General features: G+C 58.2%; 1 protein-coding gene and 4 long non-coding RNA genes across 5 annotated transcripts; all 5 read right to left on the reverse strand.

Moving 5' to 3' along the window:
• Window positions 1–5,445: 5,445 nt before the first annotated feature.
• Window positions 5,446–10,233, reverse strand: LOC137448418 (uncharacterized). The gene is made up of 5 exons (XR_010989081.1): window positions 10,155–10,233; window positions 8,645–9,149; window positions 7,927–8,100; window positions 7,523–7,682; window positions 5,446–6,062 (listed from the first exon to the last, which is right to left on the reverse strand). It is a non-coding gene; the product is annotated as an uncharacterized lncRNA (long non-coding RNA).
• A 5,547-nt stretch (window positions 10,234–15,780) lies between these two features.
• LOC137448419 (uncharacterized) lies at window positions 15,781–17,499 on the reverse strand. Its single transcript, XR_010989082.1, has 2 exons — window positions 17,147–17,499; window positions 15,781–16,501 (listed from the first exon to the last, which is right to left on the reverse strand). It is a non-coding gene; the product is annotated as an uncharacterized lncRNA (long non-coding RNA).
• Window positions 17,500–34,490: 16,991 nt separating this feature from the next.
• Window positions 34,491–36,611, reverse strand: LOC137448291 (uncharacterized). Its single transcript, XR_010989042.1, has 3 exons — window positions 36,381–36,611; window positions 35,264–35,372; window positions 34,491–34,634 (listed from the first exon to the last, which is right to left on the reverse strand). It is a non-coding gene; the product is annotated as an uncharacterized lncRNA (long non-coding RNA).
• A 1,286-nt stretch (window positions 36,612–37,897) lies between these two features.
• LOC137448292 (uncharacterized) lies at window positions 37,898–42,631 on the reverse strand. Its single transcript, XR_010989043.1, has 2 exons — window positions 42,436–42,631; window positions 37,898–39,308 (listed from the first exon to the last, which is right to left on the reverse strand). It is a non-coding gene; the product is annotated as an uncharacterized lncRNA (long non-coding RNA).
• Window positions 42,632–43,282: 651 nt separating this feature from the next.
• LOC137448294 (protein phosphatase 1 regulatory subunit 7-like) lies at window positions 43,283–50,268 on the reverse strand. The gene is made up of 6 exons (XM_068152634.1): window positions 50,088–50,268; window positions 49,767–49,879; window positions 48,812–48,974; window positions 46,742–46,846; window positions 44,982–45,068; window positions 43,283–43,657 (listed from the first exon to the last, which is right to left on the reverse strand). Exons 1-6 carry the CDS (start codon window positions 50,172–50,174, stop codon window positions 43,481–43,483), a joined length of 732 nt encoding a protein of 243 aa, XP_068008735.1. The 5' UTR covers window positions 50,175–50,268; the 3' UTR covers window positions 43,283–43,480.
• Window positions 50,269–51,018: the final 750 nt, after the last annotated feature.

Consider the following 51,018-nt stretch of genomic DNA (forward strand, 5'->3'; position numbering starts at 1 on the left):
TCTTTTGAAATGATCCTACCTGTGTCAGGCGCCAGAATAGAAGCACGATACAAGAGACTTACTGAGTCTCTTGTGTGTCTTTCTCTAAGTCATTATCAACGCTGTTTGCAGCACAAACCCAAACCCAAACCCACCCCGAGACACCCCCAGCTCCCACGGCAGCCTGCAGAGACCTCCCAAAGGGTCCGTCGGAGGTGCCCAGCTGCCTCCCCACGACCCTTGACCCTTTCCGATGGCCCCACGAGAACTTTACGTATCCCCAGACCCTTTTAGGTGTCCCCAAGACCTCCTCCGTCACCCCCAAAAGCCCTGCCGATGGCCCCAGACCACCTTCAGACGCCGGAAGGAACACACCTGGGAGTCCCGGGCCGGCAGCGACACCGGGACCGGACCCGCTGCGGCGCAGGCGCCGTGTCCATAGCGACCACCGGGACGCTGCCCCCCTGGCGCGAGCAGAGCCGGGCTAGGGCGCAGGCGCCGGATCCATAGCGACGCTCGAGTCAAGCTCTCCGCCCTCCGCTCTTCCCCTAAGAATTTTCGAGCATTCAGCGCAGTTAGGCTGCAGAAATTAGCTCACCCAGGGCGGCACACGCCGCGGCACGGCTGCACTGCCGGCCATTACACACCGGGTTGAGCACTGACCTCCCACGGGGCGGTATACGCCGCGGCACGGCTGCACTGCCGGCCATTACACACCGGGTGGCAGCATTGAGCTCCCCCGGGGCGGCACACGCCGCGGCACGGCTGCACTGCCGGCCATTACACACCGGGTGGCAGCATTGAGCTCCCCCGGGGCGGCACACGCCGCGGCACGGCTGCACTGCCGGCCATTACACACAGGGTGGCAGCATTGAGCTCCCCCGGGGCGGCACACGCCGCGGCACGGCTGCACTGCCGGCCATTACACACAGGGTGGCAGCATTGAGCTCCCACGGGGCCTCTGGGTACGGTTGAGGCAGCAGCCGCCAACCCCGCAGAGCCCCGCCGGCCAAGCCCGGACACGCCCCCCTCCCCCCCCCCCCCAAAGCCCCGCGCTGCCCCGCCGGTGGCCACCCCCCCAAGCCCCGCGCAGCTCCAGCGGCTGCTATAGAGAAACCCCCCAAAGCAGCAGAGACTGGCACTGACCTGGGACACAGCAGAAGAGCTCCAACCTCTAGCAGCCACAACCCTGCACTGAGCCACTTTAAGCATCGGGCGCCATGTTGTTGAGGGCGGTGCCACGCTGGGGGGGGCGGTGCCACGCTGGGGGGGGCGGTGCCACGCTGGGGGGGGGCGGTGCCACGCTGGGGGGGGCGGTGCCACGCTGGGGGGGGCGGTGCCACGCTGGGGGGGGCGGTGCCACGCTGGGGGGGGCGGTGCCACGCTGGGGGGGGCGGTGCCACGCTGGGGGGGGCGGTGCCACGCTGGGGGGGGGCGGTGCCACGCTGGGGGGGGCGGTGCCACGCTGGGGGGGGCGGTGCCACGCTGGGGGGGGGCGGTGCCACGCTGGGGGGGGCGGTGCCACGCTGGGGGGGGCGGTGCCACGCTGGGGGGGGCGGTGCCACGCTGGGGGGGGGCGGTGCCACGCTGGGGGGGGCGGTGCCACGCTGGGGGGGGCGGTGCCACGCTGGGGGGGGCGGTGCCACGCTGGGGGGGGGCGGTGCCACGCTGGGGGGGGGCGGTGCCACGCTGGGGGGGGGCGGTGCCACGCTGGGGGGGGCGGTGCCACGCTGGGGGGGGCGGTGCCACGCTGGGGGGGGGCGGTGCCACGCTGGGGGGGGGCGGTGCCACGCTGGGGGGGGGCGGTGCCACGCTGGGGGGGGGCGGTGCCACGCTGGGGGGGGGGCGGTGCCACGCTGGGGGGGGGCGGTGCCACGCTGGGGGGGGCGGTGCCACGCTGGGGGGGGCGGTGCCACGCTGGGGGGGGCGGTGCCACGCTGGGGGGGGCGGTGCCACGCTGGGGGGGGCGGTGCCACGCTGGGGGGGGCGGTGCCACGCTGGGGGGGGCGGTGCCACGCTGGGGGGGCGGTGCCACGCTGGGGGGGCGGTGCCACGCTGGGGGGGGCGGTGCCACGCTGGGGGGGGCGGTGCCACGCTGGGGGGGGCGGTGCCACGCTGGGGGGGCGGTGCCACGCTGGGGGGGGCGGTGCCACGCTGGGGGGGGCGGTGCCACGCTGGGGGGGGGCGGTGCCACGCTGGGGGGGGGCGGTGCCACGCTGGGGGGGGCGGTGCCACGCTGGGGGGGGCGGTGCCACGCTGGGGGGGGCGGTGCCACGCTGGGGGGGGCGGTGCCACGCTGGGGGGGGGCGGTGCCTGCGTTGTGACCTCACGCTCAGCGTTCCATGGGTTTTATTCCCCTCCAAGACAACACGTTGAGTTCTGAGCAGCTGAGGAGCCCTGGGGAACACCTGTACAGAAACGTTCCTCCAAGAGCTGTCAGAAAAACGTTCGTTCCGCCAGCACTGCCGGCCGTTACACACCGGATGGCAACATTGAGCTCCCCCGGGGCGGCACACGCCGCGGCACGGCTGCACTGCCGGCCGTTACACACAGGGTGGCAGCATTGAGCTCCCACGGGGCGGCACACGCCGCGGCACGGCTGCACTGCCGGCCGTTACACACCGGGTGGCAGCACTGAGCACCTCCCTGGGCGTGGGCAGCAGCCGGGCCCCCACCTGGCTTTTATTTTCCAATGCTAAAAGCCTTTTAGAAGCAGAGAGGGCAGACAGGGGTCGTTTCCAAAGCTTTCTTACGCACCAGTCACTCCAAGCCCTCCCTCTCCAGCTGCAAACCAGAGGTTTGCCTCCGCCTCGCCTCACCCCAGTACTTACACTTTTAAAGATAGTGTGGTCCCCTCGGAGAATTTTCAGCACTTTAGGGGGGGGCCCCCAGCCCTCGCTCACCTGCTCCTCTGCTGCAGCAGCCCCCTGCCCCACGTGGCAGAACCAGCCCACCCACAATCCCCCCACTCCCTTTGAGTCGCCCCCAAAAAGGCACAAAATAAAGCAAACTGCCCAGCCAGCACCTCCTGCCTTTCACAGCAAGGACTGAACATTGCAGCTTTGGCCAAGACCATCAGCCCAAAGGAAGGCCTGGGCCCTGAGGAACTAAATGCAAGTGAACTATCTGACACCACCACAGTCCTGTGAATGTTGCAAAGCAGTAGTGCATGCGGTATAATAATTCGAAAGTTAAGGGCTGCTCAAGCTTTACACAAAGTATCCTATTCAGTTTTGGGTTCCACTTAACACAAAGTAAAAGTATAAAAGGTCAGAGGGAAAGCCAACTCTACCTCTGAACTACAGCAAGAAATACTGGAATCAAGGGGCCCTTTCTTCTGCTACTAATAGATGAAGAGAACATGAAAACTGATGGGCTAAACCAACAGGGCAAGATTAGAATAACTAGTAGAGAGAACGGAAGATACAAAGCTTCAACTGCATCTGTTTAGCAACGACTCCTACCAGATAACTTCCATGCCATAACTTTGCTGATTTCAAACAAGCCAGCTGGTGAAGCGTCTCGCTCACAGGCGGCCGACGAGGAGACGTGCAGAAGGCAGAGGCGAGGGAACAAGTCCTGAGCTTTGCTGCAGGCTGTCCTGCGGCTTCCCCTACCGACTCTTTCCCGTACACCACCGCAGGAGTTGGGTGAATTTTGTCTCAAACCGGCTCCTAAGACAACCTCCGCTTTTTCCCTGGGTGCCTACGTGGGTGTTGCTTCATCTTTCCCTCACGCTCGGTACGGCATTCGGGTGCAGAGCAAGGCTCTGGACAGCCAAACCGAACTCCTGTGCTGAAGAAAAGGAAGCGGAAGCACAGGCTGAGCCCCTGAGCTCTAAACATTGACTGAGCCCCAGGAAATGCCTGCATGTGCTGGCTGCTGCCACCTCCTCGTTGCCCCGGGCCTGCTCATTGGAGGCTGCCTGGCAAAAGCACCTGCCCCCACTTTCCTCGGCGTTCTTTGAATACCCAGGTTGGAAACCTAAGAGGTAGCGTACTAATTGGAAAGCATGTTCCAGCGGGCGTGGCTGGAGGCTGGGCGCCGCCGCCGCTTTCTCTGCTCCCCGCCCCTCCTTTGCGCGGCCCCTAATCACGTGACGATCGCTGGGCGAGTCTGGGTGCTGCTGGGTTCGCCCTGGGATCGCTGGGCGAGTCTGGGTGCTGCCGGGTTCGCCCTGGGATCGCTGGGCGAGTCTGAGGGCATTGGGGTCAGCCTGCAAGAGCTGGGAGAGACAGGAGAACAGCTCGTGAACTGGGAGTAGACTGCTCCCGACCGCGGCAAATCGACACCCACCCCCCCCCCCCCCGCCGCTGGTGTTTCTCGGCCCCCCCCTCGCTGCCGCCCACCCTCAAACCCATAGCAGAGTCCTGCAGCAGGCACAGAGCAACTCCAGAGAGCAGCAGAGTCCACACTGAGCTCGCTGATGCGGAGCGGAGAAAGCAGAGGGGACGAGGATTACGCTGGCTAGGTCGGAGCCGACGGGGCGAGGGCGGCGCCATCTTGGGAAGGGCAGGCGCTGTCACGGGGAGGGCGACGCCATCTTGGAAAGGGCAGGCGCTGTCACGGGGAGATCGACGCCATCTTGGGAAGGGCAGGCGCTGTCACGGGTAGGGCGGCGCCATCTTGGGAAGGGCAGGCGCTGTCACGGGGAGGACGGTGCCGTCTTGGTGCCCTCACTTCCGTCTACATGCCCCCAGCCCTCCTTTCTCACCCTCTAAGGCCCTTGAGGTGCTCGCAGCTCGCCTTGAGATGCCGGGGGAGATGTGGCTGGGGGACCCTGGGACTGCAGGACACCCAATACCGGGGTGAGACCACCCCAATCCTGCGGGACCCCAAACCCTGGAACCCCCCCCGAGACCTCTAACACAACACCACCACTCCCCGCCCCCTCAGCTGCTTCAGGACCCTCCAGAGACCCCCCCGGAGACCCTCCAGAGGCCGCCAGACACCTCTCGATGCCCACAAAGCCCCTCTAGACGCCCCAGAATACCTCTCTGCGCCTCCCTGCAGAGGCCACTCACACCCTTGGCAGCAGGCGACAGCAAGCAGTACCTGGCCGTGCCCACAAGGTGGGAGCAGTGAGCAGAAGAGCCAGGGGCGCTAGGGACACCGAGACTCCAGCAGTGCCACACAGCAACCCACACGCTGTGGGGACCTGACACAGAGACCCCGAAACCACACTGAGGCACAGACCCCCCCACTCCTCCCTGACCCTCCAGACATGACCCAGGAGCCCCTCCAGAGGTCCCCAGACACCTCTAGATGCTCCCAGAACCCTTCACATGCCCCCAAATTCCCCTTTCATACCCCCAAGCCCACTTCAGATGACAGCAGACCCTCCTTAACAGGCCCCCAGCGCTCAGCAGGTCCGGTGCTGCTGTGCCTCGGGAGCAGATCAGCTGGTCTCCCTGCAGAGCTTTTTCCAGTCAATGAAAAAACAGCACACCACACACACACACACAAGACAATCCACTGTTTTAATTGAGAGACAGTTGCTATTTCTGCTTCAAACCACACCCCACACCCCCCCGTGGCTCTGCTCAGGATGTGCTTTTCTCCTCTAGAAGCCTTTCTACAGAACAGAGGGGGGTCACGTCAAGGCCTTTCTGCACACAAATCACTGCCCTTCTGCAATCTCTCAATAAGCAGCACCGCTGTTCCTCTGCTGGAACACCTCACACTCACTCTTACACTTTCCCAGGGCTTTCCCTCCCCTCCAAGAACGTCCTGGCATTTCAAACATTTGGCATTTCAGGTCTGCAAGCAGCCTTTGTGGGAGGCTGCCCTCACCCCTCCCTCACTGCTCCTCTGCTGTATCCTCGCCCACCCCGCTGTGGCATCACAGAAGGAAAGACAGCCGAGCGGCTACGCTCCTGTTCTTTTTATCACCCCGAGCCGGGGACAGCCTTCTGGGCAAGGTTTGCAGCTTCAGCACACAGCTGAGCTTTGCTCTCACCCATTAAACCCTTTGGTGGTTTCAGCTTCCCGAGGATGTGTCGGCACAAGTCCTTGTCGGGGCACCGCAAACAGGGAGAGACAAAGCTCCGAGATCCAGGAAGAGGACGGCTGAGCAGACACCCCTAAAGAGAGAAACTTCATCAGCTGAACCTCACACTTCTCCCAGCTTTGCAACAGCAAAGAACTTTGTGAACAACACAGTGGTGCTCCTAAGGAGGTCACCAGCTTGCAAGTTACAGGAGAAATAAAAACCTTTTTATTACAGAAGCACTGGCAAAAATTTACGGACAGGAACAGCAGACGAGCAAATTCTGCGATTGAGCTAACGATAGACATCAGGCCTAGGATCTGGCTACCCTGACAAAGGATGCCAACAGGACAGAGTGAGGCCTCAGCAGCACTCCCAAAAAGCCCCACAGAGAGCCACAGGCTCTGGCCCGTGCCCCACCTACGGGCCGGCCCTCCTGGCAGCAGCGCAACACCACCTCTTCAGGAGCCCAGGGACTGACCTCAGCCCCCTAAGGGCCAGGCAAGGTTGGTTCCTGTTAGCTGCCTAAAGCAGCCTCCCCAGCCCTGCTTACAGGGACCTTGGGCTGCTGCTGGGGACAGAAGGGGGATGGAGGGCTCCACAACTCGTCACACAGACCCCGAGCACAGGGCTGTTAAGCTGACAGGGTGCCAAGGGAACAGGCTGCCATGAAGGCACAGACCCAGGCCCTGAACTACAGGGTGGGTCACCTTGCCGCAGCAACACGACCCAGCGGCTTCGCTGCGTCCGACGAATAAAAGGAGGAAGTTCCACAGGAACAGAAGGGAAAACCTTTTCACTGTGTGTGCCAGAGCCCTGGAGCAGGCTGCCCAGAGAGTTAGTGGAGTCTCTGGAGACATTCAAAACCCGCCCCAGGTGATCCTGCACTGGCACAGGGGTTGGACCGGATGCTATTTTGGGGTCCCTTCCAACCCCTAACACTCAGTGATTCTGTGATTAGCTATGCTGGTGACAGAGTCTCACTGAGTGCTCTTTAAAATGTTTTTCTTTTCTTTCAGCCTAGGAGTTTCATATTTAAATAGACCTTCTGCTCTGTCTTCCCCCTTCCTTCTTCCATCTTGCGTCTAAACACTAGGAGAGCTTGATGAGCTGTATCCTGGGCGTCCCAACGTAACACATCTCAACTGCATACATGGATTTTGTAATCTTTTGCCCCATTGCTCGCACAGGGTGGATTAAGTTCATTACTTAGAGCTTGTCAGGACAGCTGTTGAAGTGTCCTGTGCAATGCAGGAGGAGTTGAATCCCATAGGAAACCACATTACTGTGCTTTGTCAGCCTGGTTATGGTCAGAAACCTCCTTCATTTTTTTTTCTCTTGAACAGATATATCACATGAGTCCCCAGAATTAATTTGCCTCTTCTCATAATTATTTCTTTAAAACTGTCTTAGAAGTGTCTCTGTCCTTCCCTCTCTCTAGATACTGGCCTCCTGAGCCCACGGCAGACTTGCACAGAGCTACTGCGAGCACCACTCTGCACGGCCTCTGGGGGGCTTTCAAGCACAGGCACCCCAGGAGAATCCAAACCTAACCTTGCAGCTGGCCTTAGAGCTCCTCTTTGGAAAACTGTCGCTGCCAGGGCCCACAAACCAACGTCCTCTGTCGGCAAACCGGATGTAAGGGCTGAAAAGTGTCAACGGAAACCGTAATCGGATGGCCCAGGAAGATCCTGCCGGTCTGAACACACCGGACCTGGAATGCACAAAGAAACTCTGTTAACAACTGCCTGTGTGTCTGCTCATAGCTTGAGGAGTAACAGAGCAGAACCAATTCCCAAAAGGTTTTCACTGCGTTCCCAGGGCAAGTAGAGGCTTGCTCTGGCTGTAGTTAATACCTAGAAATTCCTATCAAAATCTTTGCAGCACAACAAGAAAAAAACCAAACCAACCAAACCACAAACTGCTTTATATTATTAAGTAGGAACTCGAAAGCTTACAGGAACTGTGGGGATTTTTTTATGACAAATTATTCCTTTTCTTTTTTTCAGTGAGCAATTGGGTTTCCAACAGCTCCACATTCTGACACCAAAGCACCCCGCTCCGTGTCAGGGCTTGTGGCTGAGGCCGAATACAAATCTGCAACTGGTCCTCAGGCAAAGCAGTTAAGCTCCCTGAAAAAAAAGGAAAGAAAGCAAGAGTGAGTCAACCATAAAAACAAGACCTAACCAAACCCCCAAAGCCATTTTGTCAGGAAGTCGCCTCCACTATCACCCGCCACATGCTGAAATTCCCTTCCCCTGGGGCTCCTGCTTGGCCCACAGCTGGGGAACATAAAGCAAGGCACAGCCCTGTGGGTACCTGCTGCCCTGGAGCCACCAAAACCGGAGCACCCAGTCACTACCAATCCCACAGCAGACCCAAGATACAACAGGGACTCCATAGAGACTCCAAAACCTCACTGAGAACCCCCCAACTCCTTCAGGACCCCCACAGATTCTCCAACTTAGATGCCCACAAAACCCCTTTGGTTGCACCCAAACCCCCCATCTGAAACACCCAGCTCCACTTTAGGTACCCCCAGATGCTTCCAATGTCCCCAGACCCGCTGGTGGACCAGCCCAGAACCCCCTGACACTATCCCAGACCCTTTCAGGGGGCTCCACACCCCTTCTAGATGCCCACAAAACCCCTTCACACGCCAAAAGAAACCTTTACCTGCCTCCAAACCCCACGTGGGGGCCACTTAGCAGCGGGTGGCAGCAACCAAGTCTGTTGCTCTCACCAATTAAACCCTTTGGTGCTCTCAGCTCTCTGACCCTGTATCAGTGCAAGTCCTTGTCGGCCGGCACCTTCGTCCTGATCCAGGCGGAGAGAGAACTGCCAGGAACACAGCTTCGCCGCTCCGCTTGCGGCACGCCTGCTGCCGAGGGCAGCCTCGTCCGCAGCCTGCCCGAGAGGAACACGGCCCCCGGGGCCGGGGGACACACAAAAGCCTTCCACAAAGGAAACAAGGGAAGTCTCTTGGCCACTCTTCACGTGCCGAGTGCGATTGTCATGTGGAACACACCGCGGCATCTGGAACGAGTTTAAGTCCAGGTCTGTGGCAGCACAGAGGTTCCTGGAATATCCCGGTACATCGATCCACAGGAGGTTGTCTTTCGGTCCCCAGTCTGATGCTTGGCAGCACAGCCATCACACCATTTCTCTCGAGTGCTTTGAACTGACAATTCATACAGGAGAATAAAACCAAACAGGAGTAAGCAGCTTGGAAAAGAACTTTGATCATCACCGGGCCCAGCAAGAGGACACAGTCTCAGGCTGCACCAGGGGAGGTTTAGGCTAGAGGTTAGGAAGAGGTTCTGCACGGAGAGAGTGATGGCCCATTGGAATGGGCTGCCCAGGGTGGTGGTGGAGTCACCATCTTTGGAGGTGTTCAGGAGGAGACTGGATAGGGTGCCTGGTTGCTTGGTTTAGTTGATTAGGTGGTGTTGGATGATAGGTTGGACACGATGATCTTGAAGGTCTCTTCCAACTCGGTCTGGTCTATTCTATTCTATTCCGTTCCATTCCATTCCAACACCATCTAATCAACTAAACCACGGCACTGAGTGCCTCATCCAGTCTCTTTCTAAACACTTCCAGTGATGGTGACTCCCTGGGCACCACCTCCCTGAGCAGCACATTCCAAAGGCCAATCTCTCTTTCAACCTGCTCTATTCTATTCTATGAAGACCTTCTTCCTAACATCCAGCCTAAACCTCCCCTGGCACAGCTTGAGACTGTGTCCTCTTGTTCTGGTGCTGCTTGCCTGGGAGAAGAGACCAACCCCCACCCGGCTACAACCAGAACCGAGGGGACTGCAATCCTTGCAGCTTCAGCTTTCCTTCTCTGCTACTTCTTTTTTCAGATGGATTGTTTTTCAAAGGGACTGCTGGACAGCAGAACAGGATGGATGGCTGGGCCCCAAGAGCGGTGGGGAACAGAGTTAAACCCAGCCGGTGGCCGGCCGGGCACAAGTGGTGTTCCCCAGGACACCCCTTGTGAGAGAGTGAGTCCAGAGAAGGGCCACAAAGCTGGTGAGGGGTCTGGATAACAAGCCTTATGAGGAGTGGCTGAAGGAACTGGGACTGTTTAATCTGCAGAAGAGGAAGCTGAGGGAATTAAGGCATGGTCTGGCTTCAGCTCTCAACTAGTTCCACGTTGAGCAAGGACAGCTTGTACTCACAGAAGGCACTGGCTGCTTGGGTTCAAGGTTCCTGCAGAGCTCAGGCTATCTCTCTTCATTAGTGAGGTCGTCCTGTCACCTAGGCAGAGAGAAGAAAATGCAGCTATGAAATGAGACCACTGGAATCGTGAGACTCGTTCTGTGTGCGACTCCAGGAGAATCCAAACCTAACCTTGGAGCTGCCCTGAAGAGCTCCTCATAGCTTGAGGAGTACCAGAGCAGGAACAATTCCCAAAAGGTTTTCACTGCATTCCTAGGGCACTTGAAGGATTGCCCTGGCTGTAGTTAATACCTAGAAATTCCTCTCAAAATCTTTGCAGCACAGCAAGGAAATTGATGGATGGGAAGGCAATATGTACTTACACGTTAGGCAAGAATTGGCTTTGCAAACTAACCTCTCTAACTGTTGGATATGCACTGAACTTCCTCGAGGCCAAATGAGGACCCCTTTATTTGGGGAAGCCTCAATGAATTGGACTTGGGGGGCATCAGACTGGGTGACTACATCCGAGAGTAACTTCCACAAGTGTCAGCATGGGAAAGATAGCTCAGAAAGCCTGGGTCCAAAGTTTGCCTTAAGAAAATATAGTACAGGAATATACTGTTGGCTGTGAGAAAGGGGGGAACTGATGAACAGAAAAGTCTCATTAACAGAACCACAGAGTTGATAAGAATTTTCCGCTTGTTAGCTGAAATGCTGGGACGCAGGGAGGGGGAGAGGGGCTGGCAGACAGCCTTTGGATAGAGAAGGAATAACAGGATTTGTCAGTGATTCACTTCTGTTAGTCTTGGACAAGATGCTCTTTTGGATAAGACAAAGGACACCTGCATGATATGTGTACTTCTGCTCTTTTAGATAGATAAGCTTTGTATAGATAGGCAGCATCTGGACCTCTGTCATTATAGACAGATAACTTTTTGTATAAAAGTTTGCCCAAACCTCTCTGAAGACACACAGCTCTTTTGAAATGATCCTACCTGTGTCAGGCGCCAGAATAGAAGCACGATACAAGAGACTTACTGAGTCTCTTGTGTGTCTTTCTCTAAGTCATTATCAACGCTGTTTGCAGCACAAACCCAAACCCAAACCCACCCCGAGACACCCCCAGCTCCCACGGCAGCCTGCAGAGACCTCCCAAAGGGTCCGTCGGAGGTGCCCAGCTGCCTCTCCACGACCCTTGACCCTTTCAGATGGCCCCACGAGAACTTTACGTATCCCCAGACCCTTTTAGGTGTCCCCAAGACCTCCTCCGTCACCCCCAAAAGCCCTGCCGATGGCCCCAGACCACCTTCAGACGCCGGAAGGAACACACCTGGGAGTCCCGGGCCGGCAGCGACACCGGGACGGGACCCGCTGCGGCGCAGGCGCCGTGTCCATAGCGACCACCGGGACGCTGCCCCCCTGGCGCGAGCAGAGCCGGGCTAGGGCGCAGGCGCTGGATCCATAGCGACGGTCGAGTCAAGCTCTCCGCCCTCCGCTCTTCCCCTAAGAATTTTCGAGCATTCAGCGCAGTTAGGCTGCAGAAATTAGATCCCCCGGGGCGGCAGACGCCGCGGCACGGCTGCACTGCCGGCCATTACACACAGGGTGGCAGCATTGAGCTCCCACGGGGCCTCTGGGTACGGTTGAGGCAGCAGCCGCCACCCCCGCAGAGCCCCACCGGCCAAGCCCGGACACGCCCCCCCGCCCCCCCCCCCCCGAAAAGCCCCGCGCTGCCCCGCCGGTGGCCACCCCCCCCAAGCCCCGCGCAGCTCCAGCGGCTGCTGTAGAGAAACCCCACAAAGCAGCAGAGACTGGCACTGACCTGGGACACAGCAGAAGAGCTCCAACCTCTACCAGCCACAACCCTGCACTGAGCCATTTTAAAGCATCTGGCGCCATGTTGTTGAGGGCGGTGCCATGCTGGGGGGTGGGGTTCAGGCTGGGGGGCGGTGCCACGCTGGAGGGGGGCGGTGCCACGCTGGGGGAGGCGGTGACACGCTTGGGGGGCGGTGCCACGCTGGGGGGGCGGTGCCACGCTGGAGGAGGGCGGTGCCACGCTGCGGGGGCGGTGCCACGCTGGGGGGGCGGTGCCACGCTGGAGGGGCGCGGTGCCACGCTGCGGGGGCGGTGCCTGCGTTGTCACCTCACTCTCAGCTTTCCATGGGTTTTATTCCCCTCCAAGACAACACGTTGAGTTCTGAGCAGATGAGGAGCCCTGGGGAACACCTGTACAGAAATGTTCCTCCAACAGCTGTCAGAAAAACGTTCGTTCCGCCAGCAGGCAGCTCTGGCTTCAGAGCAAAAGCCTTCTGTGATCATTCTGTTTAGCTCAGCACCAGCTGCAGCCGTCAGTATTACCAAACTACACAGTAATGGCCTCCTCCCAGTGCCCTCCCGGTCCCAACAGTTTCCTCCCACCAAAGGACTGGCAGAGAACTGGAAGTGACTGGAAAGAAACTGGGAGTGACTGGGAGGGCACGAGGTGGAATCTGGGAGGGAAGGAGGAGGAAACTGTCAGAGACTGAAAGAAAACTGGGAGGAAACTGGTAGAGACTAAGAGGTAGTGGAGGCTCAAGTGGGAGGCACTGGGGAGAACTGTGAGAGAGCTCCGAAGGAACTGGAAGGGACTGGGAACAACTGGGAAAAAAGTCCCACAGAGGATCCTAAATGGGCCCAAACGGCCCCAAAGTAAACAGAGCCCAAACTGGGGTGATCTGGACCAATGGAGCCAGTGGAAGCACTTCCCACCTAAACTGCACTGACCAAAGAGAGCGCGGCTCTGCTTTCCCACTCCGGGAAATCTGCCACGCTGCAAGATGAGAAGGAGACTGGGAGGGATTGAGCTTCTCCAGCACGGAGGCGAGCGTCCTTCTGTCTCGCGCTTCAGGCTGTTTACTGCAGTCAGCTCTTCTTTATCATCAGACCGTTCTTCCGTCGTCAGCAGCCTGTTGTTCTTTCCTGTCCTGAAACCTTCCATAGATACTTTCTGCTTTCCTCCAGGCAGAGTCCAAGGGCATGATATTGAACACATCCAAGTGCCAGGTTCTACACATTACCACAACAACCCCAGGCATTGCTACAGGCTGGGGTCAGACTAGCTGGAGAGGAACCAGGCAGAAAGGGACCTGAGGGTGCTGGTTGACACCAGCTGAACATGAGCCAGCAGTGTGCCCAGGTGGCCAAGAAGGCTAAATACATCCTGGCCTGCATCAGGAACAGTGTGGCCAGCAGGAGCAGGGAGGTCATTCTGCCCTGTGCTCAGCACTGGTCAGGCCACACCTTGAGTTCTGTGTCCAGTTCCTGGGCCCCTCAGTTTAGGAAAGATGTTGAGATGCTGGAAGGTGTCCAGAGAAGGGCAACAAAGCTGGGGAGGGGTCTGGAGCACAGCCCTGTGAGGCAAGGCTGAGGGAGTTGGGGTTGCTTAGCCTGGAGAAGAGGAGGCTCAGGGGAGACCTTCTTGCTCTCTACAACTACCTGAGGGCAGGTTGTAGCCAGGTGGGGGTTGGTCTGTTCACCCAGGCACCCAGTACCAGAACAAGAGGACACAGTCTCAAGCTGTGCCAGGGGAGGTTTAGGCTGGAGGTGAGGACAAAGTTCATCCCAGAAAGAGGAATTGGCCATTGGAATGTGCTGCCCAGGGAGGTGGTGGAGTCCCCATCCCTGGAGGTGTTCCAAAAAAGAACTGGATGTGGCACCTGGAGCCATGGTTTAATTGTGAGGAGGGGATAGGGATGCAGACATAGGAGGGAACTGATGAGATCTGAGGTCTCTTCAAACCTGGTTGATTATGTGAGACTGGGAGGTACTAGGAGGAACTGGGGGTTACTGGGAAGTACTAGAAGGTACTGGGAGGCTGTGGAAGGACTCTGGGGGGGGAGGGTTACTGGGGGGGAGTGAGGGGCACTGGAGAACTATAAGGGTTAACTGGGAGGTACTGGGAAGGGCTCTACATGGCACTGGGAAGAACTCAGAGACTGTGGAAAGACTTTGGGGCGGCCTGGAGGGGCTCAGGGGGGCACTGGGGGTCATGGGGAGATACTCCCAGTGCTCCCCCAGTTCCTCCCAGGGACCCCTAGTGCTCCCAGTTGGGTTCCCACTGCTTCCACTTGTGTCCCAGGGCTCCAGCAATGCCTCCACCTGGCCCAGGTATGTCTCCCAGTGCCTCCTGGTCCCTACTGGTCTCCTCTACTGGGACAGGAGTAGAAGGGATTGGGAGGTACTGGGAGGGACAGGAATAAACAGGGAGGGACTGGGAGGGGACTGGGGAGGGAGTGGGACAGTGTCGGAGGGGACATGGAGGGACAGGGAGGGGACATAGTGGGAATGGACTGGGAGGGCACTTTCACAGCTGGCTCCCAGTTTTGTCCCAGTTGGGTTCCTGCTGCTTCCAGTTGTCTCCCAGGGCTCCAGGTCTGACTCCAGGTGCTGCAGGTATGGCTCCCAGACTCTCCCAGAAACTTCCAGCCCCTACCAGTCTCCTCCCAGACTGGGAAAGGTGTAGGAGAAAATGGGATGGACTGGGAGGCTGTAAAGGGCTGTGGCGAGGAGGGCGCGTGCGCGGAACCGGACCCGCTGCGGCGCAGGCGCCGTATCCATAGCGACCACCGGGACGCTGCCCCTCTGGCGCCAGCAGAGCCGGGCTAGGGCGCAGGCGCTGTGCCCATTGCAGCAGTGTCATTACACAGGCGGGGCGGGATTGAGCACTTCCCTGGGCGTGGGCAGCAGCTCGGCTCGGCCCTGCTCAGAATCTTTTCTATTTACATTACAAACCACAACGCGCACACCCCACTGTTTTGAATTTGCATGACACAGGCTCTGCTTATAGCTCAAGCCCCTCTGTGGCTTCTGTTTTTCAATTCTCTAAGCCTTTAAAAAGGGCAGACAGGGGTCGTTTCCAAAGCTTTCTTACGCACCATCACTCCAACCCCTGCCTCTCCAGCTGCAAACCAGAGGTTTGGCTCCGCCTCGCCTCACCCCAGTGCTTACAGTTTTGAAGATTTCGTGGTCCTCTCTGAGAGTTTTCAGCACTTTAGTGGGGGGCCCCCAGCCCTCGCTCACCTGCTCCTCTGCTGCAGCAGCCCCCTGCCCCACGTGGCAAAACCAGCCCACCCACAATCCCCCCACTCCCTTTGATTCACCCCCAAAAATGTCACAAAATAAAGCAAACTGCCCAGCCAGCACCTTGGTGAGGTCAGAACCGCCTTGGTACCCCCAGTCCCGTTCACATGTCCCCAGACCCCTTTTGTCACAATCTGAAGCCCTGGAGGTGCACCCAGCTTACCTTTAGAGGCAGGGGGAGCCGAAGCTGGGGCCTCCCAGGGCTGCAGGTACACTAAAACCCAGAGTGAGACCTCCCCAGCTCCTGCAAGACCCCAAAACCTGGAACCCCACAGAGATGCCTGACCCTAAACCCCACCACCTCCCCCCAGTCTCCATCAGGACCCTGCAGAGGCCCTCAGAACCATTCAGATACCCCCAAATTCCCTTTTCATACCCCCCAGGCCCACTTTAGATAACAGCAGACCCCTGTAACAGACTCCCAACACAGCAGGTCTGGGGAGGTCCTCCACCTCTGCCTGGGGAGCAGCTTTGCTGAGCTCCCTTCCAGGCTTTTTCCATTCCAAGAAAAAACAACACACCACAAGCACACACAAAGTTTTAATTGAGAGAGACACAGTTGATATTTCTATTTCCAGTTCAAACCCTCTGTGGCCTGCTCAGGCTGTGCTTTTCTATTCTGGAAGCATTTCAAGATAACAGAGATCCAGGGGGAGTCAGATCAAAGCCTTGCTGCATACAAATCACTGTCCTGCAATCTCCTGCTAAACAGCACCGCTTTTCCTCTGCTGGAACATCTCACACTCACACTTTCCCAGGGCTTTCCCTCCCCTCCAAGAACGTTCTGGCATTTCAAACATTCAGGTCTGCAAGCAGCCTTTGTGGGAGACTGCCCCCACCCCTCCCTCACTGCTCCTCTGCTGCACCCTTACCACCCCCACGTGGCATCACAGAAGGAAAGACAGCTGAGCGGCTACGCTCCTGTTCTTTTTATCACCCCGAGCTGGGGACAGCCTTCTGGGCAAGGTTTGCAGCTTCAGCCATTGGCTGAGCTTTGCTCTCATCCACTAAACCCTTCGGTGGTTTCAGCTTTCTGAGCCTGTGTTGGCACAAGTCCTCATCAGGGCACTGCAAACAGAGAGAGACAAACCTTTCTTCTGTCCAAGAGATCCAGGAAGAGGATGGCTGAGCAGACACTTCTAAAGAAAGTAACTCACCTAAATCTCACATTTGTCCCAAGTTTGCAACAACAAAACACTCTGTGAACAACAGAGCGGTGCTCCCACGGTGGTCACCAGCTTGCAAGCTACAGCAGAAATAAAAACCTTTTTATTACAGAAGCACTGGCAAAATTTTACAGACAAATAAGTGCTGTGATTGAGCTAAACTGTTCCCTGAAGAATCCCCCCGGTGTTTAGGAGGGTTAAAAAGTGCAAAGAACGTCCACAACAGATGCTTAAGCCTAGAAACAAGCCAGGATGCCTGCAAGGGAAGGAGCAGTTGCTCCATGTGAAGACATGATGAGAAGCTTTGGAGAGTTTGATTTGAGTCTGCCCTCTCACCTGATTGCCTGGCACGTGGACTAACTGAAAACTGGTCCTTAGTGTCCCTGCTGAATACTGCTTCCATACCACTTAAAATTTCCTTCCAACTCATTAAAAGCACGGAGGCATCACATAAGAGCAACAGAACAAAAATTATTCTCTCCCAAAGAAGAGGATCACTGGGAACACAAATTCACCCTTACACCTGTGGCATGTTCACCCTGAGCACAGAAAAGCTGTCCAGAATCGAAGCAAAATGGACTTCAAACGGACACAGTAAGAGCTGCGTGGTACCTCAACCATTTTGCACTAGTGCAAGTGACAATCCACATGGAAGAAGGACGGGATTCTTGCACAACAGGACTGCAGCTCATTATGCCAGGAGACATAAACAGGCAAAAAATCACCTGAGGCAGGCCTTTGATACAGCTTGTGGCAGCTGAAGGCTAGTCTGAGTGTGCTTTCCACATGAAGAATATCTGAAGGAGCAGGACAAGAAGTGATGATACACAGCAGTGCTACGTTCTGTCTGCCTTGACAAAGATTGCCAAAAGGACAAAAGAAGGCCTTGGTAGTGCCAATTCCTCCCTGCCCGAGGGAAAGAGGGATGCCCCCAGCCGGCCCTCCTGGCTGCAGCACAACACCACCTCTTCAGGAGCCCAGGGACTGACCTCAACCCTCTAAAGGTTTGTTCCTGTTAGCTGCCAAAAGCAGCCTCCCTAGCCCTGCTTACAGGGACCTGGGGCTGCTGCTGGGGACAGAAGGGGACAGAACGGCACAGAAGGCTCCATAACTCGTCACACAGGCCCCGAGTGCGGGGCTGTTAATCTGACAGGGTGCCAAGGGAACAGGCTGCCATGAAGGCAGAGACCCAGGCCCTGAACTACAGGGGGGTCACCTTGCCGCAAGACGACTAAGCGGCTTCCCTGTGTCCGTCCAATCAAAGGAGGGGCAAGCCGAGCTCCCACCCCACTCGAGGCCTCCAAGGAGACTGCCGTGGAACCGCCCAGAGCCCCTCGTTCCCTCCTGGGAAGCCTAAGCTAAGCTACAGCCTTTTCTAAGGGACCTAAAGGACAAGCAGACTCAGGCACACAGAGGCAAGAGGGGCCACACACACAGCCCTTCCCAAGAGAGGGAGCAAGCTCTGGGCAGCCACTGGTGGGGCAGGCATCCTTAACCCCGAGCAGGAGAGCAGAGGGTCAGACCTGGCCCCCCCGGGGATACATGCAGGTAGAGGGGCCTCAGGATGCCAATCGTTGTGACATGCCCCAAGTACAGGGCGTCACGCTGGCCAGGCCGCCAGCAGCCGAGAAACTGTTTAAAGGGCCCTCCCCTGCTTACAGGGGGGGCTGGGGTCCAGGCAGCTACACTTCCCCCCATACGGGCCGAGACGCCGGCTCGGACCCTCCTTACAGGGTTGCCAGTCTCCGTGCAGCCAAGGAGCTAGGTGGCAAAACGCCTACAACAGCAAAAGCAAAGACCGAGCCCTGCTTACAGGGAGGTCGCCCAGCACAAAGCCAACCAGGGCACCCTAACGGTGCTGGCAAAGATCTTGTGTTACCACAGCCAAATTGAGAGGGAGGTCTCATTGCCCAGGGCGCCTTGCCCATGTCCTGCTCTTCAGCCGGACGCCGCTCCTCTTGCCTCGCCGCCTCTTGATCCGCCGTATGTTGCCTCGCCGCCTCTTGCCTCCGCCGTATGTTGCCTCGCCGCCTCTTGCCTCCGCCGTATGTTGCCTCGCCACTCCGCAGCGGGCCTCTTCTTCCTTCTGTGCCAGCCACTGCCAAGGAATGAGGATAGAGTTAGGCCTCAGTAGTGCCAGTTGCTCCCCGCCCGAGGGAAAGAGGGAAGCCTCCAGCCCCGCAGGCAGCTCCCCATGGGCACCCCCCGGCCAGCTACCCGCCCGCAGACACCCCCAGCTCTGCAAAGTCTTCCCGCTTTCGCTCGACTCACCCAAGCGGCGCACGGCACACTTCCGGTCGGGACCGCAGACGGGCGCCGCAGCAGACGCCCTGGGCAATGGAGCTGGGCATGCAACGCAGCGGCCAGAGCGGCTGCACGACCCTGCTTACAGGGGGCTGGAGCCGCCGCTGGCATTTCAAAGCGCCCGGGATGCCAGGGCACTGACCGGGCCCTGACTTACAGGGCGGCCCTGGTCCCAAAAGGCCCACGGAGGCTCCTTCTCTCCGCTTCAGGGGCATCTTGACCCACACCCCGCTAGCCGGGGGGGGGTGCCCCACACAGGCTGCCAGCTGAGCGCAAAGGCACTCGGACCCCGACCCCTCTTACGGGCGGGTCGAAACCCAGGGAGCTGAGAGCTTGGCCTGGCCCCGCAGCTACAGGAAGACAGCAGCCAGGCAGTGGGGCATCAAGGCCAAAGGCCGGGGGGCTGTGGCCCCAGCCCCGAAGACGGGGTGGGGCGGGGGGGAACAACACGCTAAGATAAGCCCCACACACTCCCTGGCCCCATGCCTCTGAAAGGCCGGGACCAGATCTACCCGCCCAGATTACAGGGGGGGTCCCTCCTTGAACCTCCCGCCGGACACCGGCAACACACTTCCCTGCCTACAGGGCGGTCGCTCTCGGCCCGGCACTCCCAAAAAGCCCCACGGAGAGCCACGGGCTCTGGCCTGCGCCCACTTACGGGCCGGCCCTCCTGGCTGCAGCACAACACCACCTCTTCAGGAGCCCAGGGACTGACCTCAACCCTCTAAGGGTTTGTTCCTGTTAGCTGCCAAAAGCAGCCTCCCCAGCCCTGCTTACAGGGACCTTGGGCTGCTGCTGGGGACAGAAGGGGACAGAACGGCACAGAAGGCTCCATAACTCGTCACACAGGCCCCGAGTGCGGGGCTGTTAATCTGACAGGGTGCCAAGGGAACAGGCTGCCATGAAGGCAGAGACCCAGGCCCTGAACTACAGGGGGGTCACCTTGCCGCAAGACGACTTAAGCGGCTTCGCTGTGTCCATCCAATCAAAGGAGGGGCAAGCCGAGCTCCCACCCCACTCGAGGCCTCCAAGGAGACTGCCGTGGAACCGCCCAGAGCCCCTCTTTCCCTCCTGGGAAGCCTAAGCTAAGCTACAGCCTTTTCTAAGGGACCTAAAGGACAAGCAGACTCAGGCACACAGAGGCAAGAGGGGCCACACACACAGCCCTTCCCAAGAGAGGGAGCAAGCTCTGGGCAGCCACTGGTGGGGCAGGCATCCTTAACCCCGAGCAGGAGAGCAGAGGGTCAGACCTGGCCCCCCCGGGGATGCATGCAGGTAGAGGGGCCTCAGGATGCCAATCGTTGTGACATGCTCCAAGTACAGGGCGTCACGCTGGCCAGGCCGCCAGCAGCCGAGAAACTGTTTAAAGGGCCCTCCCCTGCTTACAGGGGGGGCTGGGGTCCAGGCAGCTACACTTCCCCCCATACGGGCCGAGACACCGGCTCGGACCCTCCTTACAGGGTTGCCAGTCTCCGTGCAGCCAAGGAGCTAGGTGGCAAAACGCCTACAACAGCAAAAGCAAAGACCGAGCCCTGCTTACAGGGAGGTCGCCCAGCACAAAGCCAACCAGGGCACCCTAACGGTGCTGGCAAAGATCTTGTGTTACCACAGCCAAATTGAGAGGGAGGTCTCATTGCCCAGGGCGCCTTTCTCCTGTCCTGCTCTTCAGCCGGACGCCACTCCTCTTGCCTCGCCGCCTCTTGCCTCCGCCGTATGTTGCCTCGCCGCCTCTTGCCTCCGCCGTATGTTGCCTCGCCGCCTCTTGCCTCCGCCGTATGTTGCCTCGCCGCTCCGCAGCGGGCCTCTTCTTCCTTCTGTGCCAGCCACTGCCAAGGAAGGAGGACAGAGTTAGGCCTCAGTAGTGCCAGTTGCTCCCCGCCTGAGGGAAAGAGGGAAGCCTCCAGCCCCGCAGGCAGCTCCCCATGGGCACCCCCCGGCCAGCTACCCGCCCGCAGACACCCCCAGCTCTGCAAAGTCTTCCCGCTTTCGCTCGACTCACCCAAGCGGCGCACGGCACACTTCCGGTCGGGACCGCAGACGGGCGCCGCAGCAGACGCCCTGGGCAATGGAGCTGGGCATGCAACGCAGCGGCCAGAGCGGCTGCACGACCCTGCTTACAGGGGGCTGGAGCCGCCGCTGGCATTTCAAAGCGCCCGGGATGCCAGGGCACTGACCGGGCCCTGACTTACAGGGCGGCCCTGGTCCCAAAAGGCCCACGGAGGCTCCTTCTCTCCGCTTCAGGGGCATCTTGACCCACACCCCGCTAGCCGGGGGGGGTGCCCCACACAGGCTGCCAGCTGAGCGCAAAGGCACTCGGACCCCGACCCCTCTTACGGGCGGGTCGAAACCCAGGGAGCTGAGAGCTTGGCCTGGCCCCGCAGCTACAGGAAGACAGCAGCCAGGCAGTGGGGCATCACGGCCAAAGGCCGGGGGGCTGTGGCCCCAGCCCCGAAGACGGGGTGGGGTGGGGGGGAACAACACGCTAAGATAAGCCCCACACACTCCCTGGCCCCATGCCTCTGAAAGGCCGGGACCAGATCTACCCGCCCTGATTACAGGGGGGGTCCCTCCTTGAACCTCCCGCCGGACACCGGCAACACACTTCCCTGCCTACAGGGCGGTCGCTCTCGGCCCGGCACTCCCAAAAAGCCCCACGGAGAGCCACGGGCTCTGGCCTGCGCCCACTTACGGGCCGGCCCTCCTGGCTGCAGCACAACACCACCTCTTCAGGAGCCCAGGGACTGACCTCAACCCTCTAAGGGTTTGTTCCTGTTAGCTGCCAAAAGCAGCCTCCCCAGCCCTGCTTACAGGGACCTGGGGCTGCTGCTGGGGACAGAAGGGGACAGAACGGCACAGAAGGCTCCACAACTCGTCACACAGGCCCCGAGTGCGGGGCTGTTAAGCTGACAGGGTGCCAAGGGAACAGGCTGCCATGAAGGCAGAGACCCAGGCCCTGAACTACAGGGGGGTCACCTTGCCGCAAGACGACTAAGCGGCTTCCCTGTGTCCGTCCAATCAAAGGAGGGGCAAGCCGAGCTCCCACCCCACTCGAGGCCTCCAAGGAGACTGCCGTGGAACCGCCCAGAGCCCCTCGTTCCCTCCTGGGAAGCCTAAGCTAAGCTACAGCCTTTTCTAAGGGACCTAAAGGACAAGCAGACTCAGGCACACAGAGGCAAGAGGGGCCACACACACAGCCCTTCCCAAGAGAGGGAGCAAGCTCTGGGCAGCCACTGGTGGGGCAGGCATCCTTAACCCCGAGCAGGAGAGCAGAGGGTCAGACCTGGCCCCCCCGGGGATGCATGCAGGTAGAGGGGCCTCAGGATGCCAATCGTTGTGACATGCCCCAAGTACAGGGCGTCACGCTGGCCAGGCCGCCAGCAGCCGAGAAACTGTTTAAAGGGCCCTCCCCTGCTTACAGGGGGGGCTGGGGTCCAGGCAGCTACACTTCCCCCCATACGGGCCGAGACGCCGGCTCGGACCCTCCTTACAGGGTTGCCAGTCTCCGTGCAGCCAAGGAGCTAGGTGGCAAAAGGCCTACAACAGCAAAAGCAAAGACCGAGCCCTGCTTACAGGGAGGTCGCCCAGCACAAAGCCAACCAGGGCACCCTAACGGTGCTGGCAAAGATCTTGTGTTACCACAGCCAAATTGAGAGGGAGGTCTCATTGCCCAGGGCGCCTTTCTCCTGTCCTGCTCTTCAGCCGGATGCCACTCCTCTTGCCTCGCCGCCTCTTGCCTCCGCCGTATGTTGCCTCGCCGCCTCTTGCCTCCGCCGTATGTTGCCTTGCCGCCTCTTGCCTCCGCCGTATGTTGCCTCGCCGCTCCGCAGCGGGCCTCTTCTTCCTTCTGTGCCAGCCACTGCCAAGGAAGGAGGACAGAGTTAGGCCTCAGTAGTGCCAGTTGCTCCCCGCCCGAGGGAAAGAGGGAAGCCTCCAGCCCCGCAGGCAGCTCCCCATGGGCACCCTCCGGCCAGCTACCCGCCCGCAGACACCCCCAGCTCTGCAAAGTCTTCCCGCTTTCGCTCGACTCACCCAAGCGGCGCACGGCACACTTCCGGTCGGGACCGCAGACGGGCGCCGCAGCAGACGCCCTGGGCAATGGAGCTGGGCATGCAACGCAGCGGCCAGAGCGGCTGCACGACCCTGCTTACAGGGGGCTGGAGCCGCCGCTGGCATTTCAAAGCGCCCGGGATGCCAGGGCACTGACCGGGCCCTGACTTACAGGGCGGCCCTGGTCCCAAAAGGCCCACGGAGGCTCCTTCTCTCCGCTTCAGGGGCATCTTGACCCACACCCCGCTAGCCGGGGGGGGTGCCCCACACAGGCTGCCAGCTGAGCGCAAAGGCACTCGGACCCCGACCCCTCTTACGGGCGGGTCGAAACCCAGGGAGCTGAGAGCTTGGCCTGGCCCCGCAGCTACAGGAAGACAGCAGCCAGGCAGTGGGGCATCACGGCCAAAGGCCGGGGGGCTGTGGCCCCAGCCCCGAAGACGGGGTGGGGTGGGGGGGGAACAACACGCTAAGATAAGCCCCACACACTCCCTGGCCCCATGCCTCTGAAAGGCCGGGACCAGATCTACCCGCCCTGATTACAGGGGGGGTCCCTCCTTGAACCTCCCGCCGGACACCGGCAACACACTTCCCTGCCTACAGGGCGGTCGCTCTCGGCCCGGCACTCCCAAAAAGCCCCACGGAGAGCCACGGGCTGTGGCCTGCGCCCACTTACGGGCCGGCCCTCCTGGCTGCAGCACAACACCACCTCTTCAGGAGCCCAGGGAATGACCTCAACCCTCTAAGGGTTTGTTCCTGTTAGCTGCCAAAAGCAGCCTCCCCAGCCCTGCTTACAGGGACCTTGGGCTGCTGCTGGGGACAGAAGGGGACAGAACGGCACAGAAGGCTCCATAACTCGTCACACAGGCCCCGAGTGCGGGGCTGTTAAGCTGACAGGGTGCCAAGGGAACAGGCTGCCATGAAGGCAGAGACCCAGGCCCTGAACTACAGGGGGGTCACCTTGCCGCAAGACGACTTAAGCGGCTTCGCTGCGTCCATCCAATCAAAAGAGGGGCAAGCCGAGCTCCCACCCCACTCGAGGCCTCCAAGGAGACTGCCGTGGAACCGCCCAGAGCCCCTCTTTCCCTCCTGGGAAGCCTAAGCTAAGCTACAGCCTTTTCTAAGGGACCTAAAGGACAAGCAGACTCAGGCACACAGAGGCAAGAGGGGCCACACACACAGCCCTTCCCAAGAGAGGGAGCAAGCTCTGGGCAGCCACTGGTGGGGCAGGCATCCTTAACCCTGAGCAGGAGAGCAGAGGGTCAGACCTGGCCCCCCCGGGGATGCATGCAGGTAGAGGGGCCTCAGGATGCCAATCGTTGTGACATGCCCCAAGTACAGGGCGTCACGCTGGCCAGGCCGCCAGCAGCCGAGAAACTGTTTAAAGGGCCCTCCCCTGCTTACAGGGGGGGCTGGGGTCCAGGCAGCTACACTTCCCCCCATACGGGCCGAGACGCCGGCTCGGACCCTCCTTACAGGGTTGCCAGTCTCCGTGCAGCCAAGGAGCTAGGTGGCAAAACGCCTACAACAGCAAAAGCAAAGACCGAGCCCTGCTTACAGGGAGGTCGCCCAGCACAAAGCCAACCAGGGCACCCTAACGGTGCTGGCAAATATCTTGTGTTACCACAGCCAAATTGAGAGGGAGGTCTCATTGCCCAGGGCGCCTTTCTCCTGTCCTGCTCTTCAGCCGGACGCCACTCCTCTTGCCTCGCCGCCTCTTGCCTCCGCCGTATGTTGCCTCGCCGCCTCTTGCCTCCGCCGTATGTTGCCTCGCCGCCTCTTGCCTCCGCCGTATGTTGCCTCGCCGCTCCGCAGCGGGCCTCTTCTTCCTTCTGTGCCAGCCACTGCCAAGGAAGGAGGACAGAGTTAGGCCTCAGTAGTGCCAGTTGCTCCCCGCCTGAGGGAAAGAGGGAAGCCTCCAGCCCCGCAGGCAGCTCCCCATGGGCACCCCCCGGCCAGCTACCCGCCCGCAGACACCCCCAGCTCTGCAAAGTCTTCCCGCTTTCGCTCGACTCACCCAAGCGGCGCACGGCACACTTCCGGTCGGGATCGCAGACGGGCGCCGCAGCAGACGCCCTGGGCAATGGAGCTGGGCATGCAACGCAGCGGCCAGAGCGGCTGCACGACCCTGCTTACAGGGGGCTGGAGCCGCCGCTGGCATTTCAAAGCGCCCGGGATGCCAGGGCACTGACCGGGCCCTGACTTACAGGGCGGCCCTGGTCCCAAAAGGCCCACGGAGGCTCCTTCTCTCCGCTTCAGGGGCATCTTGACCCACACCCCGCTAGCCGGGGGGGGTGCCCCACACAGGCTGCCAGCTGAGCGCAAAGGCACTCGGACCCCGACCCCTCTTACGGGCGGGTCGAAACCCAGGGAGCTGAGAGCTTGGCCTGGCCCCGCAGCTACAGGAAGACAGCAGCCAGGCAGTGGGGCATCACGGCCAAAGGCCGGGGGGCTGTGGCCCCAGCCCCGAAGACAGGGTGGGGTGGGGGGGAACAACACGCTAAGATAAGCCCCACACACTCCCTGGCCCCATGCCTCTGAAAGGCCGGGACCAGATCTACCCGCCCTGATTACAGGGGGGGTCCCTCCTTGAACCTCCCGCCGGACACCGGCAACACACTTCCCTGCCTACAGGGCGGTCGCTCTCGGCCCGGCACTCCCAAAAAGCCCCACGGAGAGCCACGGGCTGTGGCCTGCGCCCACTTACGGGCCGGCCCTCCTGGCTGCAGCACAACACCACCTCTTCAGGAGCCCAGGGACTGACCTCAACCCTCTAAGGGTTTGTTCCTGTTAGCTGCCAAAAGCAGCCTCCCCAGCCCTGCTTACAGGGACCTTGGGCTGCTGCTGGGGACAGAAGGGGACAGAACGGTACAGAAGGCTCCATAACTCGTCACACAGGCCCCGAGTGCGGGGCTGTTAATCTGACAGGGTGCCAAGGGAACAGGCTGCCATGAAGGCAGAGACCCAGGCCCTGAACTACAGGGGGGTCACCTTGCCGCAAGACGACTTAAGCGGCTTCGCTGCGTCCATCCAATCAAAGGAGGGGCAAGCCGAGCTCCCACCCCACTCAAGGCCTCCAAGGAGACTGCCGTGGAACCGCCCAGAGCCCCTCTTTCCCTCCTGGGAAGCCTAAGCTAAGCTACAGCCTTTTCTACGGGACCTAAAGGACAAGCAGACTCAGGCACACAGAGGCAAGAGGGGCCACACACACAGCCCTTCCCAAGAGAGGGAGCAAGCTCTGGGCAGCCACTGGTGGGGCAGGCATCCTTAACCCCGAGCAGGAGAGCAGAGGGTCAGACCTGGCCCCCCCGGGGATGCATGCAGGTAGAGGGGCCTCAGGATGCCAATCGTTGTGACATGCCCCAAGTACAGGGCGTCACGCTGGCCAGGCCGCCAGCAGCCGAGAAACTGTTTAAAGGGCCCTCCCCTGCTTACAGGGGGGGCTGGGGTCCAGGCAGCTACACTTCCCCCCATACGGGCCGAGACGCCGGCTCGGACCCTCCTTACAGGGTTGCCAGTCTCCGTGCAGCCAAGGAGCTAGGTGGCAAAACGCCTACAACAGCAAAAGCAAAGACCGAGCCCTGCTTACAGGGAGGTCGCCCAGCACAAAGCCAACCAGGGCACCCTAACGGTGCTGGCAAATATCTTGTGTTACCACAGCCAAATTGAGAGGGAGGTCTCATTGCCCAGGGCGCCTTTCTCCTGTCCTGCTCTTCAGCCGGACGCCACTCCTCTTGCCTCGCCGCCTCTTGCCTCCGCCGTATGTTGCCTCGCCGCCTCTTGCCTCCGCCGTATGTTGCCTCGCCGCCTCTTGCCTCCGCCGTATGTTGCCTCGCCGCTCCGCAGCGGGCCTCTTCTTCCTTCTGTGCCAGCCACTGCCAAGGAAGGAGGACAGAGTTAGGCCTCAGTAGTGCCAGTTGCTCCCCGCCTGAGGGAAAGAGGGAAGCCTCCAGCCCCGCAGGCAGCTCCCCATGGGCACCGCCCGGCCAGCTACCCGCCCGCAGACACCCCCAGCTCTGCAAAGTCTTCCCACTTTCGCTCGACTCACCCAAGCGGCGCACGGCACAATTCCGGTCGGGACCGCAGACGGGCGCCGCAGCAGACGCCCTGGGCAATGGAGCTGGGCATGCAACGCAGCGGCCAGAGCGGCTGCACGACCCTGCTTACAGGGGGCTGGAGCCGCCGCTGGCATTTCAAAGCGCCCGGGATGCCAGGGCACTGACCGGGCCCTGACTTACAGGGCGGCCCTGGTCCCAAAAGGCCCACGGAGGCTCCTTCTCTCCGCTTCAGGGGCATCTTGACCCACACCCCGCTAGCCGGGGGGGGTGCCCCACACAGGCTGCCAGCTGAGCGCAAAGGCACTCGGACCCCGACCCCTCTTACGGGCGGGTCGAAACCCAGGGAGCTGAGAGCTTGGCCTGGCCCCGCAGCTACAGGAAGACAGCAGCCAGGCAGTGGGGCATCACGGCCAAAGGCCGGGGGGCTGTGGCCCCAGCCCCGAAGACGGGGTGGGGTGGGGGGGAACAACACGCTAAGATAAGCCCCACACACTCCCTGGCCCCATGCCTCTGAAAGGCCGGGACCAGATCTACCCGCCCTGATTACAGGGGGGGTCCCTCCTTGAACCTCCCGCCGGACACCGGCAACACACTTCCCTGCCTACAGGGCGGTCGCTCTCGGCCCGGCACTCCCAAAAAGCCCCACGGAGAGCCACGGGCTCTGGCCTGCGCCCACTTACGGGCCGGCCCTCCTGGCTGCAGCACAACACCACCTCTTCAGGAGCCCAGGGACTGACCTCAACCCTCTAAGGGTTTGTTCCTGTTAGCTGCCAAAAGCAGCCTCCCCAGCCCTGCTTACAGGGACCTTGGGCTGCTGCTGGGGACAGAAGGGGACAGAACGGCACAGAAGGCTCCATAACTCGTCACACAGGCCCCGAGTGCGGGGCTGTTAATCTGACAGGGTGCCAAGGAAACAGGCTGCCATGAAGGCAGAGACCCAGGCCCTGAACTACAGGGGGGTCACCTTGCCGCAAGACGACTTAAGCGGCTTCGCTGCGTCCATCCAATCAAAGGAGGGGCAAGCCGAGCTCCCACCCCACTCGAGGCCTCCAAGGAGACTGCCGTGGAACCGCCCAGAGCCCCTCTTTCCCTCCTGGGAAGCCTAAGCTAAGCTACAGCCTTTTCTAAGGGACCTAAAGGACAAGCAGACTCAGGCACACAGAGGCAAGAGGGGCCACACACACAGCCCTTCCCAAGAGAGGGAGCAAGCTCTGGGCAGCCACTGGTGGGGCAGGCATCCTTAACCCCGAGCAGGAGAGCAGAGGGTCAGACCTGGCCCCCCCGGGGATGCATGCAGGTAGAGGGGCCTCAGGATGCCAATCGTTGTGACATGCCCCAAGTACAGGGCGTCACGCTGGCCAGGCCGCCAGCAGCCGAGAAACTGTTTAAAGGGCCCTCCCCTGCTTACAGGGGGGGCTGGGGTCCAGGCAGCTACACTTCCCCCCATACGGGCCGAGACGCCGGCTCGGACCCTCCTTACAGGGTTGCCAGTCTCCGTGCAGCCAAGGAGCTAGGTGGCAAAAGGCCTACAACAGCAAAAGCAAAGACCGAGCCCTGCTTACAGGGAGGTCGCCCAGCACAAAGCCAACCAGGGCACCCTAACGGTGCTGGCAAAGATCTTGTGTTACCACAGCCAAATTGAGAGGGAGGTCTCATTGCCCAGGGCGCCTTTCTCCTGTCCTGCTCTTCAGCCGGACGCCGCTCCTCTTGCCTCGCTGCCTCTTGCCTCCGCCGTATGTTGCCTCGCCGCCTCTTGCCTCCGCCGTATGTTGCCTCGCCGCCTCTTGCCTCCGCCGTATGTTGCCTCGCCACTCCGCAGCGGGCCTCTTCTTCCTTCTGTGCCAGCCACTGCCAAGGAAGGAGGACAGAGTTAGGCCTCAGTAGTGCCAGTTGCTCCCCGCCCGAGGGAAAGAGGGAAGCCTCCAGCCCCGCAGGCAGCTCCCCATGGGCACCCCCCGGCCAGCTACCCGCCCGCAGACACCCCCAGCTCTGCAAAGTCTTCCCGCTTTCGCTCGACTCACCCAAGCGGCGCACGGCACACTTCCGGTCGGGACCGCAGACGGGCGCCGCAGCAGACGCCCTGGGCAATGGAGCTGGGCATGCAACGCAGCGGCCAGAGCGGCTGCACGACCCTGCTTACAGGGGGCTGGAGCCGCCGCTGGCATTTCAAAGCGCCCGGGATGCCAGGGCACTGACCGGGCCCTGACTTACAGGGCGGCCCTGGTCCCAAAAGGCCCACGGAGGCTCCTTCTCTCCGCTTCAGGGGCATCTTGACCCACACCCCGCTAGCCGGGGGGGGTGCCCCACACAGGCTGCCAGCTGAGCGCAAAGGCACTCGGACCCCGACCCCTCTTACGGGCGGGTCGAAACCCAGGGAGCTGAGAGCTTGGCCTGGCCCCGCAGCTACAGGAAGACAGCAGCCAGGCAGTGGGGCATCACGGCCAAAGGCCGGGGGGCTGTGGCCCCAGCCCCGAAGACGGGGTGGGGCGGGGGGGAACAACACGCTAAGATAAGCCCCACACACTCCCTGGCCCCATGCCTCTGAAAGGCCGGGACCAGATCTACCCACCCTGATTACAGGGGGGGTCCCTCCTTGAACCTCCCGCCGGACACCGGCAACACACTTCCCTGCCTACAGGGCGGTCGCTCTCGGCCCGGCACTCCCAAAAAGCCCCACGGAGAGCCACGGGCTCTGGCCTGCGCCCACTTACGGGCCGGCCCTCCTGGCTGCAGCACAACACCACCTCTTCAGGAGCCCAGGGACTGACCTCAACCCTCTAAGGGTTTGTTCCTGTTAGCTGCCAAAAGCAGCCTCCCCAGCCCTGCTTACAGGGACCTTGGGCTGCTGCTGGGGACAGAAGGGGACAGAACGGCACAGAAGGCTCCATAACTCGTCACACAGGCCCCGAGTGCGGGGCTGTTAATCTGACAGGGTGCCAAGGGAACAGGCTGCCATGAAGGCAGAGACCCAGGCCCTGAACTACAGGGGGGTCACCTTGCCGCAAGACGACTTAAGCGGCTTCGCTGCGTCCATCCAATCAAAGGAGGGGCAAGCCGAGCTCCCACCCCACTCGAGGCCTCCAAGGAGACTGCCGTGGAACCGCCCAGAGCCCCTCTTTCCCTCCTGGGAAGCCTAAGCTAAGCTACAGCCTTTTCTAAGGGACCTAAAGGACAAGCAGACTCAGGCACACAGAGGCAAGAGGGGCCACACACACAGCCCTTCCCAAGAGAGGGAGCAAACTCTGGGCAGCCACTGGTGGGGCAGGCATCCTTAACCCCGAGCAGGAGAGCAGAGGGTCAGACCTGGCCCCCCCGGGGATGCATGCAGGTAGAGGGGCCTCAGGATGCCAATCGTTGTGACATGCCCCAAGTACAGGGCGTCACGCTGGCCAGGCTGCCAGCAGCCGAGAAACTGTTTAAAGGGCCCTCCCCTGCTTACAGGGGGGGCTGGGGTCCAGGCAGCTACACTTCCCCCCATACGGGCCGAGACGCCGGCTCGGACCCTCCTTACAGGGTTGCCAGTCTCCGTGCAGCCAAGGAGCTAGGTGGCAAAACGCCTACAACAGCAAAAGCAAAGACCGAGCCCTGCTTACAGGGAGGTCGCCCAGCACAAAGCCAACCAGGGCACCCTAACGGTGCTGGCAAAGATCTTGTGTTACCACAGCCAAATTGAGAGGGAGGTCTCATTGCCCAGGGCGCCTTTCTCCTGTCCTGCTCTTCAGCCGGACGCCGCTCCTCTTGCCTCGCCGCCTCTTGCCTCCGCCGTATGTTGCCTCGCCGCCTCTTGCCTCCGCCGTATGTTGCCTCGCCGCTCCGCAGCGGGCCTCTTCTTCCTTCTGTGCCAGCCACTGCCAAGGAAGGAGGACAGAGTTAGGCCTCAGTAGTGCCAGTTGCTCCCCGCCCGAGGGAAAGAGGGAAGCCTCCAGCCCCGCAGGCAGCTCCCCATGGGCACCCCCCGGCCAGCTACCCGCCCGCAGACACCCCCAGCTCTGCAAAGTCTTCCCGCTTTCGCTCGACTCACCCAAGCGGCGCACGGCACACTTCCGGTCGGGACCGCAGACGGGCGCCGCAGCAGACGCCCTGGGCAATGGAGCTGGGCATGCAACGCAGCGGCCAGAGCGGCTGCACGACCCTGCTTACAGGGGGCTGGAGCCGCCGCTGGCATTTCAAAGTGCCCGGGATGCCAGGGCACTGACCGGGCCCTGACTTACAGGGCGGCCCTGGTCCCAAAAGGCCCACGGAGGCTCCTTCTCTCCGCTTCAGGGGCATCTTGACCCACACCCCGCTAGCCGGGGGGGGTGCCCCACACAGGCTGCCAGCTGAGCGCAAAGGCACTCGGACCCCGACCCCTCTTACGGGCGGGTCGAAACCCAGGGAGCTGAGAGCTTGGCCTGGCCCCGCAGCTACAGGAAGACAGCAGCCAGGCAGTGGGGCATCACGGCCAAAGGCCGGGGGGCTGTGGCCCCAGCCCCGAAGACGGGGTGGGGCGGGGGGGAACAACACGCTAAGATAAGCCCCACACACTCCCTGGCCCCATGCCTCTGAAAGGCCGGGACCAGATCTACCCACCCTGATTACAGGGGGGGTCCCTCCTTGAACCTCCCGCCGGACACCGGCAACACACTTCCCTGCCTACAGGGCGGTCGCTCTCGGCCCGGCACTCCCAAAAAGCCCCATGGAGAGCCACGGGCTCTGGCCTGCGCCCACTTACGGGCCGGCCCTCCTGGCTGCAGCACAACACCACCTCTTCAGGAGCCCAGGGACTGACCTCAACCCTCTAAGGGTTTGTTCCTGTTAGCTGCCAAAAGCAGCCTCCCCAGCCCTGCTTACAGGGACCTTGGGCTGCTGCTGGGGACAGAAGGGGACAGAACGGCACAGAAGGCTCCATAACTCGTCACACAGGCCCCGAGTGCGGGGCTGTTAAGCTGACAGGGTGCCAAGGGAACAGGCTGCCATGAAGGCAGAGACCCAGGCCCTGAACTACAGGGGGGTCACCTTGCCGCAAGACGACGTAAGCGGCTTCGCTGCGTCCATCCAATCAAAGGAGGGGCAAGCCGAGCTCCCACCCCACTCGAGGCCTCCAAGGAGACTGCCGTGGAACCGCCCAGAGCCCCTCTTTCCCTCCTGGGAAGCCTAAGCTAAGCTACAGCCTTTTCTAAGGGACCTAAAGGACAAGCAGACTCAGGCACACAGAGGCAAGAGGGGCCACACACACAGCCCTTCCCAAGAGAGGGAGCAAACTCTGGGCAGCCACTGGTGGGGCAGGCATCCTTAACCCCGAGCAGGAGAGCAGAGGGTCAGACCTGGCCCCCCCGGGGATGCATGCAGGTAGAGGGGCCTCAGGATGCCAATCGTTGTGACATGCCCCAAGTACAGGGCGTCACGCTGGCCAGGCTGCCAGCAGCCGAGAAACTGTTTAAAGGGCCCTCCCCTGCTTACAGGGGGGGCTGGGGTCCAGGCAGCTACACTTCCCCCCATACGGGCCGAGACGCCGGCTCGGACCCTCCTTACAGGGTTGCCAGTCTCCGTGCAGCCAAGGAGCTAGGTGGCAAAACGCCTACAACAGCAAAAGCAAAGACCGAGCCCTGCTTACAGGGAGGTCGCCCAGCACAAAGCCAACCAGGGCACCCTAACGGTGCTGGCAAAGATCTTGTGTTACCACAGCCAAATTGAGAGGGAGGTCTCATTGCCCAGGGCGCCTTTCTCCTGTCCTGCTCTTCAGCCGGACGCCGCTCCTCTTGCCTCGCCGCCTCTTGCCTCCGCCGTATGTTGCCTCGCCGCCTCTTGCCTCCGCCGTATGTTGCCTCGCCGCTCCGCAGCGGGCCTCTTCTTCCTTCTGTGCCAGCCACTGCCAAGGAAGGAGGACAGAGTTAGGCCTCAGTAGTGCCAGTTGCTCCCCGCCCGAGGGAAAGAGGGAAGCCTCCAGCCCCGCAGGCAGCTCCCCATGGGCACCCCCCGGCCAGCTACCCGCCCGCAGACACCCCCAGCTCTGCAAAGTCTTCCCGCTTTCGCTCGACTCACCCAAGCGGCGCACGGCACACTTCCGGTCGGGACCGCAGACGGGCGCCGCAGCAGACGCCCTGGGCAATGGAGCTGGGCATGCAACGCAGCGGCCAGAGCGGCTGCACGACCCTGCTTACAGGGGGCTGGAGCCGCCGCTGGCATTTCAAAGTGCCCGGGATGCCAGGGCACTGACCGGGCCCTGACTTACAGGGCGGCCCTGGTCCCAAAAGGCCCACGGAGGCTCCTTCTCTCCGCTTCAGGGGCATCTTGACCCACACCCCGCTAGCCGGGGGGGGTGCCCCACACAGGCTGCCAGCTGAGCGCAAAGGCACTCGGACCCCGACCCCTCTTACGGGCGGGTCGAAACCCAGGGAGCTGAGAGCTTGGCCTGGCCCCGCAGCTACAGGAAGACAGCAGCCAGGCAGTGGGGCATCACGGCCAAAGGCCGGGGGGCTGTGGCCCCAGCCCCGAAGACGGGGTGGGGCGGGGGGGAACAACACGCTAAGATAAGCCCCACACACTCCCTGGCCCCATGCCTCTGAAAGGCCGGGACCAGATCTACCCACCCTGATTACAGGGGGGGTCCCTCCTTGAACCTCCCGCCGGACACCGGCAACACACTTCCCTGCCTACAGGGCGGTCGCTCTCGGCCCGGCACTCCCAAAAAGCCCCATGGAGAGCCACGGGCTCTGGCCTGCGCCCACTTACGGGCCGGCCCTCCTGGCTGCAGCACAACACCACCTCTTCAGGAGCCCAGGGACTGACCTCAACCCTCTAAGGGTTTGTTCCTGTTAGCTGCCAAAAGCAGCCTCCCCAGCCCTGCTTACAGGGACCTTGGGCTGCTGCTGGGGACAGAAGGGGACAGAACGGCACAGAAGGCTCCATAACTCGTCACACAGGCCCCGAGTGCGGGGCTGTTAAGCTGACAGGGTGCCAAGGGAACAGGCTGCCATGAAGGCAGAGACCCAGGCCCTGAACTACAGGGGGGTCACCTTGCCGCAAGACGACGTAAGCGGCTTCGCTGCGTCCATCCAATCAAAGGAGGGGCAAGCCGAGCTCCCACCCCACTCGAGGCCTCCAAGGAGACTGCCGTGGAACCGCCCAGAGCCCCTCTTTCCCTCCTGGGAAGCCTAAGCTAAGCTACAGCCTTTTCTAAGGGACCTAAAGGACAAGCAGACTCAGGCACACAGAGGCAAGAGGGGCCACACACACAGCCCTTCCCAAGAGAGGGAGCAAGCTCTGGGCAGCCACTGGTGGGGCAGGCATCCTTAACCCCGAGCAGGAGAGCAGAGGGTCAGACCTGGCCCCCCCGGGGATGCATGCAGGTAGAGGGGCCTCAGGATGCCAATCGTTGTGACATGCCCCAAGTACAGGGCGTCACGCTGGCCAGGCCGCCAGCAGCCGAGAAACTGTTTAAAGGGCCCTCCCCTGCTTACAGGGGGGGCTGGGGTCCAGGCAGCTACACTTCCCCCCATACGGGCCGAGACGCCGGCTCGGACCCTCCTTACAGGGTTGCCAGTCTCCGTGCAGCCAAGGAGCTAGGTGGCAAAAGGCCTACAACAGCAAAAGCAAAGACCGAGCCCTGCTTACAGGGAGGTCGCCCAGCACAAAGCCAACCAGGGCACCCTAACGGTGCTGGCAAAGATCTTGTGTTACCACAGCCAAATTGAGAGGGAGGTCTCATTGCCCAGGGCGCCTTGCCCATGTCCAGCTGTTCAGCCCGGTGCTCCTCCTCTTCTCAGCTCCTCTTGCCCCCCCACACCTTGCCTCGCCGCTCCATAGTGGGGCTCTGTGCCAGCTGCCTCTGAGGAAGGAGGACAGAGTTAGGCCTCAGCAGTGCCAATTCCTCCCCGCCCAAGGGGAAAAGGTATCACTGCTCCTCAATCGCTACAGGCTTTTTGTGTTCAAAATGTCCTTTCTCTCCTTGCATTATCTTAGCTTCTAATTTCAAAATTTTCATCCTCTGCCCTACAGATTTCCTTCTCAATTCCAGGCATAATTTCCCTTCCTCCCGTCCAAAATCGCCTCTGTTTCCTTCCCAAACATCCCCTTTCCTCCCTCCACCTTTCCTCAGCTCTTCCCTCCCATGCCTTTCCTCCCCCTCACTCTCCCTCCTAAATAAGCTGTGATTTTCCCTCTCAAATCCTCGTTTTTGTCTCCCATAGGTTAACTTTCCTGTTCATTTCTGTATCTTGTCTCACAGATATTTGCCTTAAGTCTTCCCTCCAAGCTGCTTCCTGTGTCCCCTCTTCTTTGCTCAGGTTTTCTCAGGACAATTTTCACCTTCTCCCTGTGGGTTGCCTCAGGTTCCCTCCATGCCCGCTCTGCCCCCAGCACATTGCCTCAGCTTTTCCCTCCGAAAGCTTTGGCTTTTATCCTGTATAAACTGCCTCCATGTTTTCCCTCCAGGATGTCACCTCTGCTCTTGCTTACCTCAGGGCTTTCTCTGTTTGCATTTTCTGCCCCACAGATCCTCTCAGTCTCTGTGCCCAAATGTCACTGCTCTGTCCCTGAGTCTGCTCCCTGCAGAGCTTCGTTCTGCCTGAAGGAGCAAACAGCAGAGGCACACTCAGGAGGTGCTGAGCTACAGAGGGAAGTGCCTCAGGTTTTAACGAAACAGAAATTGTCCCCGAGCTGATTCCCCTGCCCCCGGCCGGTCTCACCCTGCGCCCTCACGAACCTGCCCAAGCCCCTGCGCTGCCTGTCCTGCCCTCCGGCATCCGCAGCTCTGCCCCAGGAGCGGATCCTCCCAGACCCCAAACACAGCGCAGCTGCGGGCTGCAGCACAGCCCTGCCCCGGGCCGCTTCCCGTTCCCGCCCCGGCAGCTCCTGAGGCGCGCGGCGCGCGCCGGCCCCTCTGGCGGGAAGGGCGCACAGGTGAGGCCGGGACCCTCCGGGCGCTCACAGTCCCCACAGCCAGGCGCCTCCCCTTGCCTCAGGCGGCGGCCGCGCGGGAACAGCGCGCGCTGGTGCCTGTGGCGCGGGCAGGGCGGGAAAGCCGCCGCGCGGGAACCCTCAGGGCGCTCACAGCCCCCAACACCCCACAGCCCCCCCCCCGCCGCGGCGCCTTCTGTGGCGCTCACAGACACAGCCCCCCCCAGCCCGGCCACCCTTAATGTCCTTTTATTAAAACCAATACAAACACGTGTATGTTCCGGGCTGGAGATGACAGCACCTCAGACACTGCCTACACAAACTCCTCCCTTCAGCTGCTGCAGCTCTGCCCCAGCCCAGCCCCGTTCCCTCTCACGCACCTCAGCGCTGCCTTCAGCGCTCCGCCACCCCCCGCGCTGCCCCAGCGCTGCCCCTGCGCTTCGGGAGCCGTCCTCGCACCCAGCCCGTCTACCGGCGCCTCGGCTCAGCCTTCCCCGCAGAGCCGGAACTCCCCCAGCCGCTGGAATGCCCTCCGGGCCGCCCTGGCAGCCCCCCCTCGTGTTCATTGCACTGAGGACATCTGCACCGACGGGCGGTTGAAGCTGCACGGAGAGCGCCTCAGGCTCTAAGCTCCCGCAGGTCTCCCCGGGCCAGCCCTCCCTGTCCCCGCTCGCACCTGGGCTCCTGTCCCTCGCGGATCCGCCAGAGCCCCCCTGAGGCGCCTGCCAGGTCTCCATCCGCCGGAGCGCTGCCACAGCTGCCCTCTGAACGCAACTCCCAAGTTCAGCGGCGCCTCTGGCCGGGGCCGGTCCCGCCCGGGCCGGGCGCCTCTGGCCGCTCGAATTCTCGCGCTGAAGCCCTGGGAGGAGCCCAGGCCCCGCCCCCGGCCCCGCCCCGCGCCTCAGGGCGCTCAGTCTCCTCCGCCGGCGCTGGCGCGCACCCCAGAGAGCCTTCGGGCACCCCCTGCTGCTCCCTCTATGAACTGTATCTCCATCTGTAGTGTTCTGAGCGGCCCAGGAGAGACCTCACAGTTACAGAAGGGAATTTAAAACGTCCCTCTCGGCCGCCCCAGGCCCCCCCTGCTCGAGCCCCCCCCGCTCCCTCTCCCGCACCTGCCCGGGCCCTGCCTCAGGGCGCTCCGCGGTGCTTGCCAGAGCTCAGCGCCGGAGCTCTGCCCCAGCGCCGCCTCCGCACTCCGCGGCCGCAGGCTGGGGTTGAGCTCTGGCGGCAGAGCCGAGTGCCTCTGCCCCTTGCAGGTCTCGCACCGAGCCCGGGCCGGAGGGGCAGCGGCCGGCGCCGAGCGCTGCGGTGCGGCAGAGCGCTGGGGCGGGGAGCCCCGGGGCGCACAGACCCCGGCCCCGGCCCCGCCGTGGTGCTCACAGCGGCCCCGGCTCCGAGCCGCCCCCCCAGCGCTCTTCCCCGTCCCTCAGAGCTCTCGCAGCCGCTCGGCACACCGCAGGGCCGCCCCTGCCTCCCCCGCCCGGCTGTGCCCCCGGCCCCCTGCCGCGCCTGGGGCTGTCCTGCCTTGGAGCTGTCCTGTCCCAGCAGCACCCTGGCCCCCTGCGGCCAAAGGAGGAGGCGGGGAGGCAATAACAATATTAATGATGTATTGATCCAAACGCCGCCGCGCAGGAGACACAGAGCTCCGCATCTCCGAGCAGGGCTCCCAGGGCTGACAGCCCCGAGACCACTTTGCAGTCAGCGCATTTAGCACTGGCAATCACCCATCTCTTCTGTCTGTTGCTCTCCTCACTTAAACCCTTTGATGGTCCCCCCTTCATCTGGTGTCTTCAGTGGAATTGCAGGATCTTAGATTTTGGGGTCTCCCAGCATCGGGGGGGCTCACTCTGGTGTTCATTGTTCCCCCCCCCCCATGTGAGGAAATGGCCTCAAGTTGTATCAGAGGATGTTTAGGTTGCCTGTTAAAGAAGCTTCTTCACTGAAAGCTTCTCAAAAGACTGGAATAGTTTCCCCAGGGAAGTGGTTGAATCCCCATCCCTGCAGATGCTTAAGAGACAAAGAGATTGGGATGAGACTTGGCAGTTTGTGAGCTGTTGGGACTGCGGAATCTGAAAGGCCTTTTCCAACCCAAACGATTCTATTATTCTATAAAACACTCACCTGCAGACAAGCTGATGAGCAACTTCCCTCTGATGGAAAGCTTCTGGAGACCGTGAGAAACGAACTCACTGCTGAAAACTTATAACCAGTTTATTATAAAATAAAGGCAACACAGCACTGGGCGCAGAGCGAGCTTGCTAGAGCCGCACCCCCACAACACGAGGTGAGCTGATAGAGACGGCAAACAGACATATTCATATATTAAAGCGTACATATTCATATATTCCCCAGCACGCTCCCACCCCTCTCCATCAGGACAGACCAAACCTGCACTTTTGACCTGGCCAGTCTTTAGACCTGTTGGCACCTCCCCTTTCCCTCCCAATACCCCACACAATACAGACCATCAGCCCAACGATCCAGCCCCACGCTCCCCAGTAATCCCCCTTGCGAAAGCCAAATATTATAACCAGTTTCTCACAATCCCTCCCCTTCTTTCTACTACATTTGGCTTGAGCCATAATAACCTAACTTGGCAACAATTCTACAACAAGCAAAAGGATTCCCAATTTCAACTTCCTGGTAAAGGGAATGGGATAACAACTGATGTTCCTTGCCTGAAAGTATTTCCTCTTTTACTTTAATAGGTGCCATACACAGTGAGTGGCTATGCTATATATACCAATACCTGGGTGACAACTTTCTCCCTCCGAGTGGTTAATCCTGGGAATTAGGAGTCCGGTTTGACTTGCAACTCCACTCACATGGCCTATGGGGTTGCTGCCCACAGCCATGGTTCTAGATCTTCTTTGTGGCAATTACAGAGGTCTACCCGGCCTTGCCTCCTTCAATCCCACCAATGCTCTGCTCGGACCGTGTCTCCTTCCCTTGTCCAGGGAGGTTGTACCAATTTCGAACCCCGACCTGTTTCTAGTTTGTGATATTTTCAGGCAAGGACCATTACCGCTCCTATTCTGATACTGGAACTCATCTTTATGTCCTCCATTTGGGGTACCTCAGTCCATTCAGTGGATGGATCCAGCAGTCCTTTCTGTATTGCAGTCCCTGTGGTCCCACTAGCCGAACACAGTTTTTGGTACTTTAACACAAAGAACACAGATGAATCCTCTGTCCTAATCACTTCAAATTAGAACTACAACAGCATACATTTATAACCACACACACTCTCAGCACATCGTTGTAGTGCAGCAGAAAAATTTACCATCACTTTTCTAAATAGCCAGTTTACCATTACACTTTACCCATCCCCAATGACATCAAGTCCCAGGATCTTTTATACACCGAATGAAATCCTTGGTATTTTCTTGCAATGCAGATTCGATGTCACACAATGTCAGATGTTTCAAAAGGTGGGTTTGTCTCGCTAGTTCCAGAGCCTTCAGACCAGAGGTGTTACAGGTGCAAGTCAGCCAGGTTCAGAGGCACATTCCTGAAGTGCTCCTTTTACTCAGGAAGCACGTGTCCACCCTTGTTCTGCAGTACGGACAGCTGGATCTGTTGTTAACAAAACCAAGAAAAGATCCTTCCCAGGGGGAAATTAGCGACTCTCCTTTCCAAGTTGTTATTAACACTTTACCCCCAGCTTCAGTCCCATATACATCAGGAATCCCAAAGGTGGGATCTGAGACCAGAACAAACCAAAAAGCCGCTTTCTGGGCCTCCTCTACTAGTAAAGGTCACTGATAAGCAAATTGGCCCTCACCTACTTACAGAATCTAATAACTTGGAACAATGCCCTACAGGATTTTTAATTCCAGTCCAGTCCTGGGTCAACACCCCATATAGATGTACAAAAAGATCAAATTATTTGTCCATGTCAGGCAAATTTAAAACAGAGCATCAATCAACATTCTTTTATTTATCCAATCACTCATCGTCTTCTGGACTCCATTAATATTACTATTGAGGGCTAATTTATCATATAAGACTTCTACCTTTTTTTCCCTCTCTATCCATAATCACCAGTACCCTTACAGCAGTTACCAACATTCTAGCTTTTGTCTTCTGTTTCTCTACATCCCTCCTTACAAACACCTTCCGAGCTTCACGTAGTAATTCCTCTAAACCTCTGTCGTGCCAATCCTCAATCTTTTCCAATTTCTAATATCTGCCCATGGTTTTGCCACAAACTGCATCCTGAGAAGTATCACCCCAGCTGCAGAGCTGGGATCTATTCCAGAATAGAGCTGCAAACTTCTCTTTAATCCTAGCATCCACCCCATAGGAGGCTTCCTCTGATGCTCACTATAGGCTTTATCAAAATTTCTGGGCACAGCTTCAATTCCTTGTCCCATGTTCTGTCTCCCCTGAAGCTGTTGATGGTCCCACTGAGGATCTTGATTAGGCCACTTCTGATTTCTTGGTGGCCCCCCCGCTCTGATTTTACCTCTCCCATATTCTCACGCCAGCCTGTCTGCCTTTTCCTTGTCTTTGTCCTGAAATATGGGAACAGGGGTAGGGCGTGAAGCCCTGATCCAAACAGCAGCATATGCAGCTTAAACCATTTTTTTCTTTGATTTTCCTTCTCTCAACTCATCATCCCAATACTATAATATGATCCCCAAGGCGCTCTCTGAGATGGGGATGGGAGGCAGTTCTGATGACTTGCTTTTGTCCCGTTCTCCCGATCACTAATCACTGCCCGGGGGTCAAAACCGAGCGGCGGCAGTTGAAGCGCCGGCTCCGAGCCGCTAGCCGGCTCCCTGCGAACGACCGACCCCCCTCGCTGTGCCGATCCCCTGCAAAGTCCAACCGCAAAGAAACCTCACCCGCCGCAGCCCAGGTCCCTGCCCTCCCTCCTGCGGAGGCCTGAAACCACGGAAAAAAACCTTCCCGAAGCAGGGCCCTCAAACCGAGGTCCCCCCCAAGAAACCGGGACGTCAGACCCGCGAGCGTGACCGCGCCACGGGCCCCCACGGCCCCGGCCCCTCCAGAAACCGGACCGCAGGATACCAAACCCCCGAGACCGGGCCCCTCACCGCCGGGACACCGGGACGCAGCGCCGGTCGCCCAATCCCTGCCCCACGTGGCAGAACCAGCCCACCCACAATCCCCCCACTCCCTTTGAGTCACCCCCAAAAAGGCACAAAATAAAGCAAACTGCCCAGCCAGCACCTCCTGCCTTTCACAGCAAGGACTGAACATTGCAGCTTTGGCCAAGACTATCAGCCCAAAGGAAGGTCTGGCCCCTGAGGAGCTAAATGCAAGTGAACTGTCTGACACCACCACAGTCCTGTGAATGTTGCAAAGCAGTAGTGCATGCAGTATAATAATTCGAAAGTTAAGGGCTGCTCAAGCTTTACACAAAAGTATAAAAGTTCAGAGGGAAAGCCAACTCTTGCATGAGAATAAAAGTAAAAAAAAGAATAGGTTGGAAAAGACCTTTGAGATCAGCAAGTCCAATCTATCACCCAACACCATCTAATCAACTAAACCTGCTGCTGCATATTTTAACAGCAATGAAATTCAGTTACTTGTCATTTAAGAGCCTTTACCTTTTTTGCTACCCACTTAATGACAACTGCTACCCACAATATTTTCCCTGCAGTAAAAAATTCCACCATGGAGATCTTAGCTGAAGCAACACTGCTGATTAGTCTCACTAGGCCAGAGGCTACTCCCCATCTCTGCAAACTTCGTGTAAGAGACTGGTTGCTTGTTTTGGTTCAGTGTTGCTAGAACACAAAGCCAACAACTGACATCACTGCCACAGCCATGCAGCATCAATTGGACCGCAAGACTAGACAGAGGTTTCCTGCTTTCTTCCACACCTGAATGTGGAGCTGATTCCAATAAATTTGGCCTAACCTCTGCACGTGTGCTCAAACCCATGGCCTGGGAGACAGAACAGTTCAGACAGCCCGAAGACCACCAGAACCCTTCCAGTGACAGTACTGGGCATGCACACCACTGCTGGGTGGAAGCTGTGGGTAAGCAAAACTAATCACAGAACATGCTAAGTGATTCTCAGAAGAGAAATGAATATATAATGTGACCAAATGCAAGAGGAAAGACTGCCAACGTTGGACCCACTGAGGTGGAAGATGAGTTGGCCTTCAGGACGCTGCAGGTCTGTGGTGGTGGCAGCTATCTCAACTGACCCTTTCTTCTTTCTTTCCTTTCTTTTTCTCTCTCCCCCCTTTGCATTTGCAAATTTGCTGTCAGGCAAATAAAAGTTACTTGGTGCTTGACTCCATCTTGAGTCTTAATTCTGTTCTCTGGTCTCTGACTGTGCAGAGAGAGACAGTGTGACATGAAAAGCAGGGGGAGAGGGACTGGAAAAGGAGGGATGCAGGGTGGTGAGAAAGACTCAGCACAGGGGGATGGGGAAAGGAGGAACAGAAGGGGACCTAAAAAGGAGGGGGGAAAAGGGGGCTACAAAAGGTGTGACACAAGGGGAGAGTGGGACAGGAAAAGGTAGGACACAGGAGCAAACCATGCAGTTTTGAACCAGAGCACTTACTCATCTGAATAGCACACAAAGCAAAACACTCCAGGTTATAAGATGAAGAGCCTAGCCCAAATTTCCTTTGTTTTGTGAGGGACTTGCAGAGAGTCGTTGAGGGGGCAGTAGGTATCCCCCTACACCCTGGAGGGTGCCTGCTACAAGAATTTTGGGGTGCCATGTAAGTGTAAAGCACCATGCTTACCTCATACCTGCAGAAGCTTCTGCTGTTTTTTGCAGCCTTGTTTGAAGTCCAGCTCCACCTCCAAGGTGCTGCCCACCAATGGGCAGGCCACCAGGCAGCAGGCCAGAGGACAACATGGGGGTGTGCAGCAGGGATGGCCACTGGAGCAGCCAAGAAGCTGCTACTCTTATAGACCCCAAGGAGTGATCTTGACGCTATGAGGGGGCTCCAAGACCTCCAAAAACACGGACCTGCAGCAGGCTGAGGTGAATCAATCACCCCAGTTCAGGAGCATGGTGGGGTGCAGCTCCCACCATGAAGCCCAGTGTCACCTGACCACCTCCAGCAACTTCTGTGGTATCTTAATTCACAGCGGAGCTGGGCTGGGCATGTAAAAGGAAAACAGCCCACAAATGGAACCTGCAAAATTTTCCACAGGGTCACATTGTCCTGTTTAATGCTACTGATCTCCTGCTGAAGGCAAAGGGATTCATTCCAGGCTTCCAAAGATTCAAATCCACCACAGATCAGAATGAATCAAAGCACCACCAATCAATCACCCTTCCCATTTATTTCTTCTTGTAGTTTTCTATCGTTTGACAGAGCAGAAGGAGCGGATGCAGCTCTGAGGGTGACTTGGATGGGTGTCTCTCTCTGACTCTGCCCCACATGAACGGTGTTCCCCATCTTTTCATCCTTTGACAGACCACCACTGTGACTGGATCTGGCAGTGATGTTTGCAAGGATGTCACTAACCCAAAGCTGTGTCACAGAGCCAAGAGAAGTCAGCAAGTGGCTCCAGGTGACTTCAGTCTGCGGCAATGATGCTGGCCAAACCTCCCCCACCAGCAAGAGGCAGAAACGGAGAGAAGTCTCCATATTAAGATTTAATAATAATAACAACAACATCTCAAAAACAATGAGTGCATCGTACACAGGATCTGGTACTCAGTGCTTTTTCTTGACCATCTGCTCTGTGACAGTGTACTGAAGACTTGGGCTGTGTGGTTAAGTGGATAAAAAACCCAGCTGGGACATTTCTCCAAGGAGGGCAGCAGGAGGAGGTTTAGAATCGAACAAAGGTGGCGTCAATCTGCCGGACAGCGGGGAGGGCCAGCATGATTTTGCGCCGGTGCTGGGGGTCCTTCTGCAAGGGATTTCGCTCCAGGTAGACGGTTTCCAAGTTTTTGGCTCCTTTCAGTTCATCCAGGTCACTCCAGCTCTCCACCAGGTTGTCATTCATCTGCACGGCACATACAGGGGAGGCTCACACCAACAGATACTTGCAAGCTAAGCCTGGTTAGCAGCAGCCTCGCCACAGAGCCACCGCACAGGAGGATTTCTACAAGCCCAAGGCAGTGGCACTGTACAGTCTTCATGCACATGTGAGATGGCCCTGGCTATGTGACCCTTTTCCCCCTGGAGCCTCCCAGCTGTGCTTTCCTGTCAGACATTCCAGGCAGGCCCTCGCTAACCATCCCTACACTGTCCTGGGGTAGTGATCAAAGGCTCCACCCCTCTGAGAGCATATCCAGGCCTCGAGTAACTTGGTCTAGTGGGAGGTGTCCCTGCCCAAGGCAGAGGCCTGGAACTGGATGATCTTTAAGGTCCCTTCCAACCCAACCATTCTGTGATCTATGAATTAGGATAAAACACCCTGCAAGACATTGAGACAGTCTCTTTACAACAGTGTCCCAGTTGATCCACTGCACATTTAAGGGCTAGAAATGTTTACTGCCAAGATCTTCTTACACTGAAATCTTTACTTTCATGATTTCCCAGGAAACATTAAAATTGGTCCCAAACTGATGTGAAAAGTGGCATTTTCCTCCCCCCTCTACATCACTTTCCCACCAAAACTGTTCCTCCACTCCAGAAAGTGCCAAGCTCCCTGATCCAGGGACCAAGCCTAGGAGGTGCCTCATTGCTGGCACTGCAGAGGAATTACAAGAGGATGATGCTCCAACTGCCGGCAACCTGGAGACTTCAGCCATCCTTTGCTTTTGGATGCAGAAGCAGTGACTAAAGCAGTATCACCTTTAAACACTAACAGCAATAACAAAAAATAATCATTAAAAAACCCCAGCAATGGATCAGCTGTGCCCCCATCCAAGAACAACTTCCTCACCTCGGCCATCCACAGTGAAGTGGAAACTTTGTGCACTGTTTGCTGCCTGGCAGATAATCATAGAGTGGGTTGGTAGGGACCTTAACGACCATCCAGCTCCAAACCCTGCCTTGGGCAGGGACACCTCCCACCAGCCCAGGCTGCTCAAGGCCTCATCCAGCCTGGCCTTGAACACCTCCATCGAGGGGGCATCCCCAGAGACATTCAAGATCAAATTCCTTTTGGGCCTGGGCAGCCTGATCTAGTTGAAGGTGTCCCTGCTGAGTGCAAGGGGGTTGAACAAGATGACCTTTGAGGGTCCCTCCCAACCCAGTGCAATCTGTGAATCTGAGCTTACTCAGAGATATAGATGTACACCACCCTCCCATTGCTCCTCACCAGAAGGTTTTTGTTCACTTGCTGTAGGGACATTCCAGGGACAGTTCCATCCTATGCTTACCCAGAACTCCTGCAGCTCTGTTAAGTGACTGATGTTCTCAATCCTCTTGATTCTGTTGGATGCTATGTCCAGCATTGTGAGTTTGTTCTAGACAAGCAAACACAAAAACATTAGACCAAAATTTCTTCCCATCTTCTCTCTCCCACTTTTTCAAGCCCAGAGCTGGAAACTGTGGGAAGCAAAGAAAAACTATTGCCAGCTGTTTACATGCAGCACAAGAACTCTCCCTGCTTATGTATGTAGCAAGGACACTTACTTTTAATGAAGCTGGGTTACTGACAGCCCAGAAGCCTTATGACAAAAATTAAAGCAATCACTAGTCTGACAGCAATTCACAGCCAAGGGCTCCTAAAGAGTGAGCCTTTCCTCAGAACACATGAAGCAGAGTGCTCCATTAAAAATCTGTCCTGCCACAGGTTGGCTGCCCAAATGGGTTTTCCTTTTCTCTGCCAACCACTCTTCTTCCAGTTCTTTAGCCAACCCCATAGAGCATTGGCTACCATCCATGAGTCGGTGTAGAGATAAAGCTTTGGCCATGTCTCACGTTCAGCCACGTCGAGAGCTAGCTGGACAGCTTTTACCTCTGCGAACTGACTGGATTCTCCTTCTCCATCTTTCGCCTCTGCAACTCGGCGTGTTGGACTCCACACTGCAGACTTCCACCTTCGCTTGTTCCCAACAAGACGACAGGAACCGTCTGTGAACAAAGCGTATTTCTTTTCATCATCAGAAAGGTCATTGTAAGGAGGAGCTTCCTCAGCACGAGTCACTTTCTCCTCTGGAGGTTTGGCACAGTTGATACCTTCAGGCCAACTTGAGATCACCTCCACTAGACCAGGTCTTTCAAGATTTCCCATTCGAGCTCTCTGTGTTATCAGAGCCATCCACTTGGACCCTCCTGCCCCCAGGCAGGAGGCATCCACAGTCTCCTGGGCAGCCTGTGCCAGAGTCTCACCACCCTCATACCGAAGAACTTCTTCCTCAGCTCCTCTCTAACCCTGCTCTGCCTCAGCTTCAAACCATTCCCCCATAGCCTGTCTCAGACACCCTCAGCAAAAGTCTCTCTGCAGCCTTCCTGCAGGATCCCTTCAGGTCCTGGCAGGCAGCTCTTTATTAGAATAAACTTTTATTAGAATAAACCAAACCAGGTTGGAAGAGACCTTCAAGATCATCGTGTCCAACCCATCAACCAATCCAACCCACCCAAACAGCTAACCCATGGCACCAAGCACCCCAGCAAGTCTCCTTCTGAACACCTTCAATGACGGCGACTCCACCACCTCCCCGGGCAGCCCATTCCATAGCGCAATCACTCTTTCTGTATAGAACTTCTTCCTAACATCCAACCTGAACCTCCCCTGAGGCTCTAAGGCCCCCCTGGAGCCTTCTCCAGGCTGCTCAGCCCCAGCTCCCTCAGCCTGTGCTCACAGCAGACCTGCTCCAGCCCTTGGATCACCCTTGTAGCCCTCCTCCGGACTTGCCCCAACACCTCTGTGTCCTGGCATGAGCCAGGCTCCTGCATTAATTGCATCTTGTGCTTCACCTCGCCACAAAACCAATTTACAACACAAGGAGGAGCTCCACTTACACAAGGTACTTTAACACAACAAATACTTGGATCTTTGAGGTCTTTTCAAGGGACTCAGAACCCTACATGTAAGTGGAGAAAGCTGAGGAACAAAACCTTCCTGAAAAGCACAGCTACTGATAAGAGCAGCTCAGGGCAAGAGGTCAGGCACAGCTAGCAAGAGCCTGCTCACATTGTTCTCCAGCCCCTCGATGACTTCGATGCCGTTGTGGCTGAGGTACAGCTCGCGCAGGTTCACCAGGCTCTGCAGCCCCTCGATCTTGGTCAGGCGGTTATTCTGAAAGGGAAGCAGTGCTGTAAGGGCATCCAAACAAACCAAACCCCAAGAGACTCCCTGAAGAAAAGGCTTTTCTCTGAAGTATGGCTGGGAAGGGGAAAGGGTCTGCTCGGGTGCACACTGATCTCATGAGCTCAGTTCCTTTGAGCTTTGTACCACCGATGCGCAACGGAAGGTCCAGGGGTCTAGGGGCTCTAAGTGTGCAAGAATCAGATTCTGACCCTCCCATCGAAAGCTGTAGCCTGAAAGTTGTCTTCTTGGGGTCCTTACAAACAACAGGCTTACATGTTACTATAACTCATTTCATAGATTCATAGAGTGGTTTGGGTTGGAAGGGACCTTGAAGATCATCCAGGTCCAGCCCCAACTTTCCACCAGAGCAGGTTGCTGAAGGCCTGGAACACCTCCAGGGAGGGGGTGAGGAAGGCTGCTGCAAACAGGACAAAGCAGAGCCCTACCTGCACGCTGAGCACAGTCAGGTTTGTCAGTGCATCCAGGTTCTGCAGTTTGGTGATTTTGTTCTTCCCAAGGAACAGGCTGTCAAGAGTCAACCAATGCAACCCACCTAAACAACTAACCCATGGCACCAAGCACCGCATCAAGTCTCCTGAACGCCTCCAGGGATGGTGACTCCACCACCTCCCTGTTCAGCACATTCCAATGGCCAATCACTCTCTCTATGTAGAACTTCTTCCTAACATCCAGTCTAAACTTCCCCTGGTGCAGCTTGAGACCGTGTCCTCTTGTTCTGGTGCTGCTTGCCTGGGAGAACAGACCAACCCCCTCCTGGCTACAACCTCCCTTCAGGGAGTTGTAGAGAGCAATGAGGTCTCCCCTGAGCCTCCTCCTCTCCAGGCTAAGCAACCCCAGCCTCTCCTCACAGGGCTGTGTTCCAAGCCCCTCACCAGCTTTGTTGCCCTTCTCTGGACTCGCTCCAGCAAGTCAACCTCCTTCCTAAACTGAGGAGCCCAGAACTGGACACAGGACTCGAGGTGCGGCCTAACCAGTGCAGTGTACAGGGGGAGAATGACCTCCCTGCTCCTGCACCTGCTCCTGGTGTTTAGGAAGAGCCTGGATGAGGCACTCGGTGCCATGGTTTAGTTGATTAGATGGTGTTAGATAAGAGGTTGGACTTGATGATCTCAAAGGTCTTTTCCAACCTGGTTAATCCTATTCTATCTTGAATGTCTCCATGGACAAGGCCTCAACCACATCCTGTGCAGCCTGTTCCAGTGTCTCCCCACCCTCACTGTGCAGAACTTTTTCCTGATGCCCAACCTAAGCCTCCCCTGTTCCTGTTCCAAACCACTGCCCCTCATCCTGTCCCAACAAGCCCTTTTAAATAACCCACACTGCCCAGAAAGGCTGTAGCTGCCCCCTCCCTGGAGATGTTCAAGGCCAGGTTGGATGAGGCCCTCAGCAACCTGATCTAGAGGGAAGTATCCCTGCCCTCAGCATGGGGACTGGAACTGGATGATTTTTAAAGTCCCTTCCAACCCAAACTATTCAGTGATTCTGTGAAGAGCAGTCAGCATGGTACAGTGGAGTTCAGAGCAAAGCCTCAAGTAAATCCTGTTCTGAGAGAGACTGATGCAGCAGTTATCAATTACAGGATTAAGTTTGCATTCACTAATTTGATGGACACAGTGCCTGACTCCAGGAAGGGAAAACAGCAATTGCTACTTTGGATAGGTTTGGCTGTCTGTCAGATGGAAACCACACTCTGCAAAGGGAAACACACAAGGGATGCAGGAGAGAATTCATCAGCAGTGATCTAGCAGCCAAGTACTACGTGCATACTTAATTCAAAGACCCAGGATGTGCAGCAATAAGCACTTACCCATTAAATGATTAGAAGAAGAGAGAACACAACCACCAGCAAAGGGCACTGCACTTTCAGAAGAGGCTAACCCCGGGCCACAGAGCGCAAAATTCTTCAGCTATCATCATGCAGAGCAAGCCTACCCGAATTCGGTTGGATCCCAACTCTAACATCTGTAGCATCTGCAAGTTGCTCAGATTCTCTATTTTGCTGATTTTGTTGTTGACAAGGAAGAGTTTTTTCAGCTGAGTGAGCCGATCTAGTCCCTCAATGTGCCGCAGAATGTTAAAGGAGATGTCCAGGATCCTGGAGGAAAACAAACCAAAGGATTCCTCAGTCCACCACGCACCGACGATTCTGGAAGTGCCACTGCTGAACTGGTGGGGAACCTCACTATCTGCAGAGATCAAGCACATTGCTAGGCCTTGAGGCTAAAGGTCCTAAGTGTCATTTCTTTTGATCAGAAATGACAACTAAAATGACTTTCAAAATACTTGGGGGTGGGGGGGAGTGATCTGTTATGCATGCAGATGACAGACATTCTTTTGTCCAGCAGTGGAGCTGCCAATGTGGGAGGAAGCTAATTCATATTCCTTGGGAAAGATCTCTGCCTACAAGATCTGCCTATGACAGGACAACACCAAGGCCTCCTGCAAGCATGAGAAGTAGGTCAGGTCTCCGAGTGAGCAAACAATTGCCAGAGACTGGGGAAAAAAAAACCTGCCAGAAACTCCTTCCCTGACACCCTTCCAAAACAGTCCTCATGTCTCCTGAAATCTCCTGCCATTTTGTGCAGGAATAGAAAGCTGTCATACAGAGCTCTGGCTACCAAGAGCAAGGGGGTCCTGAGGGCTCCCACACCTGCACAGGAATTGCACCCACCTACCACACTTGCTGCTTTACACAGCACGTTTCCTTTACGGCTGACTGCTTACTGCACAGGTTTAGTATCAGTGGAGAACAGATTCTCCTGCTCAGAGCACCCAAATGAATCACAAGGAAGGCCTGGATGGTAAGCACTGGAACGAGCACAGCGAGAGTAACTTGGTGAGTGGCAAACCACCCTCAATCTCCTTTTAGTAATTCCCCCAGACTCACTCAAGTTCCACCATAGACTCCAAGTTCTCAATCTTCCGAATCTGATTGTCATAAAGATCCAGCTCCCGCAGGGTCTGCAGCTGCTCCAGGTTTTCAATGCGCTTAATCAGATTCTGGCGGAGACAGGTCAGAGGGAAAGCCAACTCTACCTCTGAACTACAGCAAGAAACACTGGAATCAAGGGGCCCTTTCTTCTGCTACTAATAGATGAAGAGAACATGAAAACTGATGGGCTAAACCAACAGGGCAAGATTAGAATAACTAGTAGAGAGAACGGAAGATACAAAGCTTCAACTGCATCTGTTTAGCAACGACTCCTACCAGATAACTTCCATGCCATAACTTTGCTGATTTCAAACAAGCCAGCTGGTGAAGCGTCTCGCTTACAGGCGGCCGACGAGGAGACATGCAGAAGGCAGAGGCGAGGGAACAAGTCCTGAGCTTTGCTGCAGGCTGTCCTGCGGCTTCCCCTACCGACTCTTTCCCGTACACCACCGCAGAAGGAGTTGGGTGAATTTTGTCTCAAACCGGCTCCTAAGACAACCTCCGCTTTTTCCCTGGGTGCTTACGTGGGTGTTGCTTCATCTTTCCCTCACGCTCGGTACGGCATTCGGGTGCAGAGCAAGGCTCCGGACAGCCAAACCAAACTCCTGTGCTGACGAAAAGGAAGCGGAAGCACAGGCTGAGCCCCTGAGCTCTAAACATTCACTGAGCCCCAGGAAATGCCTGCATGTGCTGGCTGCTGCCACCTCCTCGTTGCCCCGGGCCTGCTCATTGGAGGCTGCCTGGCAAAAGCACCTGCCCCCACTTTCCTCGGCGTTCTTTGAATACCCAGGTTGGAAACCTAAGAGGTAGCGTACTAATTGGAAAGCATGTTCCAGCGGGCGTGGCTGGAGGCTGGGCGCTGATGTCTTCCTGCCCTGCCAACTTAGCATGGTGAACCAAAGCTCTTCAGCTTTTTCTAGGGGTGGAAACACAACAGGACAAACTTTGTTTCTCAGGTAACAAGGCACAAAACTCATTAAGGGGTTTCTAGGCCAGAATCAACACCTACCCCTAACCTGAAACCCTTCTGGTTGCTTCTGCCTGTCAGCACAGCAGCTCTGCGTCTCTCTGGGAGAGATTCCAATGGCTCAGGAGCAGATGATGTTTCCCACTGGAACGATCCCACTCTTAGTCACGCAGCAAAGATCCCCTCTATGCTGGAAATACATATTCTAATAGGGTAACCTATGGTGAAGAGGAAACACTG

Source organism: Melanerpes formicivorus, unplaced genomic scaffold (genome assembly GCF_026170545.1).
Source record: "Melanerpes formicivorus ecotype bairdi unplaced genomic scaffold, bMelFor1.0.p_v2 SCAF_24, whole genome shotgun sequence".
Classification (NCBI taxonomy): Eukaryota; Metazoa; Chordata; class Aves; order Piciformes; family Picidae; genus Melanerpes; species Melanerpes formicivorus.

Excerpts from the sequence above, each read along its gene's own strand:
- LOC137448294 (XM_068152634.1), bottom strand. The coding sequence starts at position 50,174 with ATGTCTCCTCGTCGGCCGCCTGTAAGCGAGACGCTTCACCAGCTGGCT. Across the intron at positions 48,975-49,766 it reads GAGTCTATGGTGGAACTTGA|GATCCTGGACATCTCCTTTA; the intron begins GTGAGTCTGGGG and ends GTTTTCCTCCAG. Across the intron at positions 46,847-48,811 it reads TGGGATCCAACCGAATTCGG|AATAACCGCCTGACCAAGAT; the intron begins GTAGGCTTGCTC and ends CTTCCCTTTCAG.